The following is a 70,722-nucleotide window of genomic DNA, read 5'->3' as shown; positions in this document are numbered from 1 at the left end:
GGGACCTGCCTAAGTTAGAATCAACCCCAGAAAGGAGGAGGATAAGGAGGGAAATCATGATTTTAATAGAGTTTAAGCATGATATCACTTAGAAGACACTGCAACAACTAAGTTTATCTTGAAGATATCAGACTAAATTTTATGTTATCTGAGATAATACAGGGGCAAATGTAGCTTTTGATCAAAATTAAGTTTAGGAATGAATGAAAGAAAGAAAACTTACACATTTCCATGTCAGAGTGTAAAGAATGGGGAATAATGTCCCTGGAAAACTGAGCGCAGGCCTTCCTGGGAATTTCTGCACTAGGGAATCCCATCATGTGAAGCTTTTCTGTCCACCCCAGGATGACCACCTGGGCCCCCCATGTACTTCTGGAAGCAAAGGGACCTTATGAGGTTACAAGCTAAGATTCACCCCGATGGTTCTTTCCTGCAAAGTGCAGGCGGTTCTTTCTCAGGGAGGAAGAGCGTGACAAGCCCACGGGGCTGCTGCAATAGACACATTCCCTAGGGGCCCCCGCTGGAGAGACAACTAACACACGTTGAACACCTACAACGTTTCACGACTTCGTTAGACGTATGCACAGCTCTACACACACAAGTAATGTAGGTCACATAGAAAAGTTTTGAAGCCTAACTGACAGATGATGCAAGGACCCACCCTCTCCAGCCACATGCAGCATTTACTCCTCACGACCACAGTGTTGCTCTCATGTGGATGACAAAACAGAGACGCAGTGAGGTTAAGGTCACGGGAACCAGTGAGTGTCTGAGTCAGGATCTGGACCTGCCTGTCGGAGGACAAAGCCTCTGCGCTCTGTCTTTCCTTAGCTCACTCACTGAGGGTCAAACTTTCCTTCTCAGCCCCTCTGTGCTCTCTTCCCTGCGCAGGACAGGGGACTCACCCCCTCCCAGGTGTCTGCAGTCTGCTGAATCACGGAAACTGCAGGGGCCTCTGGATGCTGAGCCTGTTCCCTCTACACCCGGCCTCTGGGCGCCCTGCAAAGCCAGCGCGGTCTCACTCTCTACCCTCCGCAGCCAAATGTGAACGCTGACTGCCAAGAGGATGAGAACACCCATTTTATCACCATTTCCAAGCTTAGCACAAAAAGTCGCTACTGCTGGCGACAGGGAAAGGCAGGCCAGGCTTGGATCATCCACTATTTTGGTGACCTGGCCAGGTGTTAGGCTGGTCTGTGCCATTTGGTTTTCATTGTCTTCTCTTGCCCCCTCCCCTACCCCATTGACACAAACTGCCTCCCACATCTTCAGGCTGCAAAACTAGGTGTCCCTTGCCCCAGAGCAAATGCCTGATGATCCCTGAGCCTGTGCTCTGAGCCCTTCTGTGTCCTTACCCCTCTCAGCTCTGCGCAATTCACAATAGCGTGGATCGCAGATCCTCTCTCAGTCAGCTTCCCCTGGTATGCAGAGCTCATGGCTGGAAGTCTAGGGCCAAGGGTCAGGCCTGAGGCAGGAACAGAGGTCAAAACAAGACTGGAGTACAACTAGGGTAAAAACTCTGCTTAGGGAAAAACTGAGTCAGGTGGACAGAGAAACAGCAGGTGGTGTTGAGAGCGTGGAGGTCAGAGGGTCACACCGGGGCCATGTTAGCAGAAGATCGTCTGGCCAGGAGGGAGCATCTGATGGAGTTGCCCTCCAGGGTAACCAGAGGGGACCCTCCCAGGCCCTGTAGATGTAGAGGCCATCCTGGGACCTTCTTATGCTTTAAGATCGTGAATGAAGATTCGTGTTCTGCAGTTTTTATAGATTTGGTAGACCTGGAGATAAGTCAACATACTTTTGGATTGTTTCAGCAATGGAAGGCAACTCAAATGGGGCCTTCAGAGTTCAGAGACAGTTCACCTGGCCAGACTTGGGACTGAGAAAAAGCAACGGAGGACAACATCGGCTCCACTGGGTTGAGGGCTGAAGCCACCCCAATGCTATGTCCTGGTCCCTTCTAGCTTGATAGCACCCTGAGTCTGAGAACTGGGCAAGGAATTGCCACTGAGCTGTGGGTATGTGGGGATATAGCTCGGGTTATGGGTGGACGGTATCAGTTGAGTGATAACCTTTAGCCAGGCATGAACCAAGCCCTTAATAACCCCCAGTGAAGTCTGTGCTTCCCCCTTTACAATGAGAAGCTTCAGTTGGGAGATGTCAAGTGTTTGGCCCAAGACCCTGTGGCCAGTGAGTGGCAAAGCTGGGATCTGACTCCAGAGCTCTGCTGCCCTGTCCAGGGAGGACCTCTGTGATGCTGGCAGCTGTGAAGCTGGTTGTGATTGTCACTTAGCTGTTGACCTCACCTAACTGTCTTAGCCTTGGTTTCCCTGTCTGCAGCAATAGGAGGGTACAGGGAGGGGGAGCAGCAAAACAGAAGTAGCCTTGGCAAACCTTTGAAACCATGAGAGGTCTCAGAGGTCTAAAGGGGCCCAAGAAAGCCACCATGCCAGCCTGAGCAGGGAGTAGAAGGAAGGGGAAGAAGGGGTAGTCAGGCGGAGACTGGCAAGTGTTTGTGAGCTGGGATCATGGCAGGGAAGTCTGCTCAGGATACATTTTGAAACGAATACATTCATCTACCCTTTTGCCCACTTCCGTCCTCCCTGGCAGAAGCCAGTCCTCCCTGCCAATTTCACCAAATCCCCTCCCTCGCCCTTTCCTCTGGGTCTTACTCGGGTTGGCCAGCCACAAACTTCCCACAATGTGAAGAATAAAAGCTGAAGGGATGCCCAGGGAGTGAGGCTCCCAGGAATATTTGCATTTTAGTGGCTAGAGGATTAGCAGGCCGGGATCCTAGGAGACAGATGCCCAGGATGGAGTCTGCTGTGGCCTGTTCTCAGCCTCAGGTACAGAAGGTGGGGGTGTTGAGACGGGTCCTGCCCTGGGGCTCCTGGCTCCTGCCTGATCTGGCCACTAACGAGAGCAGACTCTGCCAGGCCTGGTTTCTGAGCACTGGCCAGGCTCCAGGCTGGGCCCCAGGCAGACCCTCCCAAGGCTAAGTCTCCCCTCTTTCCTCCGCAACACACACAGGGTTAAGCCCCCTCTCCATTCTCTTCAATGAGGCCTGGATCCTCCCCAGCCCTGGGTCCCCTCCTGCCAGCTCCCTTCCCGGCACCATCTGACCCTGGACCAGCTGTGAGTGAGGAGGAGGAGCAGCTGGCCTGCAGCTGGGAGGTGGGGACCAGGAGTCTGCCCGGCCCCTGCAGGCTGGCTCAGGCTGGGGAGCAAGGACAGCAGGCCCCAGCAGCTTTCTGGAGAAATTTCTGAATTACCTCTTGGCTGGAGACCAGAGGCCGGAGCGGGCCTGGGCCGGCCCTGCTGGCTGTGGCCCTGGAGGAGCCTTTCCCCTGGCTCTGAGGCTTCACCGCCCCCACCCTCCCCTCCCGCCTCCCCTCTGCCCGCCTGCCTCACAGCTTCCCAACCACAACCTCCTCCAGTGGCGAGTTCCAGCTCCTCACAACCCCATCTGTGGAAGAGGCAGCCTGGGGCCTAAGGAGAAGAGGCACGTCCTCCTCCGGCCCCTGCCGTTCTTTCTCCCTGGCCTTACCTGCAGCCTGTGGAGGTCAGAGCTGTTCTTTCTCTCTTCTGGAAACCCAAATTGCACCTGGCCAAAGCCCAGGGGAGGCCTCTCTAGCTTCCTCACCTTACCTGCTGTTGTTGGGGGGGCGGGGGGGGGGGGATCACGTGTTGGCTGCTTCAACACATTCTGTTTCCCAGACAGGAAGGCCCTTTATGGATAAATGTCCACACCCTCAGACAAGACCAGCTACATCATTTGTTAAAAAATGATTAAGAATTTTAAGACAGTGACAAGAGAACACGAAGCCCAGGCCCAGGGCCCTCTAAGTACGTGGGCCTGTGTGACTACACAGCTTGTGTCCATAAAACCAGCCCCGTTCCCAGAAAACCCCGGCCCTCCTCCGCCCCACCCCGTCTCTCTCCTGGACCAAGGAATGTCTTTGAGACTTTGGATGGAGGGCGGGTCCAGGCAGACATCCACCTGCTCTCCTGTCTCACATCTTACACTGTCCTCGGTGGCCTGTGTCTGATGCCTCACCCTGACCTTCCTCCCAGAGAAACTGAGGCCGCAGGGTAGCCTGGGGTCTCTCCGTCCCATGCAGTACCACCCATCCTAGACAACCAGGGGAGGGCCAGAGGTGGTGGCTGGGTCCAGGGCTCCCCCCACCTTTCCACAGTGTGCCAACCCCGGTGTTTCTGGGTGGGTAGTGGGTGGCGGAGAAATTCCTGCCCTGGCCTTCTGTTCCCCATTAGTGTCATTCTTCCTAAGGGGAGGGAGAGGGGAAGCTCAGGGTTGCTTTGCCAGCTCCTGCCAAGTCTGATGGCTTTGTTCTTTGTCCCCACTGCCCAGCAGCTGGCTCAGCCCCCACCTGGTGGGGTGACTGTCCTGGGGCTGTTTAGTCCCCTGAGCCAGGGGACTGTGGGGCCCTGGGTCTAGGAATGACCTTGGAATTTTGCTCAACTCTGGCAGTGGCAGTTGGGCCATCAGGGCCTGCCTAGGAACTGGAAATGACCCCTCCACTTGCTAGGCAATGCCAGGCCAGAGGGAAGGTGGGCCAGACAGGGACCAGACAGAAAGCGGCCACTGCTCTGCCCCAGCAGACCCCTCAGGCCACAGCTGGTGTGAAACACTCATTTCTGCAGCCACAGCCTCATCCCCAGGCTTCAGGCCTGCCACTGGCTTCAGGGACGGCAATGCCCACCAGCCCTCCCTCCTGGTCAGGAACACTTAGGCAGGGCTGGGCCCCCGGCTGAGCGGTCTCTGTGCAGTGTCCCATTGGTTCTCACAAAACCATAGGCAGTGGAACCTATTATTACATAATGAGAATCACATTAACTGAGGAACTGGTTCCAGTCCACATGCCTGCCACGTTGTACCCTGCGCTGTGCCCTCCCTCCCAAGAAGTCGTTACAATGGCAATGTTTGCTTGGCTATTTGTTGAATGTGCGCCTTAGGGCTTAAGCTCATGTCACTGAGTAGAGCTGCTGTGTGAATTCACATCTGGCCAATTGCAATGCTCAAGGCTGTAACCCTGGTGCCACACATAGTGCCTGGCACATAATCAGAGAAGAGGGGAAGGGAAGAAGTAGGGGAAGGAGAAGAGAAAGAGGAAGGGAGGAAGGAGGTGATTGGGTCGGATTCCAACACAGGGCAGCCTGATGTCAAGCCTGTGGGTCTAACTACTGGTACACACTGCTTCCCATTCACCCAAGGGCTCTCTGGACAAACTGCTGCCAGGCTAGTGTAGGTCCCTGTAGCAACCCCCAATGGAGCTCTGCACTCAGCTCAAGCTGGAGAGGGGGCAGAACTGGCTGTTACAGAAAAGGAGAGTCCAAAAATCCCCGGAGTTTGTGGCTGGGGGATGGGGAGAAGGAAGCAGCTTTCAGAATGCCTCCACATGCCTGAGGCTGATGGCCGGTGTCTTTCATTATGTAAATTGCTATAATGCATCCAAAGCCTCAGGTGGATGGGAGGAGTCTTGAACCAGGTGATGGTATGGAAAGCACACAGAGCCTACGTGGGGTTTTGCCAATAGTCAGAACTATTGGAGACACCCACTGTGTCAGGGGACGCAGTCAGGGAAATAAAGGCAGCTGCGAACACTTTAGGGGGGGCACGCTCTGGGGGCACGCTCGGGGGGCATGCTCGGGGGCACACTCTGGGGCTGGCTCCCTTGCTGGTGAGTCTTCACAGAGGTGCTCTGGAGAAGGAGAGGAGATCCACGCGGTTTACAGAAAGAAGACAGTTCGCAAGGAGGCTGAGAATCCAGGTGGTCCTGCGTTGAGAGCTGGAGGGCACCACAGCACAGAAAGGACCTCCCCAATCAGATTGAGTGATTGGCAGCTGCTGGTAAAGCTGAACTGTGCCTAGGAAGTAGGGAAACGGTGTTTCTGACCCCCCCCTAAAACTGGTTAGGTTTGGTAGAGGGGAGGCAAGGATATGTATAACTGTTAAATAAACAATTTTTCTTTTCACTCAAATATAATATTCAGAGTTGTAATTTTGGCGGCGGGCAATCGGACCCCTAATTAAAGAGCCCGTGGGTTTGTTTTCAATTGGAGCAGCCCAGGGGCTCTGTAACATGGCCATGGCTTCATGGAAGGAGCATGGGGAGAGAGGAACAAGGTCCTGCTACCCTTCCCACTCCCATTCAGGGTCCTCAACAGTGAGGCTTCATTTCAGGGAGGCCCTTCTTTTATAGGAGACCCCCTGGTCCATCTGGGTCCTGGCAGCCGGAAGGGTCTGTCCCTGTGTGGATTGGGTAGCTGGAATGCGTCAACAGGATGCCTTTTCAGGGAGAAACACGTGCATTTACAGTGCACTTCCATTCTGGCCAATGGAGCAGTTCAGTCCTCAGCCTTCCCGGGGGCACTTAGAGCATCTGCTTTCAGAGCTTTGCTGGAGCCTCAGCCTCTGGTGTCTCAAGCATCTGTGGGCATTCACCCCAGGTGTGTTGGCACTGGGCACTGCCAGGCCGCTGGGTGGTGTGTCTGCTGGAGCGGCTCTCTGGAGACCCCACAGCAGAACTGCTGAGAGCAGGGATCCATGCCCTCTTTCTTGCATCCTTGAAACGTTTTCAACGATACCTCTGAGTCCTACTCTGTCCCAGGCATGCTGCTCAGCCTGGAGATCCACGAACGGGAACACAACCCCAGACTCACAGGGCTCAGTCCAGCAGAGGAGGGCCATGTGTCACCAACAGCGGGCACACAGTGACACCGTGTGCCAGGAGCACGGGGGTGGGGGGCAGGCTGCATCTCCTAGGATGCTCTGGGCTGCATGTGACAGTGGTGTCCTGCTGGGAGATTTGATACTTAGTGGAACCCTTCCCCCATCCCTGTCCCTTTCTTCCTCTGTCACTTTTGCCTTCATCTCACCTGTGCTCTGCTCTCATCCTGGTCCTGCCCAACTACTCACACTGCCCTGGGGAAAGGCTTTGCGTGAGTCTTGTCAGCTTGGCCACTTTCCTCAACTGCCTTCCAGAATCCCACATTCCTCCTCCTCGAAGGTCCCCCCTCTCCTGGGGTTCCCCAGGGCTCAGACCTTGGTCCTTTCAGACCTCTATCCACACTCAGACCCTCAGGGGCCTCACCTGGTCTCACGACATTAAGGAACATTTATATGTCCAGTCTATACCCAAACACATACCTAGTCCAGACCCTCCCCCTAAGCCCATTCTTGGAGGTCTAGTGCCCACTTAACTCTTCTCTACAAGGTGGAATAGACAGCCCTAAATTAATTCCTGATTTTCTTCTTTTCACCCCCAACACCCAAACGTGCTCCATGGGAGTCTTGCCCACCTCACCAATAGGGACATCGTTCTTCTAGTTGCTCGGCCTGAAACCTTGGGGTCATCCTTGGCTCCTCTCTTTCAAACAGTCCATATCCTATCTATTGGGGAACGCTGTTGGTGCCCTGCTTCTTTACATCCAGGATCAACCTGCACTCACTGCTCCCACTGCTTCCACCTTCAGCTCTTGCCTGGGTTGTTGCAATAACGTCTCAAGGGATCGTTCTGTTCTGCCCTTGGGTCCCTGAAGCCTATTCTCAATGCAGCAGCCAGTCTTCTTTTAAAAGATGTTGGAGTATGCCACTCCTCTGCCCAACTGCCAGTGAGGGCACATGTCACTCAGACCCCCACGTTTTAGATGGCCCTCAAGACTGAACCTGGTTTAGCCTGTGCCCTTGGACCTCCCCTCCCACCCCCTCTCCTTCCCTCACTGTGCTCCAGCCGCTGGCCGCTGTATGGATACTTGGACGCACCAGGCTCACTCCCATCTTGAGGCCTTTGCTCAGCCTGGAAAGCCCGTTCCCCAGATGGCCTCACGGCTCTCCCCCACTGCCTCCAAGCTGATGCTTGAATATCCCTTCTCACCTGTTTGAAATTACAGCCCCCACTCCCTCTCAGGGATGACCCCCCAAACCTCCTTTCCCAGCTCTGTTTTTCCCCAATAGCACTTCTTGTTTTCTAACATACTGTATGTATATCTCCCAACACACTGTATGGATGTCTTCAAACATACTGTATGTATGATTCACTTACTAAGAATACTTATGTGTGGCCAGACTCTTCCTGCTAGGATGTAAACTCCATGTAAGAGATGGGTTTTGTCATTTTTGCTTCCTCCTGTATCCCAAACACATCCACAGGAACACTGGACACATACTAAGCCCTTAATAAATGTTTATTGAATTTAATTGAAGTCACACTTTAGTCTAAATAAACATACATGGTCTTTCTCTCTGTCTCTGTCTCTCTGACTGGCATTCTAAAATTTCCCCCCACTAATTTCAAAAAGGGACTGTTTCCAGTGGCACAATCACAGCACCCTTGGGAAAGGCATTTTGGAGGCTGTGAGTTTTATAGTCTTGAAGTAACACTAAGTGGATCGAAGACCCCCTGTGGAGCCAGGACTCAAGGAAGGGGAAGACCTGAGAACTTCCTAGAACCTCCCAAAGGCAGAGGGGATAGAGGCAGCAGCCTTCAGCCTGGCAGCGAGGGAGGGACAGAGTCCCACACACATTCACGGTGTGACTATAACCAGCCCCCAGGACAGCAGTGAAGAGAGAACCATGGAGATCTGGACAAGTGACTCCCATGGGTGGAACCCCTGGAGCTGAGTCCTTTCAGCTTGTGTTTGCAGCAGGGTGGGCTCAGGGAGCAAACTGGAGTCTGCCCGAGGAAGGTGTGTGGTTGCTGCGCCGGATGATGCAGGCGGGTGGACTTACTGAGAAGCTGACCAGGTCCAGCTGCGGGGACCCTCGCTCAAGGGGGCCCCTTCCCAGGCCCTGGGAGGATCTGGGTTTTGTGCCATTATCAACATTTTTTAAATTTCTCATTTGTTCCGATGTTTTCCTCATTTTAAATGAATATCGCTGTCTATGCTTCCTAACATTGTATTTGTAAGTTTGTATGTTTCAAAGGGTCCACAGATTGCATAGGCTCAGCCCCCACAGAACCTGGGTCGGCCCCTGAGGGGAGAAACCAGCTCTCCAGGCAGGTTGAGAGTTCTGGCCCAGAGTTCTCCCCGGGTGTGACCTGTGTCGCCGAAGCCATTAGCACCGCTGCCTTTTCCAGGCACCTAAAAGGAATTTAATTTCCCTGAGCCAGTCTGGGGTTCTTTTTTCTTGTTTTGTGTCCCCCGACCCTGCCTTAGGTAGCTGAATTAGCTTTGCGGGGTTGGAGGACTTATGAGATTGGAGCGCACTCTGCTGGGAAAACAGAGTACAGCCGGGAGCGAGTACAAGCCAGGAGCGGCTGCAGCAAAGCCCCGCTATGAGGAAGCGGCTCCCCTCCGTTTGGGCAAGGACAGGTTTGCGTACACACACCATGTCTCCCTAATGCAAGTGTGAGCATGCTTTTGCATATGTGCACATGCTTTTGCACACACGCGTTCCATTTCCACTGCGCCCGGGGAGTCCTGCAATTTGGTTCTGACACTAATTACCCAGAATTAGCGTCAGGCTCCACAGGTTAAGGGCTCAGGACACCCCCCCCCCCGCCCCCCAGATTACCCCCGCTTCAGACGCCAGCGGCAGATGGGGTCTCCAGGACACCTGCACTTCTGAACGACCAGCTCCAAGCTAGGTGTCTCTCAGGGACCCCCCTCGATTTTTCTAATTCTCTGGAATGACTCACAGAACTCACTGGAAGTGCTATGATTACAGTTTTATTATAAAGGATATAACTCAGGAGCAGCCAAATGAAGAGATGCAGGGGCAAGATCTGGGAGGAAGCACCGAGGTGCCCTGTGCCCCCTCCCTGTGGAGTTCAGGGCACACCCTCCCAACACACCGAAGAGCTCTCTCTCCATGAAGCACCACAAAGCCTCTGTGCCCAGAGTTTTCATTGGGGTTTCACTGGCTGCATGACTGAACCAGTTTCCACCCCTCTGCCCTTCTGTTGGCTGAAAGTCTCAGCCTCTACACATGTGGTCGGTCTTTCTGGTGACCAGTCCCATCCTGAAACCATCTGGGGGCCCACCCTGAGTCACCTCATTAACATAACAGATACTCCTCACACTCAGGAAATTCCAAGGGTTTTTGAAGCTTGTGCCAGGAACTCGGGGTGAGGGGGTGGGGGGGTGTCATTATGTTCCTGATCCCACCACAGCAATGTGCGCACGCACGCACAGGCGCAGAGTTCTGACTCCTTCATCCGGTCGCCACGGCAGCCAGCCAGCCAGCCCCACGCCAGCTCATGAAGAACTCCCTAAAGTGGTGGCAAAACAACTCCTTAAAAGGCACCACAGGGCCCAAGGTACCCCCCAACCGCCCCAGCCAGGATGTCTGCTTCCTGAAGGAAAACTGTTTCTTTTCTCTAGTTCAAGGCTCCCATCAGCAGCCAGTGTTTAAGACACAGGCTTCCCTTGCCAGTCATTGTTTTCTTTTGTTTTAAACAATCCCAAGCCCCCTGCTTGCCATGGCAGCTCCCATTGTGGCCACACAGTAGAGGCTGCAGCTTGCTCTGCTGACCCACTGACCCGCAGGCCTCGGACCTGAGCAAGCCCACCAGCATGGCTGCCTCCATTGCTTCCAGGACTCCATCCTGCTGCAGGGACACAACTGCCAGAGGGAATTCTCTGTGGGCCTTGGTTCCGAATGTAGCCCAGAGAGTCAGTGTCTGGTGACCACATGGTCCCGAGTCCCAGATGGAAATCACTGCTGGCCCTCCTCAGGCTTCTAAGGTGAGGTATACCCAGCCCAAGAATGGGGTTCAGACCTGAACAGCCAAGAAAAATGTCAGATGTCCACTGTGTCCCCTGCATTGCCCACACAATTCTGCTGGTCCCTGGTCCTGCCACCTGCCTCCAATGCTAAGGATTCTAGACAATTTTTTATTTTATTTTATGCAAGCCGTAGACCAAAGCCTGAGATTGGAATGATTTCCATGAGTCAAAGACCTCAGTACTTAAGTGTTTCAAAGGTGGCTGCTGAGTTTGGCCCCTAATGTGCCCTGTGACCTACAGCTCCCTGCCACACTCCCTCTGTCGTGAGGTCATGCTTACATTAGCACTTATTGCGTGCCAGGCCTGGGCTCAGGATTTCACGTGCATGATTTCATTATATCTTTATAGCAACCATATGGGGGAGGGGGTACTATTATTATCTCTATTTACAGATTAGGAGATTGAGATTCAGAGAAGCTGAGTAGACTTGCTCAAGGTCACAAAGGTGGTAATTGGTGAAGCCAGGCAGAATTCAAACCCAGAACTGTCAAGTGCCAGAATTTGTATGCTTAACCTCTTTGAGTCTGGTACACAGAGCTATTCCACACACTTCCTTCTCTTCTCCTACCCCTCATCCCCTGGTACAATTTCTGAGCAATGCAGGGGGCAGAGAGGACATATCAACCTACCTGACCTTGAGACATCGACCACAACAGAGCATCACCACCTGCCTCCCCATCAGCCAGTCCAGCCTGGCCTGGACATCATGCACATTTACCCTGTGAGTTATTCCTCACTTTGTTTCAGAAAGGATGTAAACAGGGCAAGTAGATTTACATTTCCCCGTATTGGTACGAAGCTGTGTGGAAGCCACAGAGGTGCAGAGCAGTGCAGTGGTTAAGACCTCAAGGAACCAGAGCCATATTTCTAGGGTCTGAATCTCAGTCTTGCCACTTCCTAACAGGAGACCTTGGTCAAGAGGCTTAATTTCTCCAGTGTGGATAATAGACTTTATTGCACAGGTGAGGATGCAAAGAGTGAGCGCATGAAGCCACACAGAGCTGGGCATGGAGAAGGGGCACACCCAGGGTGCCGTTTCTGGGCTGCAGGTTGGCCCCTTTCAGTGCTGAGCATGTGTCCAGCGCCTCTGGGCCACCTTTGCCCTGATGGCCTCTCCTACCTCTGCAAGGTCCCTCTACCAACACATCGGTCTTGAGCCCCTGCTGGGGTCCTCCTTCCTGAAAGTCCTCCTCACTTGGCAAGCTGACTAAGCGCGAGCCAGGCCATTACCAGAGGGCGTGTACTTTGCTCAGCCCTGTCCAGATGGAGCCTATCTCCTCTGTGGTCTTGCCCAGCTCCGGGGTGGGCTGACTGGGGGAGGGGAATGTTTAGGGAGCTGTTACTCGGTGCCTGATTTTCTTCCTAACAACAAAGGTGCAAGGTAGCTCTTAGTAACCTTGATCCACCCTGAGCCTTGGAGAGGTCTGCCCAGGAGTCAGTCTGCTGGGCCTTTTGGGGTTCAGGTTTCATGCCAGGCTCCTCAGGAGCAGAAGTTTGAGAGATCAGAGAAACTGCATGGCAAAGAGGGCAAACCTGTCCGTAAGCTCAGAGCACAGAACTTAAGAGGACTTTTGGAGCTGACCTGACACCTCGTGGCCACAGGTGGGAATTATTCCACATTGGGAAAGCTCCAGGGCTGCTTCCTGCAGGATTTGGGCTTGACTGCCCTTTCCTTACCTGGGTCTGTCAGTCTCATGAGGTGGCCTGGGGTGGTGGTGAGGGAGATTTCAGCTTCCCTATATCTCCATAATTCCCCAATAGTTACTCAAGCAAAAAATAAAATTTTATTTAAAAATTGCTGCCTTTTAATTTTTATGCAAAGGATGAGTAAAAGCATCTTGAAAAACAGCATTTTTTTTGAAAGTATATTTTATTGATTATGTTGTTACAGTAGTCCCAATTTCTTTTCCCTTTGCTCCCCTCTGCCCAGTACCGCCCTTCCCTCCAGCAATCCCACCCCCCTAAGTTCATGTCCATGGGTCATGCATAGAGCTTCTTTGGTTTCACCCTTTCCTATATTATTCTTAACATCCCCTATCTATTTTGTACCAACCAATTATGCTCTTAGTCCCTGCACCATTTCCTCATTTCTCCTCCTTTCCGCTCCCAGTTGATAATCCTGCAAATGATCCCCACATCTTCTATAATTTTGTTCCTCTTCTGCTTGTTTGCTTAGTTTGTTTTTGTTTTTATTTTTTTAGATTCAGTTGTTGATAGTTGTGAGTTTGTTGTCATTTTAATGTTTATAGTGTTGATCATTTTCTTAAATAAGTCCCTTTAACATCTCATATAATAATGGCTTGGTGTTGATGAACTCCTTTAGCTTTACCTTGTCTGGGAAGCACTTTATCTGCCCTTCCATTCTAAATGATAGCTTTGCTGGATAGAGTAATCTTGGTTGTAGGTCCTTGCTTTTCATCACATTGAATACTTCTTGCCAATCTCTTCTTGCCTGCAAACTTTCTTTTGAGAAATCAGCTGAGAGTCTTATAGGCACCCCTTTGTAGGTAACTCTCTTCTTTTCTCTTACTGCTTTTAAGATTCTCTCTTTATCTTGAACCTTTGGCATTTTAATTTTGATGTGTCTTGGTGTGGTTCTCCTTGGGTCCAACTTGTTTGGGACTCTCTGTGCTTCCTGGACTTGTATGTCTATTTCCTTCGCCAAATTTGGGAAGTTTTCCTTCATTATTTTTTCACATAAGCTTTCAATTTCTTGCTCTTCTTCTTTTCCTTCTGACACCCCTATGATTCAGATGTTGGCACGTTTAAAGTTGTCCCAGAGGTTCCTGAGCCTCTCCTCATTTTTTTCAATTCTTGTTTCCTCCTCCTGTACTGGTTAACTCTTTTTTTCTTCCTTATGTTCCAAATCATTGATTTGAACCACAGTTTCTTTCTCTTCACCATTGGTTTTGTGTGGATTTTTCTTCGTTTCATTTAGTATAGCCTTCACTTCTTCCGTTACACATCTGCCATACTTAAGCATATCTGTCAAGGCTGTGAGCATCTTTACCACCAGTGTTTTGAACTTTGCAGCTGTTAGGTTGGCTAGCTCCTCGTTACTTAGTTCTCCCACTGGAACCTTGATCTGTTCCCTCTTTTGGGCCATACTTCTCTGTCTCCTCATCTTGACAGGCTCCTGTGTTTGTTTGCCTCTGTGTCTTAGGTAGACTGTTACTCCTATTACATTGTAAGGAGTGGAGCCTTAGGTATTCTTCAGTACAGGGTGACCCCTTTCACCATGTTGTGGTGCTGTCTGTGGGGAAGGGGTCAGAGAGTGAACAATACCGCTTGCTCAGCACTCACCCCTTTTCCAGGCACTTCTCCCACTTCTGTATGGGACTGGCACCTCTCTAGCTATTGCCTTGGCCGTAGTTCCCAGAGTGGGTTGGTCTGCCGATGTTCTAGGACCGTGGGAGCCCTTTAAACAAGCAGACTCTGGTGAGAGACCGGCAGTTTCCGCCTCTGCCCCAACCCCCACTGGTTTGCACAGTCAGAAGCAATGAGGCTTTATTATCCTCGGTGCTGGAACTGTGAGCTGTGTGGTCTGGTCTGGTGCTGGGAGCGCTCCCCAGGTGTTCCTCATGACTATTTAAAATGTTTGTGCTTTCTGCTAGCCTGCCGCTGCTGCCACCACTGCTGACACCACACTGCTTCCTCTCCGCCCTGACTCCACCCCTCCTACCTGTCTGTATGAATATTTCTTTATATCTTTGTTTGTTGAACTTCCATGCAGCTCAATTTGCTGGAACTTCTGGTTGTCTTTAGTTTTGAGTTAGTTGTATTCCTTCTTAGTTGGGGAGGGAGATGCAGCGTGTCTGTCTACGCCTCCATCTTGGCCGGAAGTCCAGAACTGCAGTTTTTAATGATCTATAATTTTCACTTCATAACAGATTTTGATGCTTCCTGGCCTCCTTGTCCTCAGAGCCAGATACCAGCAGTGATTGGATGCTCACTTACAGGCAGGAGACTTGATGGAGAATTTTATGGATTATAATAGACTTAAAAGACATGGTCTTTTAAGCAGATTTGATTTACTTGGGGAGTCAGAACAAAGACATCTACATATTCTGACGGGTATGGTGGACATGAACTTCGGCCCACAAACTCCTTAGTGCCTTTCTTTCTTTTCTTTTCATCATCCTAATTTTGACTCTGAGCCCATGTACCACCCACTCAATGGAAATTCAACTTCAGGCTAAGACCTTGAATAAGGAAGGAAAAGGGGGAAATATGCTTTGGGAATGGGGACACACATTATTTCAAATAATGATTCTGCCACATGTGCAGAGAGGCCTTGGCATCACCCCCAGCCTTGGTGCAACAGAGTGACACCAATGGGCTGGCAACTTGATTCCTGGTGCCCAAAATCTTCCCAGTTTTCTACCACTTGCCCACAAAAATTGCCAGATGAATGTGTTTGTTCATAGCACAGGTATTTATTGAGCATCTACTATATGCCAGGCACCATATGGTACTACAGAAATGTAGGAGACAGTTCCTCCTTTTATTCACCCACAAAGATGACTGAAGAGGTTAACCAAAACCCTTTAACTTACCTGCCCCCTGCCTCCCCCACTCGGTGTATGCTGTTCTGGGCTATTCCTGTTCTTCCTTTGCTAAGATCTTCATGTCTCCCCAATTTTCCAAGGAGTTTTAAAAAGAAATGCAGAATAGTAGGTCCCTACAACAGATAGGGAAGCCTTTATTGCAGCTATTCTACTTTAGGTGGAACCATGAGGCTCCAAGATCAGGTGGCCAGGTAGGGCTGGGGCCTCCACTAGAAGCCATGTCTCTCTGTCTCCTATCCCTGGTTCTCTCCACATGACCCCTTGGCATTTGCTTCTAAAGGCCCCTGTCCTCATTTTGTGAGCATCTGTTCCCTCTGCCGCTGCCTCCTGCATCTTGAAATCTGTCCCCTTGACACAGTTTACAATTACTATGACAACTGCTTTGTGCACTGACCTCCTCCCCACTGCTCTTTCCCTGCCGCCTAGCAACCCCACTGCATTCCCAGTTTGTCTTCCTGGCTCTTAAAGAGGCTGCCAAGGACGTGCTCCCTGGTGGTCCCTAAAACTGGAGAATTCTCCCCTCCATGAAGGGCACACCACCAGCAGCCCAGAGATGCCAAGACCAAGCCAGACTTTATTGGCTCTCTCACAATCCTGACCTTGGCGTTTGTCCACGGGAGTTTCAGCCAGTTCTGTGCTTCCTCCTTGCCACCCTCCGACTTGCCAGGACTTTTCTGTTGCAGGAACTTCTTTCCAGGCCAGACTTGTTGCTATGACTTCACCATTTACAAGATGCTGGTTTGAAAGGTAAGGGGACAATGTTGAGCACCAATGCAGCCTCACGGCTGATGGACGAGAATATTTAGATAGGCTCAGCTCCAAGCAAGACCATTTGTAAACCCATCTCTCAGCTTGGCAGAGCGCAGAACATGGGTAGGGGTTGGTGTCAGCCCGGAGAGGGAGTAGAGGGCTGCTTTACATTGTTGTCAAGGGTTCGACAGTAGACTTAAGTTTAGAGTGTGCACACCCTTTGGTCATCAATCACACTGTGTTTGCTCCGCTGAGCCCACACTAGAGAACACACATAGACAAACCATCTACAAAAGGATCTTGGTGACAGTATTATCTGTAATAGCAAAACAGAGAGAATAAGTGTCCATAAAAATGACATTAAATTACAAGACTCCTATACTGTGAAATACCATGTGGCAGCTAAAAAGACTGAGCTGGCTCTAAATGTATTAATATGGAAAGATCCCCAGGCATACTGCAAGACAAAGCAAGTTCAGAGGAACATGGCAATATGACTCTATTTATGATAAATAATAAATAGTCTGTGTGTCTGCGTGATATAATACATGATAAAATGCATGTGCACTCTGAGACTACCACGTTCCAAGTAAAGCTCTAAATGCTTTTATGAGCATTAATTTATTTAATCCTCAAAAACTCTTATGCCATGGGTACTATTATTAGCCGCATAATGCAGATGGGTAAACCAAGGCACAGGGAGATTGGGTAACTTGCCTAAGCTTCCACAGGAGTGGATCTGGGGTTGAACTCAGGTGGTTTGGCTCCAGAGTTCATGTTCTTCACCATTATATCACACACACTCACACACATAGTTGATTGCAAGTATGTGGGAACAGTTAGGGAAATATGCACCTGAAATAATTCATGAGGGCACCCTGGGAGGCGGAGAACTGTAGGGGAGGGTGAGATAAAAAAGGACCTTCATTTTCTTCTCACTATACTTCTGTGGATTTAGAATGTTTATAAGTAGGTGTTATTTGTAAATGAAAATAAAAAACTCATGCAACAATGAAAATTACAACTCTGCCCTTCAGTCAAAACTAATAGAGCTGCAGGGTGTGATCTCAGGGTCAGTTTTATGGGCCTAGGAGAGCACCCCCTGACTCAGTTCTAGAGACTCAGGGACCCAGACCCCAGTATTGCCTCTTGATGGCCATGTGACCTTGTCTACAAAGCTGGAGGGCTTGCTGGACCTGTAACCTGGTCTCTTGAACTCTGCCTTGGGCACTTTCCTTCAGCATTCCAAGAAACAAGAGGCTCCACTTTCTGGAGGGCAGGTGGAGAGGTTCAGGGCAGGGGCACGGGTATTGGGGAGATGGTGTACAGACCTGAGCGATTCTTGAGGGGCCCCTTGCTGAATGACAGCTCCTTCCATGCACTGTGCCCACTTGATCCTTACAAAACCCTCTGGGAGGCTGTGGTTATCACCCCATCCTAACAATGTGGAGACTGAGAGCCCTGTGAATGGCCACACCTGTACTAAGAGCAGGGTTTGCAGATGAGTCAGCCTGCCCTTCCCATCTGTGCTGTGGCTTCTCCCCGTGGGAGACGCTGATGGTGACACAGGACAGAAGTATTGGGAGCAGGCTTGTGGGGCAGGACCAGAGGAGCGGCCTCTTCTGATGTAGTTCCTTAAGGATACTGCAAGACACGAAGCTGTAGGGCCTGATGGGACCCCCAACCCGTAGTCCCAGCGGGGTCCTGTGGCCTCTGCGAGGAGGGCTAGCATGGAAGGCAGCTTCTGGAGCCACACAGACCTGGGTTCAATGGCCACTGCTGCCCGTGCTGGCTGTGAGTGCTTAGCTCCTTCTCTGAAGCTCGATTTCATCATTTCTAGCACAAGGGTGATACTGGCACTGACACTGAGTACTGTGAGAATTCAGGCACCTGGGCCTGTTTGGTGACTGGCAGAGTATTTAGCACCTGGTAAGGGCTCACAGGTGTTGGTTATCATTATTGTTATCATCATAGTCCTTTCCTATTGCTTCAAGGACTTCAGCCTAGGTCACAATCTGCATTGTTCCCTAAGCTACAGCAGAGTAGAATGACCTGCGGTTCCCCAATGCGCCGTGCCCAGCTCGGACCTCAGTACTTGGTACCTGACATCCCCCTGCCCTCTCGTCTTTGTCTATGTGACCCCCCCCTGTCTGGGTGACACCTCCTTGTGGGCTACTGTGGTGGCCTTGTACATACCCCCAAACCCCATTCACCACACCAGGGTGTAACCATGTGCTCCTTTTTGTCACCTCCTATCTGCTGTGAGCACTGTGTCCTCAGAATCGGGCCTGTGTCCAGCATCCAGCAGCATGTGGTGGAGCTGAGGCTTGGCTGAGTGAGCCAATGGGAGATGAGAAGGAGGGCAAACAGTGGGGCCAGCCCCGGGGGTGCAGGGTACAGAAACTGCAGACAGGGTGGCCCCAAGAGCTCAGGCCGACCAACCCAGCCAGGGTGACTTATAGAGAGCCAAGGGCCTGCCTGGGACAGACACTGGATGGGGATCGGCCGCTGGGCCTGCGCTGACCTGAAGTTCACCATGCCTTTATGATCATCCATCCGCTTTATCAGCTCCCTGAGCTGGAACCGGTTTAAGAAGACCTTGTTCTGCTGAAGATGTGAATGGGACATGCAAGGTTAACGGAACTCTCAGCTCACCTGCTCTCCAGGCACCACCCCCACCCCACCACCAGACATGCACACACACACACACACACACACAGTGCCTATAGACGCTAGCGATCAGCACACCTGTATCATGGCTTTCCAGAAATCACCCACAGGCATCTTCATCATTCCAGTGGGGCTCAAGCTCTTGAAGAAGTCCAAGATCGTGATTTTTTGCTGGTCTGCATAGCTCTGAGAGAAGCAGGAGACACCAGGAGCCAACGCTTGATCTTACAACGTCTGTAACAACATCCCTCCTCTGCCCTGCCGTCACAGGGTGGCCCAGCCCCAGATCTAGCAGGCCAAGGGGGAATAGAACCAGGAGCTAGAGTCTGCTGGATGTTCGAGTCACTTAAGATCAAGAGTTCTGGCACTGAGGGAATAAGGCTGTAATCATGTTTATGTGTATTATTTTGTTTTGAAATTGCCTCTTCTAAGACTGGTACAGATGGTGAACCATGGATGGTGGGTGGGCTGTCTTTAGCGTAGAGTCCAGAAGACCACCACAAACATGTGCAGTGGGCTTGACTGGCTCTCAGAACTCACTGAATTCTCATTTCACACAAATGCTTACATGGAGATGTGCTGTGTTAGAGTATTTTAAAAATAATATTCAATGTCTTCATTTCAAAAATATTACCCACTAACATGGTAAGGTAACTTTAGATTAGTAGAAAAAAGAAATGAAAAGGAATCCATAAATCCAATCCCACCACCCAGAGGTAACTAACATCTTTTTTTAAAAAATAATTTTTAAGTGTATTTTATTGATTATATTGTTACAGTTGTCCCAATTTTTCCCCTTTTGCCCCCCTCTGCCCAATACCCCCTTCCCTCCAGCAATCCCACCCCCCTTAGTTCATGTCCATGGGTTGTGCATATAAGTTCTTTGGCTTCACCCTTTCCTACATTATTCTTAAATTCCCCCTGTCTATTTTGTACCTACCAATTATACTTCTTAATCCCTGTACCATTTCCCCATTTCTCCCTTTCCCCCTCCCAGCTGATAACCCTCCAAATGATCCCCATACCTATGATTCTGTTCCTATTCTGGTTTGCTTAGTTGGATTTTGCTTTTATTTTTTAGTTTCAGTTGTTGATAGTTGTGAGTTTGTTGCCATTTTAATGTTTATAATTTTGACCTTCTTTTTCTTAAGTAAGTCCCTTCGACATTTCATATAATAATAGCTTGGTATGATGAACTTCTTTAGTTTTACCTTGTCTGGGAAGCACTTCATCTGCCCTTCCATTTTGAATGATAGCTTTGCTGGATAGAGTAATCTTGATTATAAGTCCTTGTTTTTCCTCACCTTGTATACTTCTTGCCAGTCCCTTCTTGTCTGCAAACTTTCTTTTGAGAAATCAGCTGAGAGTCTTATAGGCACCCCTTTGTAGGTAACTCTCTTCTTTTCTCTTACTGCTTTTAAGATTCTCTATTTATCTTTAACCTTTGGCATTTTAATAATGATGTGTCTTGGTGTGGTCCTTTTTGGGTCTAGCTTGTTTGGGACTTTCTTTGCTTCCTGGACTTGTATGTCTATTTCCTTCGCCAAATTTGGGAAGTTTTCCTTCATTATTTTCTCATAGAAGTTTTCAATCTCTTGGTCTTCCTCTTCTCCTTCTGGCACCTCTATGGTTTGGATGTTGGCACGTTTAAAGTTGTCCCAGAGGTTCCTGAGCCTCTCCTCATTTTTTTCAATTCTTGTTTCCTCCTCCTGTACTGGTTAACTCTTTTTGTCTTCCTTATGTTCCAAATCATTGATTTGAAACCTGGTTTCCTTCCCTTCACCATTGGTTTTGTGTGGATTTTTCTTCGTTCCACTTAGCATAGCCTTCACTTCTTCCCTTACGTATCTGCCATACTTAAGCATATCTGTCAGGGCTGTGAGCATCTTTATCACCAGGTTTGGAATTCTGTGTCTGTTGGGTTGGCTATCTTCTCATCACTTATTTTTCCCACTGGAACCTTGATCCATTTCCCCTTTTGGGCCATACTTCTCTGTCTCCTCATCTTGACAGGCTCCTGTGTTTGATTGCCTCTGTGTCTTAGGTAGAGCAATAGCTCCTGTTACATTGTTAGGGGTGGAGCCTTGGATATGCATCAGTAGAGGGAGACCTGTTTCAGCACATTGTGGTGCTATGTGTGGGGGAGGGGTTCAAGAGGGAACAATGCTGCCTGCTCAGCACTCACCCCTTTTGCAGGCATTTATCCCACTTCCGTATGGCACTGGTGCCTCTCTAGCTATTGCCATGGCTATGGTTCCCAGAATGGATGGGTCTGTGGACGTTCTAGGACTGTGGAGGCCCTTTAAACAAGCAAAATCTGCTGAGAGACCGGCAGTTTCTGCCTCTGCCCCAACCCCCACTGGTTTGCACAGTCAGAAACAATGAGGCTTTATTTTCCCCTGTGCTGGAACTGTGAGCTGTGTGGTCTGCTCTGGTGCTGGGAGTGCCCCCTAGGTGTCCCTCTCAACTTTTTAAAATGTTTGACTGCACTTTCTGCTGGCCTGCTGCTGCTGCTGTCGCTGCCGCCACCACCACCGCCATCACATCATATCCTTTCTACCCTGGCTTCGCCCCTCCTACCTATCTGGATGAGTATTTCTTCTTTATATCTTTGTTTGTTGGACTTCCATGCAACTTCATTTTCTGGAACTTCTGGTTGTCTCTAGTTTTGAGGTAGTTGTATTCCTTCTTACTTGTGGAGGGAGACGCAGCGTGTCTGTCTAGGTCTCCATCTTGGCTGGAAGTCTCAGGTAACATCTTGATGTGTATCCTTTCATCTATCTTTCTGTCTGTCTATCTATCAGCTATCTCTCTACCATCTATCTATCCATATATCTATCTATTATCCATCCACCCATCATTTTCCACTGTACATACTGTTTTATGGAATGCTCTGTACTAATACATTGTGAACAACTTCTCAATGGTATTAAAATATTTTTTAGCGGTCCTTTTTTAGTATCCCCACTCACCTGAATCCTTCTTGAGCTTCAAGTCCATTCCCCAACCCCATCTCTGCCAGGAAGCATCCTTTTCTCTTTGCCCAGTTCTACATGACCTCTAATGTGGGTTCTGATTGCATTTGCTGTCTTTGCCAGTTACTTATTATTTATCATAGGACACTTTCTCTTAGAAGTTATTGTATCTGTCCCGTTTTTCGAACCAGATTGTTGGCCCCCTGAGGGAAAGGATGGTTTCACTTTGCGTACACAATGTGAAACCGTCCTTTGGTCTCAATTAGGAGATTCCTTCTCTGTGCTGCTTTCAACAAGGGGCAGAACCCCCCCCCCCAACACACACACACACTTTGCATCAGATAACTCCAATCCTGTTCATTGGAGCATCCTGCTGCCCTTGCAAAACAGGTTTCCCCATGGCTCCACCCAAGGTCATCTGATCTATAAAGATAGTTGATACCCCTTTTCTTTTAGAACTTTGGGGCGACAGCCAGCAATGGGAACACCAGGCCCAAGGCTGTTGCTGCGCTGAGGCGATCAGACCAGAGGTACTCTCACATCCATTAATAGCTCTAATGGTTTCTGATTTTGTATTTTCACTGTTTCATCTGCCTCCTGTGATTGCCAGGGACAATCTAAGACTACTTATAGCTAGGTTGCCACTAGTTTTAATGGACTTGAGAGGTCCTCTTTAAATATTTTACTTATTTATTTTTAGAGAGGGGGGAAAAGGAGGGCGAGAGGAAGGGAGAGAAACATCGATGTGAAAGAAAAACATCTATTGGTTGCCTCTTGTACATTATCCAATCAGAAACCGAACGCCCAACCCAGGCATGTGCCCTGACCAGGAATTGAACCTGTGACCTTTCGCCTTGCGGGATGATGACCAACCAACTGAGCCACACCAGTCAGGGCGAGGGTCCCTCTTTAGCTGAAGTCACCAAAGAGCTGTCCTGACCCAGGCGTGTCTTGCTTGGCATCCTTACCAGCTATTAAAGCCCACATTTATTGGGTGCTTGTTAAATACCAGACATTGTTCTAATCAATTCATGCATATGATAAAATTTAATCTTCACAGCAGCCCATTTTACAGGTGAAGAGGCTGAGGCACAGAAAGCTTCAGTGATTTGCCTTTGGTCCTACAACAGCAAGCAGAAGAGCTTGGCTGGTAGAAATCATCCTGTTCCAAGCCCCTTCCACTTCAGCCCATTCTCAGCTGTTCCATTTTGCTGAGAGATCCAAAATCCACAGGGAATATTCAATGTCTGAGCTCCTCCTTGTCAGAGAGGGAGGGTTGTGCAGACATTTTGGGGGAGGGGAGACCCTGGGTCACTGATTGGAGCCAAAGAACAGCGTTCTCCAGGGGTCCCTGAGGGGTCTGAGAGAAAAGCAGGGGCCTACCTGGATCATTTTCATGGGGTTTCTCCCCAGGAAGGTGGTGTTTTTGACAGAGAGGCCTTGGACAGCCTTGTAGATCACGTCCAGGTAGGGGTGGACAGCATATACCCCATCTAATAGTTTCATGAACTGCTCAGACACCATCACATTCTGAGGCAGAGAGAGAGGGGACCCATCATGGGAGGTCCCACCACTATGCCATCTCCCGGCCCAGACAGTGTACCCGTCAAGACAAAGTCACAGTGTTTGGTCTTTTCCAGTTTGTTCTGCAGTACTGCTCCTAGACTGGGATGGTTCACCTTTTTTAGAGCTTGTGGTTTAACCTGTGAGTTTCCCAGATGACTGATTAGTTTTCTAGTTCAGTGCTGAGGGCTAGTCACGTACTGTCACCTCAGCGCTGTTCTCTGATGGCAAGTGTAAGTATCTGTGTATGACAGATGAGACACAGCGATGGGGTGGTGAGACTGGTCCCATGACATGTCCGTTTGTACACCAGTGTTGGACTTCAGAGCACCCCTCACTCCGACCACCTGGGCATGGCTCAAAATGCACTGGGAACTCCCTTACGGCAGTCCCTTCTGCACTGGGTCACAGGCGGCAGGGGAAAACATGGTTCACGAAATAGCATTTGATCAAACTTGGCCTCCACGGCTTTGGTCAACCTGTTTCACTCCTCAGGTGTGGCTCTGAGTATCTCTTGCCTTTCAAAGAATTAAACCCATGCTTAAGGACTGAAGACATACATACCCCCTTCACTTTGTAGATATTCTAGAGAAAGTTCTAGAAGCATCTATAATAAAGGAATTCCAACACCATTTAGAGTTATGGCAGCATAGTTGCCAAAAGGGAAGGAAGAGGCTAATTTGTTCTGGTAGATTTTAAGCGGCAATGGGATCCCAGCTCATGGGTTTATATGCCATTAGGGACCAAAACAGCACCATTTCTAACATTCCCTTGGACCCACTGAGGCAGTACCTGGGTCCATACCTTCCAACCAGCTCTGTGGGAGGGAGAACCAAATATCCTCAAAGCCTGGACCCGTGGCTGAGGTTCAGAGGCTGGGTGGGGTGGGAGCTAAGGTAGCGTTGTGGGGTGAAAGGTCAGAGCTGTAGGATGAGGGCGGAGAGAGGGCCTCCAAGGAGAGAAAGACCCACGAGCACAAGGAGCCTGGGACAGGAAGGAAGCGGTGAGGGAACACAGGGGAAAGAAAGGAGGTGTGTATTTATGATGATTTATAATCTGTGGCAAACATTAAGTTGAAAATTTACTTATGATTCAATTCCAAGGAGCCTGGGTTTAAACAGTCAAAATAGCATCACTGATATCATTGCAAAGAAATAACATCTTAGCAAAACATCACATTTGTGTGGCATTTAAAAAGGTACCACTGCACCTTTTTAGGACTCTAAAGTGGGAGGCTGAGGCCCTGGGTTTTCTCCTTGCTGTGGTTCTCACCTGCTGTGTGGCCCTGGGCTATACAGGACGTAAAATGGGAAAATGAGGAAAAGCTCTTGCTATGGGTTGAATTGTGTCATCACCCAGAAAAGATGTTGAAGTGCTAACCCCCAGTACCTGTGAACGTGACCTTATCTGGAAATAGGGTCTTTGAGTTAAGCTGAGGTCTTTAGGGTGGGCCTACTCTGGTATGATATAAAAAGGGGACATTTGGCTACAAAGACAAACATGAACACAGGGAGAATGCCAGGTGAGCATGAAGGCAGAGATGGGGGTGATGCATCTGCGAGCTGAGGAAGGCCAGCAATTGCCAACAATTGCCAGGTATTAGGAGAGAGGCATAGAGCAGATTCCCCCTCATGACCTCAGGAGGAACCAACCCCACCAACACCTTCATCTTGGATGTCTAGCTTCCAGAACTGTAAGACAATACATTCCTATTGTTTAACCCACCCAGTTCATGGTTCTTGGCTACAGCAGCTCTGGGACCTGCCTCCTAGAGGAGGATCAAATGAGCTGGCAGACATAAAATCACTGTGGGGAATGAATATAAAAGTAGAAAAGGATAGACAAGCATAGCATATAGTTATTATCAGCTACCACCTTCAGGATGATTCAGGCAAGAGGACCTAGCAACTTGAAGTCACTTCCTCAGGCTTTTCTCATTTTTCAAGGGATTTTTTTTTCTTTCTTTTTACCCTCAAATACTGCTCTGAGTAGAGTAGGCTAGGTTAATAAATGAACATACATGTTTGTCCATGTTTTACTACTCCGATTCTAAAAGTCCTGTGATTCTGGAGCCATTCTGGGATTCAGGGCCATCCACCTGCCAAGCTGACACAAAGGATTCTGTCCTGGGGTCCTCCTGCCCTTTCCCTGGTGTTTCCTCATCTCAGCTCTTAGGTGCTTAGGTCCTGAGTTCCCGGGATCTGGTGAATGATTTCACTTTGCTGTTCCTGACTGCATGGCCAGTCCTATTGAAAGAACCCCTGCAGGGGGCAGAGTTGTACTGGGAAAGGAGTGACCTTTCCATGGAGAGCTTGTGTGAAGGCCTGAGGGACAGAGCTGTTGGCACCTGCCTGCGCAGAGTGGCCGTGGTAACTGTGCGGGCAACTACCCCTCGATTACTTACGGAAATGTCAAGCTTTTCCATCTTGGATTTGGGGTTCCTCTTGATGGACAGGATAAGTAAAGTAGCTCCCTCCATGCTTACGGGGTTCAGGAAAAGCTGCAGAAAGAGGGGCAAGACAGGAGGAAGCTGAGATGGGGACAGGAGAGGCTGGTTCAGAGCACGACCTCCATTTCCTTCCATCGAATGACAATCCCTGTCTTCCACCCAGACTTCTCTGTAAGCACCTGTCTTCCTGTCCATCTGTTCGTCCAACCATTCATCAGCCTGTCCATCTTACTGTTCATCCATCCATCCACCCACCCACCTGTTCCTCTCACTGCCCATCCATCCATCCATCCATCCATCCATCAGCAAACATTGGTTGGGGGCCTGCCATGTGCCAGGTGCTGGGTTAAGAGCTGAGGGAAGCACAGGCAGAAATGAGAAGGTCTCTGCTCTCAGGTAGCTTATGTTCCAGAAGTGCACACAGGCAAATAAGTAAATGGCATCAGAAGTATGACAATGACAGTGACCGAGGTACACACTGGTATTGCAGGACAAGGAAAAGAGCATCTGGTACAGAGGAGAGGACAGCTAATGAAGCCTTGCAGGCTAAATGGGGATTAGTGAGGCATGAAGGAGGGGTGGAGGTGAGGGCAGGGCCAGAGGAGAGAACAGATGAAACAAAGAAGACAAGGGGAAGCAAGTGCCAAGGAGCAGAGGTGTCTGGGCAATAGCAAATGTCTTGTGAGCAGGAGCAGAGAAAACGAGGCTGCAGAGCTGGCCAGGTCACACACGGCCTGTGGGCCTAGCTAAGTGCTTGGGGCGTTATCCCAAGGGTGCGGGGAGCCATGGAGGCTAACAGCTGGCAACATGGAGCCCAGGGGCTCTGCTTACTGGCTTTCTGGCCTAGCGTTAATTCCCCGACCACTGTGCACCTATCCCCGAGGGCTGCTCCGAGGATTCAGTAAATTAATTCAAGCAAAGCATTCGGAAGAGTGCTCAGTAGATAGTAAGCACCCAATGGATGTTAGTTATTATTAGTGAAGGCTTTCAGTTAGGTAGCTTTATGATGGGGCAGGCTGAAGCTTTTATTGAGTATCTACTATGTCTGACTCTGGCACGTGCCATTGAGAAAAGACAGACCTGTGCCCTGCCCTCACAGGGCTTAGCATCTAGAACCCTCTGCTTGCCTCACTTCCCCGGGGGGAATTATTTTTTCAAGATTAGGGAAAGGAGGGCTGGGGCTGGGTGTGGAGAGTAATAATTCTGGTGGCAAAATTGATGTGGCCTCCACCTATGACCCAACTGAGAGTTATAATTTAAGCTTTTTTCTGTCTCACTTTAAAAACATTTTTAAAAAATAAAATATATTTATTATATTTGGTTATTATGGAAAAAAATTAAGGGAGGTCCAAAAATGTTAAATTCCCCTGTATCCTAATAACCAGGAACAGTCTTTGCTCCCATTTTGTTGAGGTGACTTTTTAGTCTTTTCTCTGAACTTTCCTTGGCTTCCCTGGCCACCAAGGCTGGTGAGTCTGTCTTTTCTGAGTTCCACTGGATCCCTACCCCAGCCAGGATGGAGCCTCAGCTCTCCTAGTCACTAGAGGACCGTCTGGTCTGGTCTCCAGTCACCATGTTCCCTCTCCTGGTCAGACTCTGATTTCCTCTTGTCACCCTAGCAGCTTGAAGGTGGTTGTCCTCTCCCATGGCAGCTTATCTTCACTGATTCCTAACTGCCATTCTTCTTCCACCAGGACCCCTGCCCCCACGAACCCCCGAGCCACGCCCACATCTCACAGGAGTCAGAGTTGCAGTAAAAAAAGCCACGTAGCAGGGACTTCCCTCTGCCTACTGTTGGCTGCGTGGCCCCAGCAAATCGCATAGCCTCAGTTTTCTCTCCTGATTCATGGAGCTAGCGGAGCCCACATCAGAGGGTTGGGCTGTCAGGAAGGAGGCCAATCACCTGACACAGGACCTGGCTCATGGGAAGAGCCCCAGAAGGGGAGCCTCATTTTTATCTGTTTTCGAACCTCCCAGAGGCTTCTATGTTATAAATTCGCATCTATAAGCAAATTATTTTAAAATAAGATATGTGTTCATTCATTTAATAAAATGTCACTGGGCACCTACTATATGCCCAGCACCACGCTGGGGGCAAGGGGTATAATAAAAGGCAACAGTTGACACTGTTTTTCTTTTCATGAAGCACTCACACTAGTTGAAGAGAGTCATTCAAATGTGAGTCTCAAAAAAAGTCTGGCCAGTCCTGCGTGGAGGGCTGAACGGGGCTCTGTGGCTCCGGCAGGCTTCCCCGAAGAATTGCTGCTGGAGCTGCTCTCTGAGGCAGGAAGCAGTTTGGGCGAGAGGAGGACAGCAGCCAGGGAGGGAGGGCTGTGGACCTGGACAGGCATCAGCAAGGCCCTGGCAGATCGAAGGGGGTGAAAAGAGGCCCTGAGGCCTGGGGTGGGAGCAAGGGAAAGTGTGAGGTACACTGAGGTCAGAGGAGCACACAGGGCTGAGAGAACTGGATTTGAGCAGCAGGAGGTCATGAGGGGCAGTCTAAACTGGAGGAGAGTAGATGGGGAGGAGGTTGGAAGTCAGATTTATGATCAAGAGCCTGAAGGAGGAGATTCAGATGGGAAGAAGGAAGAGCAGTTAGGAGATGACTACCGTGTGTGCACCAGGTGAGAGCAGGGGGTGACCTTGGGTTTACAGCACAGGACAGTCAAGAATACATGTGCATGTGAAGCACAAGGAAGATTTTCCCACTGATTCTCTTCAGCAGCACCTAGCCCCTTCAACCTGCTGCCCCCATCCCAGCAAACACAGACACACACAATGCACACCTGTGGACACACACATGATGCATTGACACACACAGATGCAAACACAGAACGCCCCATTCCTAGCCTGGCAAAGACTTCACCTTCAGAACCCTGAGGCTCTCATTGAACTCCAGCCCTCTGCTGATTTTGGAGACCCCTTCATTGCTGATGCTATTGCTGCTGACGTCTAGGTAGGCCAGGGAGCTGTTGAGCCTGAGGACCTCTGCTAGGGCTGCAGCCCCCTCGTTCCCAAAGCCATTCATGGAGAGGTCCAGTGTCTTCAAGGTCACGTTCGCCTCCAGGGAGAGGGAAGAAGAGCACCAACATCAAGGTTGCACTCTCTCCCCTGCTGGCATCCAGACTGGGAACTCAGTGGTTCCCGGGACAGTGGTCTCTGTCAGATCTTTCCAGAGCCCTCCCAGCTGGATTCAGAGTCAGGTATTCCTGAAACTCATTCCTTTTGGGTTCTAGTCACTCCCTACCCCATAATAAAACCTCTCTCTTTAAGTACCCCCAAAGATGCCACCTAGGTGCTAGCAGGGTGAATTTTCCTAGATAGAATTTGTACTAAAGAATAATGTGCATCCAGGAATTGCGAGCAGGAGACCAACAACGTGAAGAGCACTTGATGAGAGCTCAGTATACCTGCATCAGGGGTGACCATGTGGAAGAGGTTCAAAATGGTGGGATGGGACCTCTCCCTGCTGCCCCCTGCCCTGGAGCTCAAAGCATCACTCCCAGGGAACGTCTTACCCGGAGACCATTGCACAGGGCCTCAGCCGCCCGTGAGCAGAAGTGATTCCAGCTCAGGTCCAGGGACAGGAGGCCTACATTGAGGGCTGGAGGAGAAGAGGGGATCAACATAGCATGCCTGCGTCCCAGAAAACCCACTCTCAGGGTTGGCAGAATCCATGCCATTGAGAACAAGGATTGCTCAATGATTATGGAAAGTAAAATACAGAGGGAGCCTTTTTGCAGTTATCCATTTAAACACAAAATCATAAGATGATTTCCAATGCTGGTAATGATGAAGTAAAATAATCACACTCATATATTGCAGGTGACAAGAAAATTAATGTTATCTATTTGGCAAATATCATCTGGTCACAGATCTCTTCCTATTAAAATATGTGTACCCTATCACACAGCACTGTCACCTCTGAGATTCTTCTTAAGGAGACAGGACATGAGAAGAGCCACATGCTTGTAGGAGCTTGTCATGGCATCACTTATGAAAGTAAGGCTTGTGACTCACCTGGGACAGGTAAAGTATATCATAAATATCCATCAGGTAGAATGTCGTGCAACCGTTAAAGGAGATGAAAGTAGCCTGGAAACAGGGGTTGTATTTACACAGGGAGGTTGTGATGGGCATGGCACATTATATCACATGACGTCGTTTCATGGAGACCTGCAGGAGCAGCGGTGGCTCCAGAATTTCTGTCCCAGAGAGCTTTAGGGATAGAGTCCGTTGGAAGTAGAGGCATCAGGCTTGTCTAGAAGCCAGGTCTGCATAGGCATTGCACTTTTTTTTTAAACTTAAAGATGCTTTTGCTTACATGCTATGTAGGGTCGGGAAAACATGCTCTTTAAACACATCATCATTGCTATTTTTAATTGGGGAGGGCAGATATGCCGAGGACACCATTGAAGTGAAAGCTAAACCACTATCGAAGCTTTACTGAATGGAAGGAATTGCCTTCGGGTCTCAGACCCAGGAAAACACCTTATCCTTTTTTTTTTCATTTTGTTTTTAAATAAACAGTGTACGGTGTACTGATCACATCTTTCTCTGTGTAAAACATCAGGATGTATTTTCAGTACAGTATATAACATCTAATATTATTTTGAGAACAAACTCTCTCCCTTCCTCCCCCTCCCACCCCCCCCCCACTCTCTCTCACTCTCTTTTTACCCTTATTTCCTTTTCTCTGCCAGTTCTCTCACTTGGTTATGCTTTGCACGCCTGCACCTCTTAAATGGCCACAAAATTTAAGCTATAATTCTGTTCTCACCACTCTCTCACTGTATGATCTTGTCCAGGTTGTCCAGTTTGTTGGCACATAGTTGTTCATAATATTTTCTTACAATCCTTTGTATTTCTTTGGTGTCAGTTGTTATTTCTTCTCATTAATTTCTGATTTTATTTATTTGGGTCCTTTCTCTTTTTTTCTTGATGAGTCTGGTTAAAGGTTTGTCCATTTCGTTTATCTTTTCAAATAACCAGCTCTTGGATTCGTTGTTGTTTAGTATTTTTTTAGACTCTATTTTGTTTATTTCTGCTCTGATTTTTATTATTTTCTTCTTTCAACTCACTTTGGATTTTGTTTCTGTATAATCATTACTCTAAACTCTTTATCTGATAAATTGCTTGCCTCCATTTCATCTAGTTCTTCTTCTAGAGAATTCTCTTGTTCTTTCATTTGGGGTCTGTTTATTTGTCTTCCTATTTTGGCTGCTTTGTATTTTCTGCCTTCACTGTTAAACTAATCAGTCATTAAACCGATCAGTTGTTACACTAATCAAGCTGTAATCAGCAGCTCCACTTAAGATTCACAGGGTGGGGCAGAGTAATTCCTGCGGGTGGGGCTCTTACTTCCCCTCAGGCCCATGCTACTTGGAGAGGAGTGCTCTGCTTGAGAAAGATGGCTTCTGTATGGGGAATGACTCAGCGCAGGGATCCTGGCGGCCGTTCCTTCAGTTCTCTCCCCAGAGCCACCAACCCCAGACTCTCTTCAAGCGTCACTATTCTACTCTGCCCTCCCTCTGCTGGAGCCCAGGGTAAGTGGCTGTAAATGCAAATTTGTGTGTTGGCCCCTTAAGCGGCTCTCTGAGTCTCCAGACATCTCTCCCTGGCATAAGTAAACCCTGCTGCTTTTCACAGCTGAAGTTATCTGGGTTCCTTTTTGGCTCTGGTGTTGTAGGCTGGGGAGCCCATCTTAGGTTTAGACCCCACACTTCTCAGGGGAACCCCCCCAGCTGCTGAAATATCCCTCTGGGTCTTCAGCTGCCAACTGTGGGAGCCCAGCCAGCCCTCGAGTCTCCACGCTCCCCACCAGTCTCCTTATGGTGAAGTGGTTTCTTCAGTCTCTCCATGGTTATAAGGCTTCCCTCCAATTAGTGTTCAGTTGGTTATTCAGGATGCTTTCTCTACAATTTAAGTGTAATTCTGTAACAGAACCCACGGGCTGTTTATTTAGGGGCCCGATTGCCTGCTGCCAGAATTATAACTCTCAGTACCAGAGTTTAATGAAAAGAAAAAAAGAAGTGTTTATTTAACAGTTATATAGATTTAGATTATTTGCAGATTTCTGCCGTTAAGTCTTATGTTCTTTAAAACACCCACAAACACATAGTTCTGCCTTCCCCTACCAAACGAGGCTAGTTTTAGAGAAGTTAGAGATACCGTTTCCCTACTTCCTAGACACAGTTCAGCTTTACCAGTAGCTGCCAATCTCATTCAATTCTGATTGGGGAGGTCTTTCTGTGTTGTGGTGACCACCGGCTTTCAATGCAGAACCGCGTAGATTCTCAGCCTCCTTGTAAACTGCCTTCTTGAAGCCGCACGGTGTTTCCCTCTCAAAACAGCATGGAGAACCTTCTCAAAACCACTTGGAGAACTCATCTTCTTTAATCTGCATGGGGAGAGAGAGCGCCTTCTTCCTGCAAATCTTGTGGATCTCCTCTCCTTCTCAAAACCACATGGCATGAGCCCCTGCTAAAATGTCTGCAGCTGCTTTTTAAATCCCCGACTGCGTCCTCTGATGCAGTGGGTGTGGCAACCAGTTCTGACCATTCACAGAACCCTACACAGACTCTGTAAGCTCTTTCAGTACCATCCCACGGTCCAAGACCCCTCCCATCTTCTTGGGCCTTGGAAACATCAAAGCCATTTGCGCAACAAAGTTACCAGCCACTAGCCCTAGGCATGCAAAGGCATCCTAAAAGCTGCTTCCTTTTCTCCATACCCCAGCTGAAAGCTCTGGGGGTTTTTGGACACCCCCATTCTGTAATAATTCCAGATTGGTCCTGGGAGGAGGTTAGTGTAACTTCCACTTACTCTTTCACCATCTTGGATCAATAATAATAATTTTAAAAGCTGTGCATACAGTATGATGATTACCATTTAAAATAAAATGTTGTCTCACTTTGATTTTATGTTTTGAAAGTTAAATGTTTGAAAATAAGTTTCTAAATAGAGACTCAAACTGCCCAACAATCCTTTTATACTTTGTAACTCCCCCCTTAAATGCTATTTTATACCTTCTTCCCTCTCCTCAAACCTGCTGACCTATACCCCACTATCAGCTGGAGATCTTGCCTCATACTTCAGGCAGCAGTGAGATGAGAGAGTTTCATCTTGCCCATATCTGCCAGCTGACCTGCATCCACACCACTCTTGGCCTCTTCCCTTCTTCGGTAGGTGAAAGGTCGCACAGGGATGAACATTTACATTCTTCCTAAATTTTTTCTCTTATAACAAGTTTGCAATGAACCTCCTTAGACATCTGTGTGTGTGTGTTTGAGAGAGAGAGAGAGAGAGAGCTCCCCTGAGACATGCAGAGGTGAATCACTGCATCCTCTAATACACATATTTTCAGTTTTACTAAATACTGTTAAATTGCTCTCCGAAGTGCCTTTGCCTAGCAGCTTCTGAGTGTTCTTATTTCTCCCCTATACTCACTGCACTGTATATTCTCTGGCTTGAAAATTTTACAGTTTTGGTAGATGACAAGGGGGAATCTCTTGGTGGTTTTATTAATACCATTTTTTAAATTACTAATGAGAATGGGCATTTGTCTTTCTTTTTATCACTGGCCATATGTCTTGACCATTGTAGGTTTTATTTGGGAGGTGGGGGTGTTTTTCATTGTCTAATTGATCTGTTGGATCTTTCATCAACATTCTGAACACTAATCTTTTACATTATACAAAATGCTGCAAATATCTACCCCTGACTGTTGCTTGCCTTTTAACATTGCCCCACAATATCTTTTATTATCCCCAGTTTTAAACCTATTGTTGTCAAATATATGAATCATTTTTGTTCCAGTTTATACTCATTGTGCATATGTAATAATCACTGGCCTCCCCGAGGTCAGCAAATTATTTCTCTCCATATGTTCTCCTAATCATTTGAAAGTTTTACCTGCCACATTTAAAATGTATTTTGTTTACATTCTTTTCATAATTAGAGCACTCAATAACAATAAACACAGGAGATGCAGCCCTGACAAGTGATTGTTTGCCAAGTCGCCCTCTTTTGCTGGCCCCCTCCCTCCGCGGGCACTCACCCAGCATGTGTCCCAGGAGCTCCCCTCCCTTGTCAGAGAACTGGTTGTGACTGAGGTTCATTTCCTTAATTCGGTAATTGGCCTAGAGAAAAAACCAGTGGAGAGAGAGGTGATGAGGGTCTTCTATGTGACTGCAAACGCCTCACATGTCCTAGGTCAGTGTGGCGCAGGGCTCCCATATACCCAAAGTTAGGGGGGCTAGAGTTCTTACCCTGAAGACAATTTCTTGCTCATTTTCCGTTTCACTGTTGATGACACCTGAGAGTTTATTGCCATCCAAACAGCTCTAGCACTTGCTTTGGCTTTGGCTGGGATCAATAGAGTCCAAACACTCAGCAGCTCCCTAAACCATGCACGTGGCCTCATTTCCCTATACCCAGGGACACCTCCAGGCCCCCTAGAGCTCCAGTGACATCTCTCACATGGCTAGGCGGTACCCACCCCCTGCTTCTTACCGACAGGGCAAGGCCCAGCAGCTCTGCCGATTCGTCCTTGAAGTTATTTCCTGTAAAGAAGGAGGGCGTTAAGAATGTTCTCCAGGCTAGGGCTCCCTTACCTTTCCACAGCCTAGTTCTGCCAGTCCCTGCCCTTTGGAACAATCAGATGTAGAAAAGGTGGCAAGTACTTAAAGCGAAAGTATGGATACATAAGAAAGCAGGAGAAAAAGGGCAACTATTGACCATCCCCTTTAATATTCCCTTCTTGCTCTGCCATGGCTGTCCAGGAAGTTCCAGGAATTGGTACACTATACCCTGGGCATGATTGGCAGCATCAAACCCTGACCTAGTGCCTAAAGTCTGTGACATTATAAAACATGCTAATGGAGTCTAAGCAGCAGAGACAGACCAGAAGGGGACAAGTGCGGCACTCGCCTTTGAGTCCAAAATCTAAGGGGTGCTGAAAAGCTCAGTAATCTCAATGAGTGATATCTGAACGTTAAAAAAAAAAAAGAAATCCATGCAGAAACATCTACGGTGAACAAAAGTTTAATTTTAAATTAGGGCAGGATCTGACCCTGCACTTACATAGCTAAGCCTCACTCATATCGCCCCAATCTATCCCTTTTGGATGGTGTTTCTAAAGTGTTGATATTTTATTCATTGCAGATTATTTTTGTATTGATTTTCACTTTTAAAAATGTTGCATCAAGATATTATTTACTTAGTTATTGAGATTTTTGGTGCAACTGAGGTGAGTACCTCCCTTTTCTTGCCCTAGCCCCTGCCCGGTTAAACAGTCTAACAGCTTTCTGGGAAATAAATGACACAGAGATTTTCTTCCAAAATTCTGCTTTGAACCTTTAATAATCATTGTTATCTCTAGCATAAACAGTGCTTGGCACATAACAGGTGCTCAATAAGTGCTTACTGTATGAGTGAATGAATGAATGAATGAATGAAAGAATATATCCACCAAAATACAAATACTTCTCTGGCTGTGTCTAGTACCAGTGCAATAAAATGACATAAAAAGCTAGTCAATGTATAAAAGTAGGTAATTTTAGAATCAGCCATTCAGGAAACACATCAGCTATAATTTGCTCAAATACTGTTGCTCGCTTGTTCACTTCTCCTTCTGGAACTCTTATTAGCCATATTGGGTCTATTCATTCTTTTATCTTTATAGTCTCTCTTTATCATCTATCCTGCAAAAAATAGGTAAAATATCTTTTTATCTGTTTTCCAGGTTACTAATTTTACTCACCTATATCTAATATGCTGTTGAATTTGTCTATTGAGTGTTTAATTTCAATGATTATATATTTTTCATTTCTGTAAGTTTTATTTGGGGGCAGATCTTTTTAGAAACAGCTATGCTTTTATTTTTGTTTTCTTAATCTATTAAACATAGTTTTAGTTGAATGCAAAATATTTGTTTACTTGCAGTTTTACTTAATTAAAAGTGCTTCTATGCTATTTAGAAGGATAAATTATATGGTCACTCAAGATGTAGTGTATATCTGATAATTATATTTTCTGAGATTCTGGAGAGACTAATGCTGTCACTTGAATCTGATAACTGTCCTGGTGTTCTGTTTCCTCATTTTGCAATTTTGGACTGTGAGCCCATCTTTAGGACAGCTTTACTGTGGGAAACCTGAGCAGCAGGGACATGGGTCAAGAAGTTGCTCCTCAAAAGAGGTTTTATGTGTGTTTCTGTTGCATGCTTCAGGGTATCACCTACAAAGGATAACTTTGTATGTTAATTTCTTGTCTTAGGGACACCAGGGCCCTGTAGGTAGTATAAATTGAAACCATAAACCTGAATGAGGGCAGGTCTGTGGGTATGAGAATTCTCAATTGACTTTTTCTTTCCTGTGAGACAGATAATAAACTAATTAAAAATAGGTATACAACAGTGGGTCAGGTAGTAATAAATGCCATTAAGGAAAACCAAGAAGGGAAACAGGATAGAGATGACATCTGAGCTGAGACGTGAATGAAGAAAGAGAGAGAGAGTCACACAGAAATATCTGGAGGAAGAGACTTTAAAGCAGAGGAAGGAACGTTGCAAAGTGAATCAGGGGTGGGTGGTCCAGGAAAGCCAGGAGGCCAGTGTGGCTGTGCCGTGGGGCAGGGATGCCCGGAAGGGCTCAGCAGGGTATAGGCACAGTGTTCTGGTCTCTGACGTCAGAAGGGCCAGCTCTGATTCAGTTCAACTCTGATTCTCTCTGCTCTTCACCTTCTTTTCTCCTTTTCATTCCCAACATCCTCTCCTTCCTCTTCCGTGCGCTCACCTGACAGCTGAAGGGCCAAGAGTGAAGAGGAATTTCTCTGGAGAAACTGTGCGATGATTCTGGCCCCCTCCAAACCAAGAGCATTGTTGGAAATATTCTAAAGGGCAAGAAAAACAGGATGTGTGTACAAATCCCAAGAGGGGCCCTATGAATGAAGGATGTCAGGGTAGGGCTGATTTGAGACCTACACTAGGGGAGCAGGGTCTTGGTGGTGGTGGTGGTGGTTGGAGAGGCCTGGGGTGAAAGGATGGGAAGAATTAGCGTGGTCCAAAAGAGAGAAGAATGATAGGAACCTGGCTTTTCCAATGCTGCTCTGTGAGGCCCTTGGGCTGGTCTTAGTTTCTCTGAAGTTAGTTTCAATGACACCCCACTTCCCCACTTTAGCTCTGGTACTTTAGATAAGCCCATGATAACTTTTACGAAACCCAAGTCAGCTATATTTGAAGAGTTTGGCATAAAACAATTGAAAGGTGAGTTTAGAGTAAATCATCACTTGTAAATTCCATTCACTGATTCAGGAAGCATGAATCCCTGTGCTGGGAAGGCTAATGGGAGGGACTTTATATAAATCAGTCATTATTATCTTAATTTTTTAATTGTGGTAAAATAGACATAGGGCAATGTTCACCATCATAAGCATTTTTAAGTGTACGGTTCAGTGGTCTTTAGTACATTCATGTTGTTACATGACCCTCACCATCATCTATCTCCAGGCACATTGTATTTCATAAAACTATTTCACGTGTTTCTTTTTAAACTTTAGTTTAAGGTAACCACATACAAGTCAGTTCATCTATTTAGGGGTTTATGATGTCCAAATAGAAGTGATTTCTTAGGGTGTACTACAGCCATGGGGAACACGGTCCCCCTGGCCAGCCTCTGATGTGTGGCCCTCTTCTGAGAAGTTGATTCTAGAAGAGAGGGCCCCCAGACTCATGGCAGAAAGCCTGGAGGCTGGCCTGGGCTCAGGACGGGGCCTCTGGCTTGTCTCTAGTGGGTTCTGAGACCCAGGTGTGATGGCGAAAGCCAGTACAGAAGGCACAGTACCAGCTCCTGGAGGTAGTAGTTCTCTTGCAGCATCTCCACCAGGCTCAGGATGCCCTCCTCCATGATACAATTGTCTTCCAGCTCCAGGGAGACCACAGTTGTGTTGGACTGCAGGGAAGGGGGGGAGAGAAAGACAGAGGTGGTTCGGGACCTAGTCAGTTCCTTGACCTTGCCCAGAACCTGTCCCATCTCTTGAACACCCCAGCCATGTCAAAGGGGATGGAGATGCAGGTTAACAATTTTGGGGGAGTAGATAGGAACAGGTGTATAGTGCAGGAGCTGGGGCATCCCACTGATGGATAGGACAGTACAGGGTGGACAGAACTAGGTTTCAGTTGTGAGTTCATGAAACACAGAGTTTATTCTTGCATTGTTATTATTATTATTAATTAATTATTGTATTATGTATTTGCAGAGTATTACAATTGTGAATCTACTTTTTCCCACCCCTGTATGCTTATATTTTGTATTTATGTTTAGACTCGTATTTTCTAGGGCAATATGCTTATTCTGGGCACCTCCCCCAAAAGGGGCTCTGCAGGGGAATTTAGGAGAAGAACGTTAAAACAAAGTTCTGAAAGATAAGAGATATAAGGGTGAACAGAACATATTTTAGTTACTTATTTAGCCTTGAGCGAAGAGGCCCATAATCTACTCCAGGATTAAGGAGAATTTGACATATTTAGTAGGAGTATTTAAGCACATGGCTTTAGGCTTAAAGCATTTGTTGCACCTGCTTCCATCAGAAGCCTTTCTTCTAGTCTAGGCTTCAGGCATATCCAGTACCCTCTTTTAGTTAGGATGTTGCCTCGGGTTGTTTGGAAGGAGATGGACTTAACTTTTAAATACCTAGAGCCAACCTAGTCTGCTTTCCCACAGGGAGGAAATGGCTGGCATTGAAGTCCGAGGGACTGGGGTTAGCTCCAGCCAGAACTTGTGTTCTTCCCTTCCCCACCTCGTTCCCAGTGCAGAAAAGCCCAGAGAGCGGACATATTTTTAGATGTGAGCATTTTCAAAGCACACCAAGCAGAGAGAGCAGTAGCAAGCAGTGAGGAGCCCTAGGCTAGCTTCAGAAAAAGAGAGAATGTGATAGTGTGAGTTATTGCAATGGGGGACAGTCCACCCAGGCCTTCATGACCCAGGCTTCGGGTCTCATCATTCTGGGATGGGCAGCATTCCACTGTGCTCAAAGTCAAGGGAGATAACTCAGGTGGCCTCAAGTCTAGGTGTCACATAGCAGTGTCCAGAAATGAGTCAAACGACCATTTCCAGAGTCACCCTGGGGACCAAACACAGTGTGTGGTGCAGAGGGCAGCCGATCACAGAGTCCACGCACATTCATCTCACACGGGTGAGCATGTACTGGTCACCCTCTGTGCTGACTGCTGGGGAAACACGACGGCCAGAGAATGTCGCTGCTCCCCAAGGACCTGCACCGCACCCCGTGCAAGGGCATGGAGGGAGCGGTTGAGGAGGAGAAGTGAAGAAGCATGAAATAGGATCGCTCCTATCAGGGTGCTCTTCATCTATGACAGGGAAAGACAACGCGTGAAAAGTTAAACAGTACAAAAGATAAATAAAGCGTGAGTCCGCCAGAGTGTCACAGTAATTAATTGTCAAATGAGTGATACAGAGAATCAAGGAAGAAAAAACTCCCCCCAATCAGGAACTGCTGTCACTAAGAAACACGTGGCCCAAGTCCTGAGAGGATTTCATTATCATCCTTTTTTTTTTATTCCATGAAACTCAGGAGGTAATGGTGCATTCCTAATACTTCATTAATCAGTCTTCCAATGCTCAATAAATTTCAAGATGGCTTTGTTCTTTCTCTGCTCTTCCCTTCCTTTCCTCCCCCTCCCCAGAAAGCAGCACAATTGCACATTTTATGTAACTTCTTAATGAGCATGAGCTAAATGCAAATGCTGTTAAATTTCCAAAAATGAGCGAGTGCTTTTTCTTTTTTTTTAATTGCACTTTCTCTTTACTGTCCTAAGTGAACAAAAAATGTAGTGCTGGCATCAGTTGTTAAGTTTTCTGTTTTCCTGGGATGGGAATCAGTTCTGTATATAATTAATTAGAATTACATAAAGCTATGATGAATTCAAGGTCAAGTCCTTGTTCACCCATGCCAAGCCAAAAGAGAACATTATTCCTGTGGGAAAACAGTATCCGCTCTACAGTGGGATCCTTAAAAATTATGATGTTGCAAAAGGTAGACATTGAATGGAATGGCTCAGTAATGAACCCATTTATAGCAAAGGTGAGCTTTGAAATTGAGACCCAGATTGACATTTTGTATTTTGCTCTCAAATTAACATACAGCCCAGCCACTTTTCTGGGGCCCATGGGCTGGTGCCTTTGCTTCCTGAAGAGCAAAGAGCATAAACCTCCAAGGCCCAGGTTTCTAAGAGCCTCCTTCCCAGGACCTAATAGGGAGCCCATGCCTGTTGGGGAAATTTGGCAGTCAGGTAGAAGCCTATGGCTGGATGGGCATGAAGGATGTAGTTTAGGGTTTCATGTGGGCCTCTCTGACTCTTGGGCCCACCACTCTGTCAAATCGCCACGCTCCCCACACCCACTCCCCACACCCTGCCAGGCTTCATGTGCCTCCACTGGCATGCTCACCACCAGGGCTATAGCAATAGCCTTGGTACCGTTGGGGCCCAGCCCATGGTGGTTGAGGTTCAGGTGAGACTCTTCCATGTTCTTGAGGAAGTGGGAGACAGGCACCACACCCACCAGTTTGCAGGCCTCTGTGTACAGCTCCCTTTGTCCGGTGGTGAACAACTTCTCAGTATCTGCAGAAAAAGATGCAAATGGATGAAGTAGGCTTTCTCTTCTGCCCTGTTCACTTCTGAGGATCTGTCCCTATGGATTTAGGCTTGAAGGCAACTCCACCTGGAAAGTCAGCCAGTGGCAGGGAGGGAGACTTCAAGTTAGAAATCCTCAAATGGACGTCTCCCTCTGAGGAAGAGGTAAGGCCCCTGGGTTTAAGCTTCAAGCTTTCCTAAGGGAAGGAGCCCTCCCTCCCCTGCGCTGGGGTGGCCACATCCAGCGACTGATCACTGACGATGTGTGAAGGCCCAAGCCTCCTGCTCACTTTGGGACAGCTCTGAAAAGCCAAACAGACAAAAAGCTGACAATCTGTGATGGTGAGGGAGTCTCCATTTCAGTTTTAGTTTTGCTACCACTGTTAAAATGTGAGCCATAACTAAAGCATTACTGAAGATTTAGAGAACAACCAAGAATGAGAGAATGGGCTTCTCAAGGTGGCAAATCAGTACAAGCTGGAGAGACCCCCAAATCAGCCAGAAACAAAGAAACTTGCATGTGAGTGGGCTTTCTTCTTCCAAAGACCTGCCTGTCATTTTTTCTCTAAGAAGGACTGTCATCTCTACTTTACCAATGACAAATTAGCCCCAAATTACACACAGCTGATGAGTGTTAAAGCCAGCTAACAGAATTAGGGCCTTCACTTCTCCATTCCAACCTCTTGGAGCCTTTGTTCCGTAAGCTTTTAGACAAGCCTGGCTCGTGGGCAGTGGGCAGTGGGTCCGCCTGGATTCCGGATGCTCCCACAGCTGGGTTTCCATTAGGCAAGGCCCATCGATGGCAAACTTTCCCATGGCCAGCTGGGGTCTAAGCCTGCATCTGTTTTTCCTTTGGATCCCAGGGCCTTTGGCCAACACACCCCAATCATTTCTAAGATGGACAATGGGAGCTTTGTTGGTGATAGCACAACGGCTTGACAAGGAAGTTGATTTTGCAGGCACAGCTACAAATTGGCCTGCTCTTTGTGATGGTTGTAGAGCAGGGTTTCTCAAGCTCAGCATTGCTGATTGACATTTGGTGTTGGACAGTTCTCTCTTGTGAGGGGCTGTCACGTACCATGTAGGGGATTTAGCAGAACTCCTGGCCTCTATCCATGAGAGGCCAGTAGCATGCTCCCACCCCATTTTGCCAAATGTCCCTTGGGGTGCAAAATCACCTCTGAGTGAGAACCACGGTTGCATAGGAGAAACAGCAGGAGGTGGGTGAGCAACTCTGCTCCCTTTTCTCCCTCTTTTGTAGCCTCACACCAGCTTGCTATTCCTACCTGGGCTCATGCCTCAGGCCATCCCAGGAAGCACTTCCTGCCCTAGTCCCAGCATCTTGGCACGGCTGCAGGGGCACTAGGAGTGGAGATGCTGAGCTCCAAGTTTCTGTCTCAGCACAGAGTTGCCACCCAATTTAATCATTAGAGGTTCTTGTTTGCCAAAGCAGTGTAGATAACCCCCAGTTTTATCCTTGGCACTAATTCTGCTCTGTTTGATTCTGTGACCTCTTCTAGTTGTATTCACTGTGGTTATATTTCAGAGGCAGCTTGTAACACTGTTACCACTTGCAGGGAGTGGAGGATAAGGAGGTGAATGGATAGAAGCAGGAGTCCCTGACAAAACATTCAGGGTTTCTATCTGCCACATCTTCCAACCAGGTAAAACGCAGTGTTGAAAGAAACATCAGCCACAGACTTGAAGTGGAAAAGAAGTAGGAAAAAGAGCAAGAAGATGCCCCGGGGGTGGCAGGGAGGAGGTCTGTGTCTCTACACAGTATGTCGGCCTCCGCGGCGGGGGTTATAAACAGACTGTATAAAGGAAGTTGACAGTTGGATTTAGCAGAGCAGCTTCCCCTGCTTCTCTACTGCTTCTGCTCACTGCCGGCCACCCAGCAGTTAGAATATAGGAGAGAAAGGGTCACTAGGCTAGCCTCAGCCTGGGAAGTTTGAGGCTGGCCCATCAGGTGGGCCCAGTGTTGTTCATACCTTGCTTCATAGGTGTTCTCTGTGGCACTTCCCTTCTTGGGGAAACTGGGCAGGAAAGGAGGGTGGAAGTGTTGGGTAACAGAGTCTTTGCTGCAGCTCAGACAGTCCCCCACCCTGAGCCCCCATACCCATGCACTTGGATTTGTCATGGGGCTCTCAAGTAGGGGGACAAGAGCTCTAATGGAAGTAGAGGAAAGTCACTGGGATGCAGGATGGGCCACAAACACTCCAAGGACTCCTGGAACATGGAATATAGGAGGTAGATCGGCAGGACAAGGCAAACTTGGGTAAGCTCTCAGTGGCCTTGGGCAACTCTTACAATCTCTTTAAGCCTCAGTTTCCTCCTCTGTGAAGGCAGGTAATAATGCCTACCTCCTGGGACTGTGGCAAAGGTGATGCAAGGTGCTACCTCTGGAAGCATTTGGAAAACCTGAAATCCCTGTTCACTTACTGGATCAGCTTTCAAGGTGCTGATGTGACCACTTTGCTCAGGAGCCAGGCCACAGGCATGGGGAGCTGCAGCCACTGCCACCAGCCTTGAAGAGGACATGGCACAAAACTGAGCACAGGTGTTTCAGCCACCTTCCTTCTGCAAGACAACCTGCTGGGCAGAGCCATGGCCAACTGGGGAAACCAGATGTCTCCAGATCCTTTTTTTTTTTTTTTCCTCTCTCTTTTTTTCTGAGCCCAGCCACAGCCCACGCCCCCAGATGTCTCCAGCTTCTGAGGAAGGAGGTGAGCTGACCCCTCACCGCCCAAATGCCCACTCTCACCTTCGATCTCGAGGTCTGTTTCTGAACTCTCCCAGGCTGGTTTCTCTTTATTGACAGCCGGCAGAGCTTCGGCCTCACAGTAGAGCATTTCATCACTGCTCTGTGGTGCTGGATGGGTTTCAGTCTCCTCTGGAAGAAAAACATGTTTCCTTGATTCTGTGCCAGCCTTTCAGGTGGACCTACCACTGGCTACCCACCACTGGCTTCCTTCCACCTTTGTTCCCCTCCTCTGCGTCCCGGGTCCTGGCTGCAGCCTTTGTCCCCCAGCTTCATGTGGCTCAAGATGCTGGAGAAGTCCATTCCGCAAGGCCTCCCTCCCTGACACTGCTGCCACCTCGCCCAATTGTCTGTGGGGTCTTGTGTTCTCTGGAGACTTGCTGCCCTATTTCCAGTTTGGGTCTTGCTCTGGGCATTGGTTTCTTGCTCCTTCTTTTCTTTCTTACTGGCTTAGGTGGGGTTCAAAGTTGCTTTACTCTTTGGGGGAAAGGACATGTGCCAGTGCCTGGGCTCCTTCACTGGCAGGCACAATTGGTGGTGGAGAAGGCAAGGGGCAGGGGCAGGTGACTCATTCGAAGGCATTCAGATGCAGTTTGTCTGCCACTGGACCACTGGTCTGGGACCAGCTGTGGGCTCCTGAAAGCCATACAGTAATGTCCAGAGCCCGTCCTCCTATATCAGCAGGAAGCAGTGGTTGGGAAAAGCCAGATGCACTACCAGGTGGCCTGACAGAACTCAGCCAACCTATTCTTTGGGTGGGCTGAGCATTTGTGGCAGGGGTCTCAGGTTTTGACCACCCAGGTCCTAAGGTGAAGGTCCCTAATGAGACCACACGGGTCTGTGTCTTTCTTAGTCCTTGTCCATAGACCCAAGCCCCAACATTTATTTCCCAGCCTGTAAGACAAAATCTTTGTGATAAGGCGTGGAGGTAGCTAGTGGCCTAACAGAAGACATACAACAGCTTAGCCAGCAAGTTTAGCTATCGGGAAATGATGGCTTTCTGAGTCTTAATTTCCTCATTAGTCAAACAATTTTAGAATTCCATCCAACCAGTGGAATGCTGGTAAATCTTTTACTGGCTCTCCAGGAAGAAAATCCTGATATGTAGTGATAGCCAATTCCAATGGTGTAAATGTTCCCAACATGGCTGATTTCAAACTACCAACATGACATTCACCAGATCAAAAAATGAAATGTAAAGTCAGCTAGAACTGGTAGGAGCCAATTCCAGCATAACACGCACTCAATGCTCTCACTCCTTGTTTGGCAAGTCCTGAAGCTAAGTCAATGTAACATGTCATCCCAAGTCTAGAGGGTCTCAGACGAGAAGGGCACTGGGTTTCTGAGTCCATGTGATCACTGGGTGTTATACTGAGGTGGCCTGGAAGGGCCTGCATGGTGAGAGATGGAATGCCTTTTCACCTGTTGTCTCAGACTCGAGATGTTCGTCATTGTCCATGGTTCCAGGGCCCTCTCAGGGACTGCTGCCAGCTTCTTGCCACCTTTCTGCTGCTTCTCTAAGCAGCACACCTGTCTATTCACCTCTGTCTCAAACTTTGTGCACTCTGCCCTTACATAGACAAATCCCGGGTTGGGGAGGGAGTGTAGTTATCCTTCTATCCCAGCAAGCCCTGGGGAGAGTGGGCTTTGGTGGGAATTGGACATGTATAGATTTGACCCCAGCTCTGGGAGAGGTAGCTACTTCCCGGAATCATCAGGGAGAGTGGTACAGACCAATTCCTAGAAGCCTTGTCAAGAGGATGCCCACCCACCTGCAACTTTATGACAATGGAGCCACTTTCATTTCATCTGCAACATTCCATGACCTCATGCAGACATTGTGATCCATGGGAGTAGACCTGGCAACAACAAACTTGCCACCCTCTTGGTGGCTCTGACAGTCATCTTTTTTCATATGTCTGCTGTGGCCAAGCTAAGGCTTGGCTATGATTACGCAGGTGCTGTGGGGGGAGGGTGCCTCTCAGTGGTGCTGTATTTCCCTCTGAGTCAGGACCAAACCCAACCCCTTAATCAGGTGACTGTGAAGAGCCTCCACCACGTTCTTCTCTCAAGGCGGTTGTGCTTCAGGTACAAAATATTTCAGTGATGGGTGAAGTCCATTTTCTTCTACCCAGTTCTCCTTCCTTTTTCCTTTCCCCCTTGGGAGAGTAGCCTCAACCTGGAAGCAGAAGATCAAAAGCAAACCACAGCAAGCATACATTCTAGCACTACAATTCGTTGCAGCCAAACCATTGCTTGACCTGCTGGGCTGCCTAACTTGAAACCACTCAACTGTCATTCCAATGCTTGGCTGTTTTCACATGTCTTGGAGGTGAAGTTCACTTGCAGTTTACTGTCAAGAGAATCGGGAGGCGTGTTTGTTCCTTCCTGATAAGCTTTCAGCACATCAACGGTCAGGTCAGTGACTAGAGGGCTTGGGGACATGACAATCCCTCCTTGCCACTCAGAAGAATGATGAAGATCTAGGAATTTGTGCAGGGAAAACATAGAACCTTAGATCAAAAGAGATATGTAAATCTGAGATGTTAGTCATTTCTCAGGCATTCATTCTGAAAAATATTTATAGAGCATTCATTCTAAAAATATTTATATGTACAAGGCACTAAGATAGGCACTGTTGTTGGGAAGGGATGCAGACATGACCAAGACATGAACCTTTCAGGGTTTACTATAGATAAATAGATAAAAATGGACAGGGCCACCCCTAGAATGGGAGGATCCTAGGCAAATATTTTTAGCAGAGCTCCTGTTCATATAAACAACATGAGTCACCCTAAATCAGCATGGTAACACCATTCTAGTGGTCCAGTCTCACATGATTCCTTGAAAGAAATATCGAACAGGCCAAGGGAGTAATCAATTCTTGGCATAATTTGGTAGGCACGGGTCCTGGAGATCCTCAAATCATCTGCTCAACCCCACATTGATGTAGAGGATAAGAAATTGTCCTTAAAGGAAAGAAATGAGGACCAGAGGGTGTATAGGTCTCGGTCCCAACTCTGGGTGTACCTCCTGGACAGGACCATGTGGTCTCAGGTACAAAAAGCAAATTAGAAAATTTGGAGGAACATGCTCCAAATAGCTACTTGGCATAGGCATCGCTTGCCTGGGTCTAAGGACAGTACTGGAAATTGATAAGGATCATGAGAGAGATTCCCTGGGAGTTCAAGGGAGAATAAGGTTTCTTTTTACTGGGGAGCACTCATGAACTCTGGGCAAGTAGAGCCTGGGGGAAGGGCATTTCTGGGAATGCAGGATAAAGGAAGGCAGCAGAACCTGGGGTGGGTTTGGGGGAGTAAAAGGGGTGCAAGTACTAGTAGGGAAATGGGAGGCCACAAGGACCAGGACAATTTCAGGGATAGGTTCAGATGCAATTAAAAGGCAATAGGGAGCCACTAAAGATTTTTGAATAGGAGTGAGATTTAATCAGAACTTTTCTTTATAATAGTGGACAACAATATTTTTTTCTGCATAAGTCAAAGAACCATAATTTTTAAATTTTATATATACTTAAAAGTCATAAAGTGTAACATCTGTAACTTCTTTTTATATATTATTTAAAAATTGTTGCAGTTATTAAAAGGTATCTTTTTAAAAATGTTTTTATTTTGAAATAATTTTAGATTACAGAAGAGTTACAAAAATAGTCGCAAAAATATATACTCTTCACCCAGTTTCTCCTTAGAACATCTTACACAACCATAGAAAAATGATCAAAACTAATGCTATTAATTGAACTACAAACTTTCTTTGTATTTTACCAGTTTTCTTGCTAATGTCTGCTCTTTGTTACAGGATCCAGTCCAGGATCCCACATTGTATTGTTAACCATGTCTCTGTTAGTCTGTTTCAATCTATTACATTTCTTCAGTCCTTGTCTTTCATGACCTTGATGCTTTTGAAGCATACTGGTCAGATATTTTGTAGAATGTCCTTCAGTCTGGGTTTGTGTCATGTTTTGTCATGATTATTGGGAAGAGTGCCAGAGTTGATGTGCCCTTCTTGGTGCATATCAGGGATACATAATATCAATATGTTTTTCATTGATGGCTTTGTCAAGGTGGTATCTGCCAGCTTTCTCTAACACTAAGTTATTATTTTCTCTTTTGTAATTAATTCATATTTTGGAGAAGATGCTTTAAAACTATGCAAATATCCTATTTCTGCTTCAACTTTTGCCCACTAATTTTAGCTTCCATTGATGGATCTTGCCTCAATATTTATTGCCTTCATGTTCCAATGGTGATTTTAAATTCCTCAAAATATTGCAAAACCTCTCACCCCATTAGATAGGTCTGCACCCTCAAAACTACTCAGTGGTGATAGACATAGATGTTTATCATTGTTTCTACTACTATCATAGTTAGGGTGAATTGAAGGGCTCATCCGGTCTCTCTTTTTAGACTATTTCTGACATCATGAGGTTGCAAATAGTGCAGATTATACTTGTAATTTTCCTTTGGCTGTGGAAGCCTGAGGCTGTGTTTCTTCAGGCCACCTCTTTGGAACCTGCAGTGATAGCTTGCTTAGCAATGCCACATTACAGTTTGAAGTGCCCTTATTTCTGCCAGTGGTTGTAGAAGATGACCAACCCTACATTATCCATAGTCAGAGCTGTTTTTGGCCTAAATTTAAAAAAAAAAAAAAAGTAATAGTAAACACCGACAGCTTATCTTTGGCTGGGTATGGTGAGGTAACCAAAGCTCCGAGAGGTTAGGTAACCCAAGAAATTTCATGGATAGAAAGTGGCAGAGTCAGGATCTGAACTCACGTGGCCTAACCCCAGAGCCTCTGATCCACACATTATCCTACACTTCCCAACAGAGCTGATGATGGATCGGGAAACAAAAGAGGGCAGCCTCACTTAATTGGCCTCAGGAATAGCCTCTGAAAGAACATGGCATCAGCTAGCCTGACACATCATACTCACACATGCAATGAATAGCCCAGTGGAGACTGGGTCCTTCAGCAGAGGTCCCAAACTGTACACCGGAATAACTCGGGTTCCCACCCCAGACCTGATCAATCAGAACCTCAGGAATAAAGCATTAGGAATTTTAATTTTTAAGACATTTTCAAGTGACTAAGGAAATACTAATTTCACAAAATGATAAAAATAGTCTCTATCTAAATACTTTCATTTAGGATCTGATTTGAAACTTGGACCTCTGCGTAACTATTGGGATAAAATGGGAGGAAGGTACCAGGAAGGTATATTTAATCCACATCAAAGGAGTGGCCTGACCTCGGGGGATCCTTCAGTAACATCTGCGGACTTGTTTCCAAGAGGTTTCCTAACATTCAGATGTTCCTTGGGGCCTCTTGCCAAGGGCTGAGTGCTGTTGCCTGAAGGCAGACGCTTCGCTGGAGCTAAGGGAAAATACTGGGAAGGCCACAGTACTGACCCTTTCCTTCTTCCTCCTTTCAGCCTTTCAGTGTTATGATGTATGCGGCTGGTCCTGGATCTGGTGACTCCCCAGAGGGCTTCCCTGAACAACCGAGGCTCCAACCACAGATTGGAAATTGCGCAGCTCAGACACAGAGTACTGACATTGGCGGTATATGCAGTCCTTCCTTTCTTCAGAGTGTGGTTGGGGCATAAGATTGCGGGTGAGAGATGGGGAAGAGAGGCTCAAAGAGGTCTTTGGGTAGCACAGAATTGCTAGACCTGGCCTTCATTTAGTGACATATACTTTGTTCAGTCAGCAAAGATTTATTTAGTCCCTACTATGTGCCTGGCACTGTTGCAGGCACTAGAGAAATAGCTCAATGAAAACCAACCAATTAACCAGACTTGGTCCCTGTCCTTGTGGAAGTTTTTTTTTTCTCCCTTACTAATAGGACACCCCTTTTTTCTAGATTAGGTAAAAAGTAGACCCATTTGGAACAGGATGGGGAAGGAGACAAAGGTGTGGGCTCAACTTGTAACCTAGGATCTGAGCTGAGGAAGACGGCAGAGTCAGGAAAAACAGAAAAATGGAGAACTTGCTCTTTCTCTCTGGAAGGGTGAGATTATAGACGCCAGGGCTCGGTGAGGCCTTAGGGAAAGCCCACCCCTCATTCTGCAGATGAGAAACTGAAGGGTGGAGAGATTACAGAGAAGCTGGAATAAAATCGTGGCCTTCATATAATACTATGGAGCCTCCAGCAAGGCGGCGCTTCGTTTCAAACTCCTGCGCTTAGAAGGCTTCTAGGAGTCAGGCTGCGCCCATTGCCGTGGGAACACGCCTTTCGAACCCTGCGGGTGTACGCTCCCAATAAAGTTGTTGTTGAAGCACAGCTGGACCAAGTGAGCTGCCCCGGGGGCGGAGCCGGAGGCGGGGCGATTTGGGGGCGGGGCAGGAGATCCAGGGGCTGCTCGGGAGGTGAGCGCAGGCGTGGCCGGCGGCCATGATCGCGTCCTTCCTGTGCTACCTGGTGCTGCCGGCTGTGCGCCTGTTCTGCGCCCTCTCAGGTACTGGCTCCGCGTCCTGACGTGCGGGAGTCAGGCCCGGGCTGGCCCCGCGAGGCTGAAGTTGCGTGCGGCGTGTCGAGCCTCGGAACCACCTATCCCCTGGTAGTGCCAAGGTGTCAGGGGGCGGCCCTCGACCCCGGTGTGAGTCCTGGACTCCAGGGATTCCAGGAGGCCCGGGGCGGTCCGACGACACTTGTGGGCGGCCCCCTGCTCACGCTGATGGCGGTGGCCGCAGTTAACACGGAGGGGACTGGAGAAGGGGCACAAGCCGCCCCTGGCCAACCCCGGGGGTGCAGAGAGCTTCTGGGGCCGCCGAGTCACTGCCCCGCGAGGGTGTCGGAAAGGGGCGGCCGCTCCAGATTCTCTGTGGGTAGGGGCCATCGGCCCGGGGGGCGTGGGCTGGAGACCTGGACGAAACGCCTTCCCCAGGGTTAACGCCACCCCTCCTAGCCACCTCTCCGCCCGGCGCTCTGGGTGGATCCTGGGGTTGAAAAACATCCGGCGTATTAGCGATGCAGTGGGATGGAGCAGCGCCCCGTTGATACATTAGAGTTAGTCTGACGTTTCATGATCGCCTGCCCTTTTCATTCCTGGCCCCTCAATTCCCGAGGCTCTTAGGGAACCCGTTCCTCGCAGAGGTCCCGCAGGAATCCCAGACTTCCCCGCACTTCAGAGGGCAGAACAGGCCCCCTTGGAAATAAGGGGCCCAGCTGTGCTTTTCCGTTCTGGAACTTGACACAATGCGTGTGTGTCATTTTATTTATATGACATAATGGAAATATATGTATATTTCATATAAAATGTTTCTGTCTGTTTCCAGAAGGCAAGCTCCAGGAGCCCAGGGTCCTTCTGTTCTGCTCACGGTGCCTCCGGCGGGAGCACACGGCACAGAATAGAGTAGGCATTCAGTTTGGGAAGGTGCGCACTGCTGAGGATGAGAAACGCCACAGAAGTTGTGGTTTTCAGAGAGCCAAAGCATAGTCCTTCCACGTTGCTGCCACTCTGGAGCTCTTCTGGTCCTGTGATGGCAGCCTGAGTGACAGTAATAGTCTGGAGGTTTCTAGACCAATAATATTAGGGATCCCAGAGGAGGGACCCTGGACTCCTCACTCCTCCATTACAGCAGTCCTGCTTGTGTTAACTTTGTGTGTTTGGTGTCTACAGATATATATTTTTTTTAATGAAAGGAATCTGCTGCTGAAAAACAAACCAATCACTGCCCACAAAAACCTGATCGATTTGGAAACCAGTAATAGCACAGGTGTAAATCAAACAACCTCTGCCATCTGATATACTACACAGAGGATGTTTCCAGGGACGGAATTAACAAGTCCCTGGACCAAAGCCAGCAGCCCAGAGCATGATTTTAGAGCAGGGTTTTGCCCCTTCTGGGCACTATTGACATTTGGGCCTGGATAATTTATTGTGGGGCTGCCCTTTGCACTAGATGCCAACAGCTGTGACAACCCGTGTCTCCAGAGGCCAAATGTCCCCTAAGAGCAAAATCACTGCTGGCTGAAAACCACTTCTAAATCCTTGTAGGCTATAAGAGAACATCAACATTTGAATGATTCTGATGTTTTTCTTGCCTCTTCAAAAAAAAATAGACCTGATAAAATGAATCTGGTGATTGAGGGTCAGCATCACGTGCTGTGCCATAAATAAGTGATTTAGTGTGTACAGAGTGCTTGCACCAACGTACTGTGCATGGAGTTTGGGGGCTCTAATTTTAGAGTTTTCCCACCTGCTTTCTTGCCTGCTATCTTGTGGCTGCTATAGCAGAAAAATGACAGCTGTCACTTGTTGGCACCTTCTGATTTACAGCCTCTGTTGTGTGATGGAATGGGAAAGCTAATAATGAAGTTTGTGAAGACTTATGAGTAGAATAAATAGCTTTGAGAAGAGGACCACGGGTCTTTGTTAAGAAATAAGTTGTATAGATTTTGAGACACCTTTCTTGTCTACCTTAGGACTTTTTCTTTTGGAAAACATTCATAGATGAGGGTACTTACAGAACTAGAAAAGCTTTTGAAGAATATTTAGTTCAAACTTCCCTTGTCCCCATTTTATAGTTGAGAGTGAGTCCCTCTCACTAGGGGCATTGTCTAAGGCCACATAGTTTTATTAATTTCAGTGCTCGGCCCTAACCCACAGTTCTAATTCGTGGTCAATTTCTGATTCCTGTGAATGTGGCTATTATAACCAGAAAGTTGATGTTTCATAGGAGTCTTAACCTCTAAAAAAGTGTGGTTATATGTGACCACCTCTGTCGTATATTATCTGGGACAGCCATTCTTTTATTCCTGCACAGACTATCAGATCCCTACCATATAAATTAGTTAATACTTGTAAAGCACTTAGAACTGTGCCTACCACATGGTAAGCACTTCGCTCTAATGAGATGAAGTTCCAGGCGCTGAAATGGGTAAGCCCAGTGATGGAACAATGTTGAGCAAGGTGAATATGATTCTTGTATGGGATTCATATTTGAGTTGGGAGAAGAGTGGGTTGGGTGTTGCTGTCATCTTATAACATGGTATTTTGGCTTTCTTCTTAGATGCTTTCTTCACATGTCAAAAAAATGCCCTCCTGGCGAAGAGCTCGTCCACCCAGGTAGAGGGTGACTTTGCCATGGGTCCTCAGGGTCCTGACCAGGAAGAGTGTGAGGGCCTGCTGCAGCAGTGGCAAGAAGAAGGATCGAGCCAGGTGCTCTCAGCTGTGAGCGAGGATCCCCTGTTAGATAAGGGACTGGCCCAGAGCAGCCTGGCACTCCTGATGGATAGTCCTGGAGAACAGGATGCTGCTTCAGAGGACAAGTGGTCCAGCAGGCAGCTGAGTGACCTGCAGGCAGCGGAGAACCTGGAGGAGCCTTCCCTTGAGGTCCCAGAGGAGAAGCCATTGCCGGAGGGCGAGTGCCCAATGTGGGCAGCTGTCCCCATGCAGACAGACCCTCAGTATGCAGACTGTGCTGTCCTCCCAGTGGACGCCCTGGCTGCAGAGCAGTGGGAAGAGGACCCTGCAGTGATAGCCTGGAGCATGACACCTGAGTCTGTGCCCCAGGAAGAGGCTCCCATATGGTCCTTTGAGGGCCTGAGGCAGTTACAGCTTCCCCCAATGGAAATTCCTTATCATGGTGAGTGACAACTGGCTGAGCAAACCAGGGTGGCAGGTTGTCATGGGTATGGGCAGAGCCGTTGCTAGAGAAGAGAGCTCCACTGCCGCATTCTGTTTCTCTGAGACTTGCAGTGTCAGATCTAGAGGGGCCTTCGTAACGATCTCATCTAGCCCCGTGGTCTTTCAGATGAAATGAGGTAGCAGGACATGCCTGAAGTCCCACAGCTAGGTAGTGGCAGAACAAAGCAGACCCTAGTTCTGATTCTCCATGCTGTTGTTTCTCTGGAGGTGATCCAAGGGCCTCCTGGGAGGAGGAGTGAAGAGCCCTCGGCACCTCCGCTCTGCTTCTACCAGAATAACTCCAGTTTTATCTGTGGTACATATGGGGCCTCCATTAAAATTTGAAGAATGAATTCTGTGGCTCACATAGGTTTGAAAGCCAGTATGCAGCTCCGTGCTTTAAGGGAGATGGGGATATGTGGTTTCTAGCCCTACAAACTTTTCCAGATTTAGAGGTTAGAAATTACCCAAGGCTGAGACTACTTCTAGAAGTGTCTTTAACCTCAAGTGACTATTAAGCATATTCATCTGAGTGGTCCCCTAGAGATCAGTGGATTTGTCACAAGTGAGAAAGTGTTAGCCTATGTTTACTGAGCATGTGCTAGGTGCCAGGTACTTGGATAGGTATTGGGAATATAGCGGTGAACAGGCTAGGATTGCCTCTGGCTTTGTGGAGCTCACTGTCTAGTTTGAGATGTACTTAGAGGTCTGCTCAGGTTGCCACAGAGAGATGAGTGACATGGAATGTGAAAAAAGGAACTTGAGACAATATCCCTGAGTCAGGAATGGAGATGGCAGGGCCTCTTGATAACAAGTACTTGTCTCAGACCTCTTCTTCCCAACCCCTTCGCAGAAATCCTCTGGCGAGAATGGGAGGATCTCTCTTCTCAGCTGGACGCTCAGGGGCTGGAGGCAGGGGATGGCCCTCAGTTCCAGTTCACGCTGATGTCCTATAACATCCTGGCCCAGGACCTGATGCAGCAGAGCTCCGAGCTCTATCTGCATTGCCACCCGGACATCCTCAGTTGGAACTATCGCTTTGAGAATCTCATGCAGGAATTCCAGCACTGGGACCCTGATGTGAGTGAAGTGGGGTTGGGCAGTGCTATCTTGCATTTGCTTGTGACCCGGCTGTTTCCCAATGCTCTTAGAAAATTAGTCTGTTCCCGTAGTTGTTCAGATGATTGGAGTCCTTCCTGGGGCTGGAGCTTGCCTGCTGAAGTAAATGAGTTTTGGCAGATGCTGAGAAGACTCTCCCTAGGTGGACTTTCTAACTCCTTTATGCAGGGAGAGAGACTTGAGGGACTCAAGGAGCGTGAAAATATGGGTACGCAGCTGATCTTTTCAGCTTAACTCTGGGCCTGTTCTTGCTGGGGCTGACAATCTGGGAAGAGTTAGCTCTATGGGAAGTTTCAGTGTGACCCTGCCTGAGACCCACAGCAGCTTCCCACCTGGCCACAGTGCCCGCTCCTAGGGTGGGAGTCACATTCAGCACTCTGGGCACTCTGGAGTGATGGGTATCCTTGTCAATTTCCCAGATCCTATGTCTCCAGGAAGTCCAGGAAAATCATTACTGGGAGCAGCTGGAGCCCTCTCTGCGGATGATGGGTAATGCAGTGCCCTGACATGTTTGCCAGTCTTTGTTCCTACAGTGCTGTCTGCTCTCCTGAAGACACTGTGTTTTTCTTCTGTTTCAGTAAACCCTCAGTCTCACCGGTGGGCTAGCTCCTTCTTTATGTGGGTGAGAAAGAAAGTTGAGTTCTGCAGTTTTTAGCAATTGTGACATGTGTTGCCATTTAATCCTTGAGTATTATTATCCCCAGTTTACAATGGAGAAACGTGAGTTTCTCAAAATTTCTGTGACTTGCTCAGGGTCACAAAACTACAAAGCTAGTAGGGTGTGGAGCGAGGACTTCAACTTGTTTGACTCTAGATTCCATGCTTTTCCTGTCAGTTTATATTGCTTCATGCTCTTCTTTCCTTCCCTCCCCTTTCATCTGGTTGAAACTGTAAGGGAACCACCACAGAACCAAGGAATTGGTAAGGGCCAGGACTCCCATTATTGATCAGCAGGAGCAATGCCTTATGCATACACACTGGGGTTACTGTCACTGGTTGGAGGAATTCAGGGTTCAAGGACTCTGACCCATCTCCTTGGCGGGGTGTTCCTTGCAGGCTTTACCTGTTTCTACAAGAGGAGGACCGGGTGTAAGACGGATGGCTGTGCTGTCTGCTACAAGCCCACGAGATTTCGTCTGCTGTGTGCCAGCCCTGTGGAGTACTTCCGGCCTGGCTTGGAGCTCCTCAATCGTGATAACGTGGGCTTAGTGTTGCTGCTGCAGCCACTAGTCTCAGAAGGCCTGGGGCAAGTCTCTGTGGCCCCATTATGTGTGGCAAATACCCACGTCCTGTACAACCCACGCCGGGGTGATATCAAGCTGGCCCAAATGGCCATTCTCTTGGCTGAAGTGGACAAGGTGGCTAGGTTGCCAGATGGCAGCCACTGCCCCATCATCTTGTGTGGGGACCTGAATTCCGTCCCTGATTCCCCTCTCTACAACTTCATCAGGGATGGAGAGCTCCAATACGATGGGATGCCGGCCTGGAAGGTGAAATGGGGCTCACCCCTGCGGGGTGGGAACATAGCCTAGGGAGAGAGGCGGGTGTTGGCATCCAGTGCTGCTTCTGTGGCGGGGCCTCAGTTACACCTGTTCTGGCTCCCTCCTGCTTCCTTGTACCCAAAGCCTGGAAGTTAGGCACCCTTGAGTGTCTCTGGCATATTGGAGTCTTTCAGGTTTTTATCATTAATTTATTTTTAGTTCCTAAGTAATACGTAAGTACATCCTTACAAGAATTCAAATATCAGAAAGGGGCCAAAGACCCTTTTATCACCTACCTTCCCTGCCTCTCCCCTTAGAGTAAAGTAATAACTACCTGAAGTTTGATGGTGCTTTTCCAGATTGTTTTCTGTGCATCTATAGTGATATCTATTTTTCCTGTGATAAGGTAATTGTAATTTACATTTATTAAGCAATTACTGTGTGCCAGGTGCTATTTTAAGCACCTTACATATATTAACTCATTAATTTTCACAATTTCCATCATTGCCTCCATTTTATAAATAAGGAAACTAAGACACAGAGGAATTAGTAATTTGCTTACTCTAGATTATGTAGGTTATTAGTGGTGGAGCCAGGATTTGTAACTAGGTGGTCTGGCCCCAGAGCTCTCGCCCTCCAGTACTATGCTGTGGTTGCTTCTAATGGCTGATCTGTAATCTATCGTGTACATGTTTATAAACATGATATGTTACTGTATATTTTATTTTGTAGCTTGCCTTTTTTCCACTCAGCAGTGTATATATGAATCTAATTCCTTTGAACTGCTGAATGTTGATAGTGTAGATATATCACAGTATATCATAGTTTATTTAGCCGTGCTGGTGGGCATTCAGCTTGTGCTAATTTTGTGTAAAGCACTTAATCTCCCTGTTCCTCTGTTTTGCTTCTGTTGAACCATACAACTTATTGCTTAACCTTTGGCAAGGCACAGGGGAGAAAGGACACAAAATGACTGAATTATTTTAAGCACTTTGGACTTTTTATTTTAATGAGGTTACTCAAATGCCAGCAATGTCCTGGTTGCCATGTGCAGAGAAAGGCATTATCCTTCCAGAAAGTGACTGTAATCAAGGAGCTCAGGAAACAGGCAAAAGAATGTACTAACCGCCTACCTTGTAAAAGGCCATTAGGCAGAGTGATTAAGAGCATACATTTTGAAGCCAAACGGTCCTGAGTTCAAATCCCTGCTCTGCCACCTTGGGCATGTTACTTAACTTCCTTAAGCTCCGTTTACCTCAGCTACGCCCTGGGGATATAATGGGACCTGCTTCAGAGGGCTTTTATTGTTTCTGTGGTGGATTAAATAAAATCATGCACATAAAGTGTTTTCCAGTTCCTGCTTTAAAAGAAACAGTAATTTGGTAGTGGTTATTATTATCAAGATTCCTAATTATATATGGTATTATTATTCCATTTTATAGTAGAGGCTATTTGACCCGAGAGAGTTAACTAATTTGCTCAAAGCCACCCAGCTAGTAGGTGGCCATTAAATGTGAGATCTCTTTTACTTCAGATGGCAAACTGGAAATTTATGTCCTTTAAGGGCAGAAAGATTGCGCCTCACTGCTCTCTTCCCAGCACTTAGCTAGTGTCCTGCACATAGCTGGCATTCAAATACCTGTCATTGTTAAATGTAATAAAGGGGATCTCGCTACATACGTTGGAAACACACAGATGCCTGATGTTGCTGAACGCTTCCCCTGCTACATTCTGTCTGCTCCCAGGCCGCGCATGGGGTTGGACTGAGGATGGTGACTTAGGTGCGGTAAAGTGCTTTGATGCGTTTCCCATTTTCTTCTTCAACCCTGTGGTTGCCCAGTGATAGGCTTAAGTTGCTAGACCTTGATCCAGAAGATCCAAAGATTAGGATAAACCTTTCCCATTGCACATTAAAGCCCCTTGATATCCTCTATGGAGATTTGTGAAGATTTTTCTGAGGGGAAAGTTAGGGGCTCACATGTTCATGCAGTTCTCTTTTCTTTGACTCACATACCTCATTCTTACCCTTCACTCCTGTCTCTCAGACATTTCAGTGTTTCCAGTTAAAAAAAAAAAAAAGTTTTAATTAGCTCCTTATTTTTAACCTTTTCCTAAGACTTACATGTTTTCTTATATTATGTATGTAGTATATGATTATATATGTATGTTTGTCTCATGACCTCCAAATGGGCTATTTCCTTTTCCCACCTTGGTTTTCTTATTCCTGTCTGCTCTTTCCTCGTAGGTATCTGGACAGGAAGACTTCTCCCATCAGCTTTACCAGAAGAAGCTACAGGCCCCACTATGGCCCAGCACCCTGGGCATCACTGATTGCTGTCAGTATGTCTCTTCCTGTCACCCCAAGAAATCAGGTGAGTATGTACCATGTTCTTGGTTGCCTGTGCCTCCATTCCCATTTTGGGAGAAAGCTGGCACCTCCGTGATGAAAAAGTGTAATGCCCTCAATTCCCTTAGCAAGTTTCTTTGTTTCTCTCTCTGCCTCATGGTCGCCCAGTGATATGGACAACTTTAAATTATAGCTGTTGGAAAATCTCCTTGCCTCTGAGCCAGACTTCCTCTATGTCCCTATGCTCGAAGCTTCTTGATATTTAGGAGGTCTTAGCATGTGGCTCAATGTCCTTTCTTTTACTGTATGGCTTTTCCTGGTTTACAGAGAGACGTAAGTATAGCCGAGACTTCCTGCTACATTTCCGCTTCTGCAACATCGCCTGTCAGCGACCAGTAGGACTGGTTCTTTTGGAAGGAGTGACAGATGGTAAGCCAGGTAAGGGGAACTAAGCTTGTTTTCTTAATTAGCTCTGATATTTGTCAGTTGTTTGAATTCTTAGTCTTTCCTAGGTCTAATTCTTAGAGTAATAAGTGTGCTTAGGAGGAAGGTCAGTGGAGGTTAGTGGCCATATACACGCATGGATGTGCAGTGTCATGAGAACACGGACCAGAAATCAAGACATGGTTTCTAACAGCTCTGACAGCTTGATTAAGCCACTTAACCTTTTTAGGCTTAAGTTGCTACTAACTAGCATGTGGACAGCATATCTGGGAGAGAAGTTACACATGATAGGGCTTTGGAAATCAAAAGGGGACAGTAGTCATGGTTATAATAAAAAAGTCCTACTGAGAACTTACAGATTGAACGTAGATTATACTTGATATTGTACCCTTCTTGTCTCTGAAACTTCTCTGAAGCAACAAGAAAAATGGAAATAAAATGTAACTTCATTTTTGAGAAAACAAGGAGCTCTAAAGATACCTGAAACCAAAAACCACAACGCAAGTGGAGAGGCTGTGAGTAGCACTAGAGACCGTGCAGGGGTGCTGGAGGAAATATGGAGAGGCTTACCTCTGGGGCTGTATGGATCTCTAAAAGAACAGCAGAGTACATTTCTCCAGGGTGAGGCAAAAAACCAAATCTTTGTTTCGTCAATAAGAAAAGGATGCACAGGTTGTGATAGGACATTGTCTCACCTGGTTTTATTCCTAAGAGGCAGTGGATGAAAGGGTGATCAAGGAATCAAGCCTTATTTGCATTAAGCAGTCTAAGTGGCAGCAAGATATTATATAAAGAGCAACAAACATATCTTTGGCTGGGAGAAGTAAAGATTGAAAGGATTAATACAGTCTGTGTCAGAAGGAAAATTTCTGTTACTTGGAATGCATATTTAATTACTCTCTTATATAAACTTTGTACAAATAACTGGTAGAGAAACCTCAACTAATTCAAAGCTGGGCTGCCTGAAAGAAACTAGCATGAGATCTGTACTAAAATACTATAAGAAAAAAGGTGGCAGGAACAGGAGAAATAAAAGGCAGATAAAGAATGCTTACTTCAAAGATTAAAATTCTTATCATAGTGCCTATGAAAATTACTATGATTTTCCCATAAATAAAAAAAAATGATGCAAGCCAACTGTCGTTGATTTGATTCCCAGTCAGGGCACATGACTAGGTTGCACGTCAGGTCCCCAGTTGGAGACTCGAGTGAGAGGCAACCACACAGTGATGTTTCTCTCCCTCTCTTTCTCCTTTCCCCTCTCTCTAAAAATAAATAAATAAACAAGTAAATAAATAATTTTAAAAAAAAGAAACAATTGCCTTTATAAAATAAGCACACAAAAATAAAATCATTGCCTTTTAAAAAGAACTTCAGGCACATGGCAAGACATCAGAAGATGAAATGCAAGTTGCAGAACTGAGAAAAGATGGAATAAAAAATTTAAAAGTCCCATAAAATGAAGACAGAATTGCATATAGCACAAGGAAGAATAGATATTGCTGAAAACAAGGTAAGAGAGAGGCCAAGGAGGGAAAAAAGTGAAATAAAAAAGAAGTGAAAGGATGAAAAGGACTAGAGAGAAAATGACAGTAATGGAAGACAAGCAAATTCAACATACAATTGGAGTTCACAAAAAATATATAATGACACTAAAGGAATATTTAAAGGTATGTTTCAGGGAAGATTTTTCAAAGATGAAAAGATCTGAATCTTCAGATTGAGAGAATGTGCCATGTCTCAGTGAAAACGACACAGGAGAAACAACACTGACATCCTAGTGAAGTTACTAGAAGTCAAAGATAAAAGAAACCCTTGAGCAGTTGAATCAAAAAGATCAGGCTACTTCTAAGGGTAAAAATAATCAGGTTGGCATCAGACTTCTTAACATTAACATTCAACTCTAGAAGATAGGGGAGCAAGGCCTCAAGGAAAGAAGATATGGCTCAGGAATTTTATACTTAACCAAAAGCCTTTCTTTAAGGGATGCTAGAAGACTTACTTAAGCAACCAAGCAATGACTGGAAAAAACTAGAAAAAAGACTGGTGGTAAGCAATGAATTTATTTTTTTTCTTGTAAGAATTTAATTTAAATTGGCATTTTGGACAAAGCAAATATTTCAATGGCTCAGTTTTTTAAAAAATTGTAAAGGTAAATGCATTCTTACAGTGGTGACAATGTATAATATAATAATGATGATGATGATGGCTACCAGGCATTGAGCAGCTAGCATGTGTGTGGAACTGGGATAGTGCTTTTATCATTTGGGCTCAGGCAGGGAAGCAGTGGCTCAGTGTTTTAAGATTATAAAACCCCAAAGTTAAACAGTAGTAAGATCCCACATAGGTAATTACATGTTAAGAATAGTTTTTAAAAATAAATCAGTGCTGTATTTGAAACAAAATAAGCATTTCAGTTTAATAACAGAATTAAACTAAGAACCTTTAAAATACACACTGACAAGTACTTTATAAGTAGAATCATTATATTGGGGAAAGTATCCAGTTCACTAACAATGCAAAACAATAGCAGTATTTTCAAAATTGAAATTAAATTTGGGTAAGCACACCCATTCACCACATAGTGTGAACATGCCCTTCCATTTGTTCAGTACTGCCCACCTAGGGCTCCACAGGCTCTTGATGAATCACCTTTATAAAGACTCAAGATCTAAAAAGCTACCATCACTTTTAGACCATGAGTAGAAAGACTAAGTGTAGTACGATGACATCATAGTGTGGTATCTTTTTTCTGGAGGCTATGTTTAGATATCCTACCAAATAATACATATGTATTTCCAGTCCTGTACCAGAGTCATCCAACCCACTGTGCACTCCAGAACTTGTCACCTTGGCCCTGGCTGGGTGGCATAGTTGATTGGAGCATAGTCTCATACATCAAAAGGTTGTGGGTTTGATCCCTGGTCAGGGCACATACCCAGGTTGCAGGTTCTGTCTCCCATTGGGGCATATATGGGGCAACCGATCTGTGATTGATGTTTCTCACGTTGATGTTTCTCTCTCTCTCAAATCAATAATAAACATGTCTTCATGTGAGGATTAAAAAATAATAAAAATAAAAAGTAAAAATTTATCAACTTGACTGTGACACTGACTTTAAGATGAAGCACCTGAGTTGCAAAAGGGGTTGCAGTGCTAGGAAGTGACAGTGTAACTTTCCCAGAAGTTGACATTGCATTGCACTGGAGTGTTCTACATAGCCCAAGTTGTATGATGCAAAACATTGTGATTCCCATTCTCCCCAACTCCCATTTGAGGGAATAATTAATAAGAAGGGAATCTTAAATTTTAAGCCCACCTCATATATTTTTTCAATTATTATTTATCTTTACCTTATGGTTCATAAAGACACTGAAAGGGGTTACTGTATTTTCTTTCTCATGAGAGCTTGCATGTTTACGTGAACTCTGGAGCTTTTGAACTTACATTGAACTCTGCAGGTCTTTTAACACAACCACACACTATGTGCCCAATTAAGTGCACTGCAGGAAAAACAATTGCTAATAGATGATTTTTATAAACCACTATTTACAAACTGACCAGGTGACCATGGAGCAAAGGCTGTCTGATCACTTTTCTAACGAGGGAAGTTCTGGATCCAGCTTCTCTTTTGGCCCATGTATGACACAACTTATTATCCCCTTCCCTTGTACTTGCAGAAGAACTTACTTGCTTGGCTTCCACTTGCTTACTTGGGTACTGAATAGGCCCAGAAGATGTTGGAGCTCAGATAGAGGCAGCTGTGGTCCTTGTACAATGCTAGTGCTGTCTGCACAGTGGTGTGTGTACACAGTGGGCATAGGCAGAGCCTGGGATTGAGGGAAACCACATTTTTAATGTCCTGCTGGTGGTTATTGTGATTTTTCTGGCATATCATAATGGTAAAGGATGTGACTCAAAACGAAGATGTTAGTGTTATGAATATATATGCTCCAGATAGCATTACATCAACAATCACAAAGTGAAACTTAAGGATTTAACAAGGAATAATAGCCAGAAAATGACTAATGGTAGAAGGCTTTAATTCATCTTTCTTACTCTACAACAGATCAAGCAGATAAAAGATAACTAAGAATGGAGAAGATTTAAGTAACATAGGTAAACTGATACATAGCAAACTCTGAACACTGAAAGCAGAGCAAAGACATCTTTTTAAGTGTCCATAGGACATTCTTAAGGATTAACTGTATATTAGACCACCTAAAAAATCGCAGTGAATTATAAACAGTAGAAGTAGTATTGTCAGCTTTCTCTGATTACACATACAGTAAAGTAGAAATTAAAAACAAAATACCCACCCTGGCTGGTGTGGCTCAGTTGGTTTGAGCATCGTCTCGTAACCAAAAGGTTGCCGGTTCAATACCCAGTCAGGGTACCTGCCCAGGTTGCCAGTTCGATCCCCTATTGGGGCATGTGCAGGAGGAGGCAGCCAATTGGTGTTTCTCTCTCACATCAATGTTCCTCTCCCTCTCCACCTTTTCCCCTCTCTCTAGGATGAGAATTAAATAAACCTTAAAAACAAACAAAAAAGCCCCCCAAATAAAATACATCACCTGGACATTTAAAAAATTTCAAATAACACTTGGGTCAAAGTTCAAATTTAAACCAGAACTGCAGAATATATAAAAAATAACAGTAATGAAAATCCCATATATTAGTGGGGTAAGAGCTAAAACAGTATTCAGTGAAAAAAGTCATAGCATTATATAGAATATTTAGAATCATAGAATTATATTAATAAAAAAAGATGAAAGTAAGTATATTAGGCATCCAAATTAAGAAGTTAGGAAAAAGAACGAACTGAAAAAGCAGAAGGAAAGAAGGTGAAAATAATTCAGAATACAATAATAGTAGAACTTATAAACTCTTAAGAGTTGGTTTGAATGAAAAACAGCTGTCCATTAGAAAGGTCCATTTGCTAACCTATTTAAGGAGTAAGAAGAATATTCAGATGCACGAGAATTAATAGGATTATAATGGAGTTCTTTGCTCAACTAAGCGCAAAGAAATTGAAAACTTAGTTGCATATATTAACTTTAGAAAATGTAATTTACTAAAAAATGATTGCAGAGGAAAGAGATAATCTAAATAGACTAACTACCACAGGGGGAAATTAAAAAAAAAATTCTCAGAGATACAGTCCCAGAAAAACACCAGGCTCAGATTGATGGGAGAATGCCATCAAACCTTGTAAAGAACTTTTGTAATTCCACTACTATTTAAATTGTTACAGAGCACAGAGGAAGAATGGGGCCAAGTTATTTTGTGAAGCAAGTATTTTGACAGCAACACTTGACAATTACACAGAAAATGAAAACTACAGACTAATATTCTTCCCTGTGATATTGATGCAAAAAAATCTAACTAGAAGATTAGGAAATAGAATCTAGCAGCACATTGAAAGAGCAATATACCATGACCAAATGGAGTTGAAGAGAAATATAAAGGTAGTTTGATATTGCAAAATCTATGACTATAATTTGTCATGTCAACATATATATAAAATCTATTTAAATATAATAGAAGCACCCTATAGATGTCAGCGTCTAACCTTACACCACTCAAATACATTTATCTTAGTCGGAACATGGGTTGGTGGCAGTGCACCCTGGAGCTAGGGTCTGAGGCTGTCAGGAATGGGAGGAGGGCATGGGTCTGCCATGGGTTTGAAAAACAAAAGTTTATATCAGCTCCAAAAATGAAGATCTTGCTCACGGAAAACACTCGAGTAGCAAAGTGAGCAACAAGACAAGGATGATCACTATCATTATTCAACTGAGTTCAGAGATACCAGCCAACATTATTAGAAGTAGAAAATAGAAGTGAAAGAAGGAAAAGAGAGGGTAAATTATTACTTGCTCTTAATATTATTATAACTGGTGATCCAAGAGATTCAACTAACAACTATCATAAGTGTTAAGATAATTCTAGGAAGTAGCTGAGTACAGTATTAATATACAGACAGCTATAGTATTCATATATAAAAATAATGGCATATTTGTTAAGAGATATAATGAGCCCTGGACGTTGTGGCACAGTTGGTTGGACGTCATCCCGTGAACCGAAAGGTGACCAGGTTGATTCCTGGTTGGGGCACATGTCTGGGTTGCGGGCTCTGCTCTGTCTCTGGTTGGGGGTGCTTGCAGAAGGCAACCAGTTGATGTTTCTTTCCCTCTCTTTCTCCCTCCTTTCTCTCTCTGTAAAATAAAAATTTAAAAAAGATATAATGAAAAAACTATAATAGTAACAAAAATAAAACTAATGGGGAAAATGTAAGGTATATAAAGGAATATTTCATTTCGTCAAAATAAATTTATTGGCATGAAGTTGCAGCATTCCCTTATCCTTTTAAAAAAGAGCTTTATTGAGATGAAATTCACATACTGTAAAATTCACCCATTTAAGTGTACAAGTCAGTGACTTTTAGTATATTAAGAGTTGTGCAACCATCACCAAAATCATCACCCCCAAAAGGAACCCCAGTATCCCTTAGCAGTCATTTTCCATTCACCCCCCTCCCTTATGAAAAATCAATTGACCACAGACATACAGGTTTCTAGACTCTTAATTATATTTCAGTCACCTGTATGTCTGTCATTGGGCCAGTATACACTGTCTTGATTATTTTAGCTTTGTATAAGTTTGAAATGGAGAAGTGTAAGACTTGTAACTTAGTTGTTGTTTTTACAATTAAGTATGATATTTACTCTCTGGGGTCCCTTTCATAGCGCATTAATTCCATTCATGAGGCCTCTACCCTCATGACCTAATTACCTCCCAAAGACCCCACCTCCTAATGCCATCACATTGAGAGGCTAGGATTTCAACATACTTTGGAGAAAAACGTTCAGTCCGTAACATCCATTGATGTCAGTAGGCTCTATGATAATATCCCCTCTTTCCTGATATTGGTAATGTGTGTCTTTTTTTTTTTTGGCGTGTGTGTGTATATATACATGTGTGTATAAGTATGTATATGTGTACGCAGGATGTTGTGTGATGGGAAATCTCTGGAGGAATATATACCAGAAATTTGGTATCATCGGTTGCATCTGCAATTGTGTAGCAAGGGACCTGGAGTGGGAGGGAGACTTTTCACTGATATTTTTCTCTACATTTTGATTTTTGTACCATGTGACTGTATTACTTATTTAAAATAAATTTAAGTTTTAAGGAAAGGTGCTGAGTCAAGGAAGATAATGTCTATGTTAGAGGCCTCTGTCTATCTGCCTTCCTGAGGTTCTTGACTTTGGTTCATTGTTTTCTTCCTCCCCTCACTTTTTCCCTTTTCCCTTCTGGAGCAACCCAGTCAAAGATCTGAGAAGGGTTTCAGGGTACAGGGTGCTCAGCCTCCTTCACTGTCTGCGGATGATCAGACGTCTTTCTCTCTGGTCTTCTACAGAACGACCTGCTGGCTGGGCTGAGTCTGCTTTTGAGGAAGACACATCTGAGCCTGAGCCTGAGCCTGCTGTCCCGAGGTAAGCTTCCTTCCAGTCCCTTCGGCTGCATTCCTGCCTGTCCAGGGATATCAGAGGGAGTCCTGTTTGCTTTCCCGAGGCCAGTTTGGGGGAGCAGTTTTGCTGAGCTCTCCCCTGCCAACCTGCTAAGCTTATGGAGGGCCATACAGGTGTACAGAGGGCATAAGTGACCCACCCACCCAGGTTCTTGCAGAAGAAAAGCCCCCACCCTTCTCTTCACAGAGTAAGGCCTCACAGAAGAGCTTGCTGACCCACAGGCAGGGGTCTACTAGGTGTGCTTCATCAGTTGGCAAGAGGAGAGTCGGGGGTGAGGAATGTCAGGGGGACTGGGTATAAATGTCCGTTTCTAGGCGAATGTTAGCAAAGACTGTCAGCCTCTTGTTAGCATAGAGAGAAATTTTTGTTGAGACTGAGTTATAGGGGATCATTCATTAAAAATACTTCGTAAAACCCACAGAGAAAGTAACCTTAAGAAAATTTAGGTGATGTTTGCTGACTGATGTTTGGTACCCTCTATCCCTGTAGGACCGTAGGCACCATCCAGCACTGTCTCCACCTGACCTCGGTATATACTCATTTCCTGCCCCAGCATGGCTGCCCAGAGGTCACCACAATGCCCTTGGGTCTTGGCACAACCGTGGATTACATCTTCTTCTCAGCTGAGTCCTGCGAGAATGGGAGCAGAACTGGTAAGCCTGGTGGGTCCTGGGTTCCTAGAAGCCACCCCCATGAGTCCCTGGAACAACTGGGGGTAGGCATTTGGTGGTGTGGCTTGGGCTGCTGGGACTTGACCAGCAAGAGAGCAGCGTTCATGCCGACCTTGCGCTGGTCCTTCTCATCATGTTTAGGCCACCTGTCTGCCTTCTCTCTTCCCCTTGTAGCATTAGAGAGAAGTGGGCAGAACAAGCACTCTGTGTCCTATTCTGGAGGTAAAAACAGCGTTCTGCGGTCATTGGGTTTGTTCAGTGGAGGCTGGTTAGTGAGGCACTCGGTTAGGTTAGAGGCCCTGTTTCCTGTCTCCTCGCCTCACAGTGGTGCTCGCCGTGTAGCAGTCTGTCAGCCCCAAGTCTGTGTTTAAAACATATGTTTTCAGATATTTAAATTGATTGCCTATGTTTAAAATTCAGATTAAAAAAAAAAAAGATTGTATTTATTTTTAGAGAGAGGGGAAGGGAGGGAGAAAGAGAGAGAGAGAGAAATATCACTGTGTGGTTGCCTCTCACACGCCCCCAACTGGGGACCTGGCCTGCAATTCATCCATGTGCCCTGACTGGGAATCGAACTGGTGACCCTTTGATGCACAGGCCAGTGCTCAATCCACTGAGCCACACCAGCCAGGTAAAACTCAGATTTTTTATAGAAAATCTGGATTTCCAGTTTCTCTTGGAAAATCAGAAGATCTTGTAATGTTGGGCCTGGGCATACACTCCATTTTGCCACAGCCCCCCGGAACCCACCCTGCTTCATTCATTGATATATCTTGGCGTGTCTGAGAAATGAGGCAGCAGGAGGAGTGAGGGAGGTTGGGCAGCCAAGGGGATGCAGCCTCCATGAGGCATCGCTTCCGTAGCCCCCACTGCAGCAGGTCTGACTGCTTCGCCCACTGGCTTCTGCTTTGTGCCCCAGATCAAAGGCATCAGGATGGAACTCTCAAGCTCCTGGGACGTCTCTCCCTCCTCTCCGAAGAGATTCTCTGGGCTGCCAATGGCTTACCCAACCCCTTCTGCTCTTCAGACCACCTCTGCCTGCTGGCCAGCTTTGGGATGGAAGTCACCGCCCCATGACGGGGCTCCCGGGGGAAGAGAGTATCTCTTCCAGAAGAGCTCACTGGATCAGAGACTATGGAAACTTAGATCTAACTAACTTACCTCCCCTCCCCTCCCCCTCCTTGTTCCCTTTATCCCATGGTTATATTTTCTTTGGGTCTATTCTGGTTCTGCCTATTTTCCCTTCCTGGTCCCACCTCTTCCTAATCCTGTGCCACATAATTGGTGGCCCTGGGAGAGGTGGAAGAGTGGTTCCCGCTTCCTTCCATGTATCCAGCGCTCCCCCTTGATTTTTAATTACCAGGGTTGTGGGAGCTATTGATCTCATTGGTTATTTGCTTTCAAGCCGTTTTTGGGTTTTGCCTTCTGATCCGACCTTCTCCCTGCCTTCACAACTTATAGGTCCAGCCCTTTTGCCAGGCACACATGTGTGAAATGTATGTAGTATGTGTGCACCCTCTCAAGGTCGGACTGCTCTATGTGGCCATACCTGCGTCTGGTCAGCCTGCTTTCCACCCTGCGGCTGTCAGCCTAGGGGCAGGCCAAGAGCATAACCCAGTATCTGTGTGCTGCCAGGCAGTAGCAGGGGCACAGACCCTCCTCCTCTTATCCTCAGTGTTTTCATTAGGCGTTCATCATGCCAGTCCAGGTGTGCACATCATCTGAGCTCTGGAAGCGAAGGGGCCCCACAGCCCGGAGCAGCAAATTCGGGGATGCTCTACCTGCCCCAGGGGCCTCTGAGTCTCCGACCCAGAGCTCCACACAGGGCCGGTATGCTTCCTCTGGACTTGCCCCCCCCCCCCCCCCCCACGCTGCCCTGTGGAGATCAGAAGTTTGTGTAGGGTCAGTGGGCTGGGGTAGTGGTTTGAGGTTTAAAACTGTGGAGAAAGAACCTTCAGGGAAACAGTTTTCTTGCTGGACTCTGCAGCATGCAGAACTGGGGTGAGGGGGGAGTCCCAGTAGGGGGAAGAGCAGGCAGGCCCTGCAGCTGTCTCAGCTGGGACTCAGGACCTCAGGGATTATTGGTTCTCTTTCTTCCCACCACTTTTTACTGTGCGCTGCCTCCCTCTTTCCCTTTAGCAAAGCCTGCTATTTAGCTCAGGCCAAACCTCAGCACAAAGGTGACCTTGGGCAAAAGTGCTTGAGTTGCTGGGCCCCCGAGGCCTGGCTGCTCTGCTCATAGCCTCTGGTCTCCCTCTCCTAGGGAAGGGGGCTTCCTGCCTGCAGTGTCACTTGCCTGCCTTAACCCTTTGTTGCTGGGCCAGCTGCTCCTCATCTCCCTTCTTCAGTACCTGCTGGCCCTGGTAGGTTTACCTGATATTGCCCCACGCGGCCTCCAGCACAGAACTGAAGGAATAGCTGAGAGGCTGGGGATGGGGACGGTTAGCCAGAGGTTAATGGTGTCTCCCTTTTTTTGAAAGCCAAAGACCCAACTTGAATTCCTCTGTGTTTGTGGTTATACATTTTCCACACCTAGGTTCTGGGAAATTTATGCGTGTGTATTTTTAAACATTGTTTCCTGGGTATTGGGCATGTGCCTGTCTGAGCCCCAGGCCTGTCTGTCCATACCCTGCTGTTCATTCTGTTTGTCTCCCTCTGGGCACCTCCTGAGATGAACGCAAGGCGGTGCCCTGTTGTTTTCTAAGACTGTGGCCCAGCACTGTTCTCTTGTGCCAGGAAATGCAGTTTAACGGCTGAAGGTGGCAGAGGACAGGTAGCCTGAGAATCGTTTTTTTTTTTCCCTATTCATTTCTCTTTTGGAAATGAAATGGGAGTTTTAAGTGGTCATTTAAATTCTATTTTCCAAATAAAGGTTTGCCTTTCATCCCTAGTGCTGGTCATTTTATTAGGACTCTGAAGGGCATGGTGGAGAGAAGGCCTGGAGAATGAGGTTGGCAGAGAGGAAGGGACCGGCCCTGCGGTGGGGTCTCAAGTCCTAAATCTAGACCAGAGAAAAGTGTTGGAATCGCCCTCTGATCACTGAGGCAGATTCCCACTGTTCTGAGGCCTGGGGGGATAGGGCTTGGGCGAAACCTCCTGCCCTGACTTGTTGGGGGGCAGCTCTCTGCTCCATCCTCGCCAAGCTAGAGGAGAACAGCTCTTTCAGCTGCCTTTGTTCTCGTTCCATCTGCTGCCCCTGCTCCCCAGTCCACACTGCATTACTAGAGGGCCTGTGTGGAAAGTGGGACGAGATGTGTTTTCCTGGTCAAAGCGATGGCAGCTGCACAAGGCGTGGTGTGTGGGGCAGATGCCTCTTGCTGAGTGTCTATTTCTGATCATCTCTTTTGCATTCTGGAGCCAGAGCTTAGCTGTGAGCCATCTGTTGCTGGAAAGGTTTCTCCTCCGTCCTGGGCCTCACTCTGCTGGTACTTCTGTCTTCCTCCAGCCTCCTTAAGCAGAAAGTCCTGCAAGCCCACATGCCCATGGGAAGCCTGAAAGCAGGAGTCGTCTTCTGTCTTACCTGAACAGAGCCCCAAACCCCACACCTTTGAGGCAGTCTTGGGAGACCTAGAGCTACCTGGGTGCTTCTGTTGCACCACCTGGCTTGGAATTTAGTGGAAAGAAAAGTGCCTGGGATTAGGAACACCACTTGTCATCTTGGCCTAGTCCCTTGGTGACTGTGGATAAGTTAACCCTTGTGTTTCATTTCACATAGCTCAGTGAGATGGAAATTACATAATCTTTTCCATTTGTGAGGGGTTTTCAGATCTGAAATTGTATTGTTCGAGCTTTGGCAAGCTAGGGATGCTAAGAATTCCAAATGATTGGTGGGAGTGAGTGGGTGGTTCTCTCCAGCCAGGCTGGATGTTTGGCCCATGGGCTGGGAGTTATTTTATAGCTCCTAAGCTTTGAGGTGCATCCCCAGAGACGCCCTTCCTAGCCTAGAGGTTTGCCTGCTGGTCGTCTGAGTCATGGAACATTTGTACAGCACTTGATCAACAGCTGACAGTGCTCCACTTCGGCTGTGATGGCCAGTTTGGGTGTTCACATATTATCTTTACATCTGGGGAAACAGAAATCCCAAAGAGGTAAACTGAGAATGTCCTTTGTTTTATTTCTTGTCACCCATGCTCCTCAGAACACAGCCTTCCCAGTAGGAGAGACAGGTTATCTTATAGGGCAGCATGCTGGCCTGGGAGGAGGGGAACCACCAACCAGGCTGCTGCTGGTCTGTTTTTGCTTTTTAACTGTTTTACTTTCCTCTCCAGTTCTTGCCCCGGTGTGGCTATTAGACGATTGTTTTTGTTTGGTTATGTAATGCAAAGTGTGGATTAGTTT

At 46.9% G+C, this 70,722-nt stretch overlaps 2 protein-coding genes across 2 annotated transcripts; one reads left to right on the top strand and one right to left on the bottom strand.

Moving 5' to 3' along the window:
- Positions 1-11,975: 11,975 nt before the first annotated feature.
- On the bottom strand, positions 11,976-44,597 carry LRRC74A (leucine rich repeat containing 74A). Its single transcript, XM_090268368.1, has 14 exons — positions 44,561-44,597; positions 43,142-43,270; positions 40,193-40,365; positions 37,568-37,675; positions 36,521-36,617; positions 34,239-34,288; positions 33,784-33,865; positions 29,243-29,328; positions 28,591-28,785; positions 25,680-25,775; positions 23,096-23,242; positions 18,816-18,923; positions 18,592-18,674; positions 11,976-12,060 (listed from the first exon to the last, which is right to left on the bottom strand). Exons 1-14 carry the CDS (start codon positions 44,595-44,597, stop codon positions 11,976-11,978), a joined length of 1,476 nt encoding a protein of 491 aa, XP_090124494.1.
- Positions 44,598-49,529: 4,932 nt separating this feature from the next.
- ANGEL1 (angel homolog 1) lies at positions 49,530-68,241 on the top strand. Its single transcript, XM_090271218.1, has 10 exons — positions 49,530-49,613; positions 52,171-52,746; positions 53,641-53,867; positions 54,326-54,395; positions 54,963-55,396; positions 57,633-57,759; positions 58,062-58,172; positions 65,602-65,677; positions 66,203-66,366; positions 67,304-68,241. Exons 1-10 carry the CDS (start codon positions 49,550-49,552, stop codon positions 67,459-67,461), a joined length of 2,007 nt encoding a protein of 668 aa, XP_090127344.1. The 5' UTR covers positions 49,530-49,549; the 3' UTR covers positions 67,462-68,241.
- Positions 68,242-70,722: the final 2,481 nt, after the last annotated feature.

This window comes from Furipterus horrens, unplaced genomic scaffold, assembly GCF_987537825.1.
Source record: "Furipterus horrens unplaced genomic scaffold, mFurHor1.1.pri manual_scaffold_3, whole genome shotgun sequence".
Lineage (NCBI taxonomy): Eukaryota > Metazoa > Chordata > Mammalia > Chiroptera > Furipteridae > Furipterus > Furipterus horrens.
This window is presented reverse-complemented; position numbering and strand designations above follow the sequence as displayed.

Coding starts and splice junctions, on each gene's coding strand:
- LRRC74A (XM_090268368.1), bottom strand. CDS start 44,597: ATGGACAATGACGAACATCTCGAGTCTGAGACAACAG. Junction 40,366..43,141: donor AACAGACCTCGAGATCGAAG/GTGAGAGTGGGC, acceptor CTTTTTCTGCAG/ATACTGAGAAGTTGTTCACC. Junction 28,786..29,242: donor CCCTGTGCAATGGTCTCCGG/GTAAGACGTTCC, acceptor CTCTCCCTGGAG/GCGAACGTGACCTTGAAGAC.
- ANGEL1 (XM_090271218.1), top strand. CDS start 49,550: ATGATCGCGTCCTTCCTGTGCTACCTGGTGCTGCCGGCTGTGCGCCTG. Junction 55,397..57,632: donor ATGGGATGCCGGCCTGGAAG/GTGAAATGGGGC, acceptor CTTTCCTCGTAG/GTATCTGGACAGGAAGACTT. Junction 57,760..58,061: donor CTGTCACCCCAAGAAATCAG/GTGAGTATGTAC, acceptor CCTGGTTTACAG/AGAGACGTAAGTATAGCCGA.